Source organism: Cygnus olor, chromosome 1 (genome assembly GCF_009769625.2).
Source record: "Cygnus olor isolate bCygOlo1 chromosome 1, bCygOlo1.pri.v2, whole genome shotgun sequence".
In the NCBI taxonomy this organism is placed as follows: domain Eukaryota; kingdom Metazoa; phylum Chordata; class Aves; order Anseriformes; family Anatidae; genus Cygnus; species Cygnus olor.
Window position 1 is genome coordinate 103,343,422 of NC_049169.1, and position 71,767 is coordinate 103,415,188.

At 41.4% G+C, this 71,767-nt stretch overlaps 3 protein-coding genes and 1 long non-coding RNA gene across 13 annotated transcripts; 2 read left to right on the forward strand and 2 right to left on the reverse strand.

Annotated features, from left to right (window-relative positions):
- Positions 1–20,868: 20,868 nt before the first annotated feature.
- STYK1 (serine/threonine/tyrosine kinase 1) lies at positions 20,869–38,700 on the reverse strand. The gene is given in 14 exon segments (XM_040575215.1): positions 20,869–21,974; positions 22,662–22,758; positions 23,030–23,070; positions 23,315–23,523; positions 23,780–23,863; positions 28,132–28,196; positions 28,199–28,268; positions 28,270–28,313; positions 28,554–28,805; positions 29,747–29,787; positions 29,789–29,857; positions 29,859–29,889; positions 30,870–30,975; positions 36,849–38,700. Coding segments are annotated over 13 exon segments (1,275 nt in total). The 5' UTR covers positions 30,937–30,975; positions 36,849–38,700; the 3' UTR covers positions 20,869–21,769.
- Positions 25,376–38,796, forward strand: LOC121078785. Its single transcript, XR_005824747.1, has 3 exons — positions 25,376–25,509; positions 36,677–36,680; positions 38,786–38,796. It is a non-coding gene; the product is annotated as an uncharacterized LOC121078785 (long non-coding RNA).
- Positions 38,797–42,346: 3,550 nt separating this feature from the next.
- Positions 42,347–45,833, forward strand: SYCE3 (synaptonemal complex central element protein 3). Of its 10 annotated transcripts, none has more exons than XM_040575264.1 (6): positions 42,554–42,681; positions 43,072–43,150; positions 43,496–43,617; positions 43,765–43,873; positions 44,909–45,055; positions 45,305–45,833. In XM_040575264.1, the coding sequence occupies exons 4-6, from the start codon at positions 43,765–43,767 to the stop codon at positions 45,382–45,384; spliced, it is 336 nt and encodes a 111-aa protein (XP_040431198.1). In that variant the 5' UTR covers positions 42,554–42,681; positions 43,072–43,150; positions 43,496–43,617; the 3' UTR covers positions 45,385–45,833. The 10 variants fall into 10 exon arrangements, with proteins under 10 accessions (XP_040431242.1, XP_040431231.1, XP_040431198.1 ...); XM_040575271.1 differs by lacking the exon at positions 42,554–42,681 and adding an exon at positions 42,729–42,930; XM_040575288.1 differs by lacking the exon at positions 43,496–43,617.
- Positions 45,834–49,386: 3,553 nt separating this feature from the next.
- On the reverse strand, positions 49,387–68,661 carry YBX3 (Y-box binding protein 3). The gene is made up of 9 exons (XM_040575228.1): positions 68,287–68,661; positions 64,787–64,850; positions 63,091–63,124; positions 57,907–57,996; positions 57,128–57,250; positions 52,876–52,970; positions 51,044–51,215; positions 50,294–50,395; positions 49,387–49,896 (listed from the first exon to the last, which is right to left on the reverse strand). Exons 1-8 carry the CDS (start codon positions 68,531–68,533, stop codon positions 50,330–50,332), a joined length of 891 nt encoding a protein of 296 aa, XP_040431162.1. The 5' UTR covers positions 68,534–68,661; the 3' UTR covers positions 49,387–49,896; positions 50,294–50,329.
- Between the last annotated feature and the right edge of the window lie 3,106 nt (positions 68,662–71,767).

A 71,767-nucleotide genomic window follows, 5' to 3' on the forward strand; every position in this document is an offset into this window, starting at 1 on the left:
TACCCTTAGCAGAGCTTCTGTGCTTATAAACACCACCAGGTCTAAAACAAGTCCCCTCTGTATAGCATAATGGTGCTGTGACTCCAGCTAGACAAAGATCTGCTAAAAGCTTATACTACCCACTGAAATCATTCAAAATAGTTGCAGTTTTCAGCCTTGAATTTTAGCTTCAAATGTAGTGCATGTTTTAGTCTTCGGGTTATGATGTTCTCTGCTGGCTGAAGTAGAAAACCACTATGGAGTTGTATCTGACCAACCAGACCTCTCCCACTCCCCCTCTCACCCTTTTCCTAGGAAAATGGTATATCAATGATGCTTGTGTGCCTCTTACCTGCCATGCTGCTTGCATGTTTGTGTCAGTGCCATTCACAAAAGAAATAGCACACTTGCTGAATATGGTATAACTGGTTCATATCTGAAATGTTAACCTATGCTCAAAGGTTGTCACCTTTATTCTCATGTGTCATGCCAATAAGGTTATAAAAATTGGATTTGAGCAAGGCCTGGTGGAAACTAAGGGCTCAGCTGGTTAAGAGAGCTTGAGTAATTCATACACTGTCACTGTCACTGCAGCTGGGATTCTCTCTCCAGTGATCCTGATGCTTCTTTTCAAAGAAAACATTCTCTTGGGACAGAGAAGATCAGCGAGTATCTAAGGAAAAAGATGACCTTGGGAATTAGGGCATCACAACACCACCATGAAGCAGATCTGGACTAACATAACAGGTCCCAAATTACATTAAATACTCATATTTTCATTCCCATAAAACAATCATGTCCAAGATGAAAGAAACACTGAAATAAAACTACCAGAGGGAGAAACTTCAGCTCACTCCTGTCACTCAACCTCTGACAATCAAACACTCCCCCAGGATGTGCCACAGAGTGTGACAAGAGAGCTCATTGCTGCCAGGGCACTTGTGGGACTGACCCAGTCTCAGAGACCATGAACAGCGACTTCCCCAGCCTATGCTGCCAATGTTTAGGAGGATGTTTCAAGTCCCATGGTATTTGTGTTCCTGGAAGCCTGCATGAGCATAGCTTATTCCTGGCTATACCTGTGTTACAGGAATTAGTTAACGTTCTCCTGAAAAAGCTGGATTTTGCAGTATCTTTTTGTGAAGTAAGGGTGTGTTTCTCCCTGATTTTGCAGTCTGGTCAACGTCATTTGGATATTGTCTTTTTGTTTGGGCTGTTAAGAAGTGCTGTAAATAGTGATATATGAAAACAGCAGGAGAACATTAAGATTCTCATTTTCAAATGAAAGCATTGCTAGAACTGCATTAAGGTGGAATGCACTGGATTAGTAGCTGAAGGAAAAATTGATCTGATTCATCTCCTGTCAACTTTTTATTTTTATCTTGCACAGCTTAGAAGAAGTCTTTGTCAGAGCCTAGGACCTTGTTCTGTTGTTCATCAACAAATCCTCTCTAACCATCTGAGCAGTCTTCTGCAGTGTCCACACCCCACTAGGGAACCTGGAGAGCTTTCAGGAGGTAGTGGTCCATGTTACCTATTGCAGGACATTCTCTCACTCCTTGGTGTGCCTAACTGCTCTTGAGCAAATTCATAAGATATTTTTGGTCAGCATTCCTCCTTGTCTTTGCTAGTCTGCTATTTGACGTCTTTGGAATAGTCGTCCATGTAGCACCGTACCTTTAGGTACTGACATTTACATCCACTGGAATGTAAATCCATGGTGTTTGCAGAGAAAGTAACTTTTGGGTGAAAGCATCCCCGTTCAGTGTTCACAGCACGTACAACCTGTACATGGCAAGTCTCACAGCTGCCACCAAATCTACAGCCTGCCTCCTTCCTGCTGGAAATCTGGCTTTTCTCTCCCTGATATGAGCTCTTCTGCCACTGCTCAGCACCATCAATGCCAGTGACAGAAAGACTGACAGAGAGAGCAGTCTAGAAGCACAAATGGTCTGCAAGAGGGTGACAGCTGCCTGGGGGATTTGAGAGTGTCTCCTAACGTCAGGGAGATCAGCAGTTGATGGTATATATCCTTGTCCAAGCAGAGTTCTCTTCCATGAAGTAAACCCTTTACTTTTTGTTTAGTTTGTAGCAGAGACTGATTCTGCCACTTCTCTCTTCCAACATCCTCTTATTCCTCCACTAGCAACTGCCCTTTTTCCCCTGAGACTGCAGCAAGGTTTGCAGGAACAGAAAGCACACCTCACCCTTTGATGTCATTGCCTGTCCAGCTGCCTTCTGTCTCACAGGAGGTGACAGAAGGCTGATATTTGTTCTCATCCAGCAGCAGCATCTACCTCCATTACCTGGAGTTAGAAGACACTTTGCTGGCAAATATGCAGTGAGCAAGGTAGTGGGAAATGGGTGAAGAGGAGAGAGGATGAAAATTCATCACATCAAATAGACAAATGCATTGCATATCATTCTCACAAGAAATACACATCCATGAACACATCAAACACCACTTTGACCACATATATGCAGAAGCATAGGCTACATCCTGCACCTCATGCTGGAAATACACATATGCACCTCTTCCACCATGCCTCACACTGCATCAAATACGCATGTATCTTCACATGCTACACTGGCCACAGTACAAACATTAGCATTTTAAAACCCTGGCATGTCTTTAATTGTATCCCACACCATAGTGAATTTGCATACATTCCCATAATACACCAACAAAAAACATATGCTTCCTATGCCAGGCCGTATCACAGCAGTTATGCAAAACCATACCAGTCCAGCATATTCAGCTGTAGTGCTAGGTAAGCAGAAGGGATGTAATGGAGACAGTGATATATGCTACACACAGGATATAGTTCAGCTCCCCACACAGACAGCACATATGGAAAACACTGCAGAAATGAAAGAAAAAAGAGGATGGACACACACACAGAATGTGACACTTTACATGCCTGGAGTATAGCACATCTGGACAATTGAGAAAGAAATACAGCAAAACTTACCACACAGCTGTGCTCACAGGCTTTCTTCCAGCCCTTAGGATGACGGAAAAATACACCCCATGCAATAAATTGCATTCAGTGCAACTGGAGCCAACACTCATGTGGCAAAATAGGCCATAAAGAAGTGGAAATCAACAGGAAAACATAGGATGGAAAAAATGCACGGAGTAATATACAGTCATGGGCTTCAAGTGGTTACAGGACAATTTACATGGGCAAAAGGAGTGAGAAAGGAACCTGGAGTGATCAGAAGATACCTGCAATCTACAGCCACTAAACACCTGCCGCTTTTCTATGGAGTGCCAGGTCACAGGAAACCTTGGAGGAGAGGAGCCCACTACCTACAGCTGTACTTCAGAGGTGAAATAGTGGTCCCTCTTTATCATTTTCAAATGAAGATTAAAAATAGTGTCTGGAAAAGCAGGACCCTTCTGGTAGGGACTGGGATGGACTGGGAGAATAGGATGGAGGCAAAACTAGAGTATTGGCAATTTGTGAAGTGCAGATGGAGACGGTAGCCTTGCAGAGCAAGGTGTGGGAGGAGACTGGTGGAAGGGCTGCAGGATATGAGTGAAACTGGCAGAACTGTGTGGGAAGTGCAGCACTGGAATAAAAGAATGGCTCCAATGAAGGAGTGAAAAGATGTAGATGGCTTAAACTAATAGGAAATGTATTGCAGAAAAAATGTTCTTCTAGATCAGGTGTATGGTGGCTCCAACAGGTACTTGTGCATTCAGATTGCTGTAACTAGTAGTAGAATGACAACTGCACATAGAGCTCATCTGCAAAGCTGAGCATCTGGTGAGGCTGTGGTTATTTAACTACCTCTCTCTCCATCTAGTTCTTTCATGCATAGTCATTACTACAGCCAAGCTCCCTGGCATCACACACAAACGCTGTGGCAGGGTGAGGAAGTAAATAGTTGTCACAGGCGTGGTCCCTCTTTTTCTTAAGAGGTATTCTTGGCCCATGAGCAAAATAATCATATAGTCAAAGGAGTCAATCACCATGTACAGTCAATCACCATGCAGATATGAAGGGTGATAGAGCCAAGAGAGGGCTTCTCACCTCCAGGGTGAAGGCTTAGCGGGGACCTCATCATGGTATTCCAGTACTTTAGGCACTAAGGGTGCCTAAAAGAGGATAGAGGCTCTCTCTTCACAGAGAAGAAAACAGTTACAAGCTGCACCACGAGAGGTTTTGTCTCGATATAAGAAATAATATATATATATTTCTTTACAATGAGAATAATCAGCCACTGTAATAACTTCCTCAGGGATGTGCTAGAATTCCCATCACAGGGAGCTTTCAATAGTCTTGTGGAAGGGGTGCTAGATAATCTCATCTAGGCTCACTTTTCCCACAAAAGCCTGGGCCTGATGATCTTTCAAGGTCCATTCCAACCTGCACAGGTCTGTGGTTCTATTTAGGAGAGATCAACCTGAATATAGCAGGCAAATGCATTACTTAATAATGTAAGTGAAAATTATGTAATGATGCTAATTCAATTAGAATCTGAAATAAATATTTTTCAATTTTACTGTGGTTGTTCAGAGGTAACATTGGAATATTTCAGGTCTCATGCACATTTAATTTGGTCCAAGGGACATAAAACAGAAAAGGAGCAGTGATGGGTCTGATCATATTTGCTTTTCATTATTTTGGATTTATTTGGCATGTTTCATATGATAGTCATTAAAAAATACTGACCAATTCAGCCTCACAACAGCCCGGAAAGGTAGTACTTATTGTCTCCAACCTGCAGATGAGGAAACAGAGGCACAGAGATGTGAACTGTCTTGCTTTATGGCCACACAACAAATTAGAAGCAGAGTCAGTAAAAAAGAAAAAAAAAAAAGAAGAAGAAGAAGAAGAAAACAAACAACAAAAAAAGCCTTATTCCCCTCATCTCTAGCACTTCTAGTAACAGGATTATATCCACCAGACAGAAAATTTGAAACATGGATTCTGTATATCCCTATTATCTTTCATTAATGAAAGAAACTCCTCTTTACATTTGGGAACATAGCCACATAACATTTTGGTGTTCTGCCATTTGCAGACTGGAAAAGCTCTGATTTCTTTGCCAGAACCAGCAACAAGAAGGTAGCTCCTCTTCTGACATACTGCCAAGAAAACACTGCAGAATTGTCTTTGAGCAACAGCTCTATTCAAAGCTCTTTGATACATTTATCAGTGCCTTCTTTCTCTCAAACAAAATAACAAATCACAGTGCAAGCCTGGGGAAAAAAAAAAAAAAAAAGTGCATTTTCTTCTTGTCATTTGCATTTTGTCAGACTTTTTGGCAACTTACAAGTGTTTAGTGTCTGTTCTTCTATTCTATTATGGAGATGCTTCGTAAAATTTGCAAAAGGATTCAAATGATTTAAAAACCTCATAAAAAGTATACACAAGGTGAACTAGTCTAACCCAGGGCAAGTGAAACAGAAACCTCCTAGCTATCCTGGTTTTCAGATAACTGTTACAAGTATTTTCTTTTACAAACTTTTGTTTCAGTCAAATTACTGAAACATCCACTGTTTACGTAAGGTATTTATTTGTCTGCCTGATGGTGTGAAGGAGTTGTGAATCTCCAAAATGTAGAAAAGACATTGAAAAGTCGTCCTGCTGGACAGATTCAGTCATGTTACTGCAGGACCCAAGACACCAACATCAGTAGGATAAACAGCTACGAAGTCCAGAGGCTATAGCCAAAACTTGACTCTTCTGGGGTTTACACTATGAAGGAGAATATCCTTATCCTTTCAGGTAGATTTCACAAAAGCTCTGTTTTTTGAAACTACCGAAAGCATGAGTCAAATTAATATAGCCTCCCAATGTAAAGAGCAAGACTCTCTTTTGTCCAGCCCTGCATGCTGACTTTTGTACTGGTCTGTCATACATACCAGTGTAGGAAAAAAAAGTGTGAGGCTGTTTGGTACTAAAGCATTAGTCCCTGCTGCGTCTTTCTGCTGCTGGAATTCTGCACTGCAGTTTTTGCTGGAGAATCGGGACAGATGTCTGAGACATCTTTTTTCCCATTCAGTCCAGAAAGAGCATTGTATCCTCTCATAGGACAGCTAGGTGCATGGCTGGCTGTCTCTGCATATATGTTTGAAGGTACATGTGTGCTACGTGTGATGCTGTGCAAGTTAACAACAGTAATATATTAAAAAAAAAAAAAAAAAAAAGACTTCAAATGTTATTCCTTTCTTTCATGCAGTCTTTTGACCTTTTAACCCCATTAAAGACCACTCTTATTATTTCCCAGAAGGAAGGGAAAAAAAATGTGGGTTTGCTCCTTTCCAACCCACTTTTCATTTTGTAAATGTCCATCGTCTCTCCAACTTCTGCCATGCAAAGAGCATCACATCAGCATTGCTCACAGACATGTCAGCACAGAGAGCTAGGGTGGCAAGAACAGTAACTAATAAACTCCCCTGGAAAGGGAAGTAACAAAGAGCCTCGAAATGGAAGGGAAAAACATCAAAAGAGACATAAAGGACTTAGAGTGGAAGAAAATTTTGGATGCTTGATTCTGCTTTCACTGACACTACTGAACAATTTCATGTTAGCAGACTGCATTAGAAAGCAGAGACAAGACTCTGCTCTAAACTACATTCGTGGCACTGAGGTTGGTAGAGTTGCACAGAGGCAACTGACATTGATATCTTCGCTTGTCTGCAAGCACCAGCTTAAAGAGTCTCTCCTACTCCAGCAAAAAAACGTAATTTTAAAAAATAAAATAAAATAAAATAAAATAAAATAAAATTAGAACAGAACAAAATAAAACAAAATAAAATAAAATAAAATAAAATAAAATAAAATAAAATAAAATAAAATAAAAGTTTTCTTTGTGCTAAAGACAGTTCTAAGCAACTTTTGTTTTCCTGTTGACTGTAACACTTTTTTAACTTAGTCAAAAACACTTGCATTAAAATACTTGGGAGCTGCTTCAACCAAACCTGTGCATTATTACTAAATATTATTCAATTTATCTTTTGTACAAAGAGATACTAGTAGATTTCATAATTACCTAATTTCATTATTGTTTGCAAACAGAACCAGAACAACAGAATTAATTAGCTGGTCTGACCTACCTGTGTAGAAGATTTGAAGACAAACAACAATATACCAGTCAAGGAGAAATTTAAAAAAAAAAAAAAAAAAAAAAGGAATGATTTTAGCCTTTTTCTGACCCGATGAAGAAAAATGAAAGTAAAATATACATTAATTAAAAATACCAAGATAGAAGTCTGAAGAAATGTTATGTTTAATTGAAGGGAAGGTTTATTTCAAATAAATCATTTCCTGTTAGTTAATTGCTGTTGGTGAGCAACATTTTAAAGGTCCGAAGTGCCAAGAACTGTTAGGTCTGGCAGAATGCTGCTCGTTCACATCTGCTCCTGTAGGAAGCTGATAAGCAAGGAATATTTTATGCACATGATATTTTCTTTTACTTTCCAAAATAGCTGGAAAAAAAAAATAACACTCTCATAAGTTCTCAGCTGAAAATCAAGTTGAAAATTCCACTCCAAAATATAGCTGAGTATTGGAATAAGTGGATATTCCACACTTTTGATACCTAAAATGCTGGAAAAATTGAAGCTTCTTGTGTCCAAGAAAAAAAAAAAATCTGTTTCTGTCCAAAGGTGATTTTTTTTTTTTCTTAGTGGGAGGTCAAACTGAACCCTAGAAAGGTTTATGGTGGTAGTGTGCAAGTCCCCATCACAAATACTTTAGCATATTGGATGGTGCCAAACTCCATTCATATTTCACTTCCCATTTCAGCCATCATCATATATCAGACTGGAAAATGCTGTTGAGAAGTAATTAATATTGGATTTTAGACTGGATAGATCCCACTCTGTGACAACCAATTTAAAAGAATAAAAAGCAAGTCTGATGCCTCTGCTTTTGTGCTGTCAGCAGGGAAATGGTGCAAGATTTAGAAAGCAGGCTGGGAGATAGGTGTTAAAAAATGATCTGGGTGCACTGATATTTTATGACAGGTCTTATTGGCCAGCAAAGCATTAGATATGATCTGCTTGGCTAGGTGTGACACATGTCCCCATGTCAGGGTGTTTGCAGCCCTCAAACTCCTATTGAACACTATATCAGATTATTAACAGATGGCTGTTAACAGCTCCTGAGAGCTTCCCCCCTACATTTCCAAGCAACTACGCCTTCAGTGAAGATGTCTGCACAGCTTTAATTATCCAGGCCATCCAAAGAAGTCAGATCACACTGCAAAATTCTTTTCTGGCTTTGTGACACTTATTGTCAAATGAAATGGACTACAGCTACAAATCTTTACCAAAGAGTTGGATTTTCCACACTGTTTTTTTTTTTTCCCCTCCAGGGTTTTGTTTCCTGACACTAAATACACAGCAGGACTGCTTCAAATTATATGCTTTTGTAAGAAAAATTCAGCCCCTTTTAGGCTTTTAACATATTCCCAGCTTTCTAGAGCAGAAAGCTAATAAGGTTTCCACAAACCAAGTCATTAGGAGAGATCATCAGGTGGCATAGTGCTTGTATGTGTATTTGTCAAAATTAAAAATATATATATATTTAAAAAATCAGGGTTTAGGTGTCAGTCTAACAAAATTGGAAAAAAAAAAAAAAAAAGCAAGTAGGTCATGGACTAGTTTCTCATCTTGATGTCTGTGGCAACACGTTTTAACAATACCCAGGTAACCACTTTCAAAAACAGAACTATACTTTTGTAGCTTTTCTTTTGTGACCACCCTCCCCTGGATTAGCATCTTTTCTTAATATAACATCATCTTTATCACACGAATGCCTTCTTAAAATGCATTTGATCTCTGTGCTTCCTGAAGAACTGGGTACTGATGGTCACATTCTGTTTCTGAATTTCTGGAGGACTTGTTAGTGTTAGGTCAGAGGTTGGACTGGGTGATCTTGGAGGTCTCTTCCAACCTAGACGATTCTGTGATTCTGTGATTCTGTGAATGCAGCATGTTCTTTCCCCGTCCCCTGATGCCCAGTGAAGCAGCTCAGCAGTGCACAATGTCTTTACAGCAAGACTGTGCCAAAATATTATTTTTGTCTTAGAATGTATAAATATCAGCTTTCCTTCCAGAGCCCAAGTAATTTCCCACCCCTACAGTGCTGTCAGTATAATTTGTGGATCTAATAGTTGTGGTAAAGACACAAGTGCTAAAGTGTGGTAAAGGCACAAGTAACTCAGACCCATTCCTTTCATTCCTCAGGCTCTACAGGGAAAACGGGTAAGAAATTTCATGTGTTGAGAAAAGACTGATATATTCATGAGGTGTTGTCATACATATTAAACAGTAGAGTGCTCCTAAAAGGCTGCAACAACACCCAGATGAGAGGCATTTACATGCCCAGAATCCTGCCTGGTTTTCTTTATGTTCTACTGGGGAGAAATACAGAAAACAACAGTATTTATCAGAAGGTATTTGAACCACCTTTACTATGTCTCTCACATGCTGTATTAGTTTCTGTAAGTCAAAATGAATAGCTATTAAAGAAAACCAGTGAGCACAAAGGAGTACCATTGCAAAATGTTTATTAATTACTTTTGAATTGATTATACTTTTAAAGTAAACTCCTTTTGTATCTATATGATAAGCACAGTCACAGAAGGGCTCTCTGATTGGAGAGTAACTTTCAGTGTGTGGAGTAGGGCCGAAGATGCTGTTTATTCTGTACTGTAAGGTACAAAAATCTGGAAAATTGCTGAAATGCCTGCTGAAATTTTTAAAATTTTCCCAAGGTGACTGAGATGAACATTTTGAAAAGCAGAGAGGCTACAACTGCAGTAGGATTTTTTTCTTAGGTATGTTGTATCCCTCAGCCTTAGTCTCAGTAGCATGATTTTCTCTGCTTATTGTGGGGCTTGCCTTAGAAAGCCTTTGTTCACAAATATGAGCTAGTTCTTACGTATAGCGAAAGGAACAAGGTTCTTCTGTTCTGAAAGCAGCTTGGTGTCCTATGCAATCCTGTTTCATTTGAAATCTGAAATTGGAATCAGGAATCAAATATAACTTTTATATTCTGCTACAAAAGGCACATTAAGAAATGGTACATTGTTTGCTTCTCTAGGTAGGCCTAGTTGTCTTGGAGTTTATAGGGATTCAGCATGCAAAGAGCAGATGGGAGAGCCATACCAGGCTCTGCTCCTTCACAGAAATCTGTATACAGCAGAGAAAAAAAACAGTTGCAGTTAATATTCTCCAAAGAGCGAGCCCAAGAATTGTCATTGCTGCTGTAGTTTGCACTACATAATACATCCCAGGATTGCTTCATAGCCCTGGAAATGGGGGCTAGTGGGCACAGAGGGTAAAGCCCGTCAAAAGGAAGAATTTATGGTCATGGTACTGCGAGCTGGGGAAGACAAAGTGGTGACAAAGGAGAAAAATAAGAAGCAGGACAAAGACCATATCAGTGACACTCTGCTGATTGATGTATGTAGGCCGGGGACTTTGGAGAATTTTCTAGACTCCCAGTCACTGAAAGGAAGTATACAGTCTGTCTAAGGAAAGCTTCAGGCATCCTGAAACAAGGATTTCCTTTTAAACAAATACTCCTTTGACATAAAGAAATCTAGTTATGTTTCCTCTTATGTGTTCACTTAACTCTTCAACAGCGACTAAGCTCCCAGCTCTACACGATGCATTGCACATTCCGATAGTATGCATGTCTTCATTTTCTACAGCAAACACTAAGGTCAATGGTGTTGCCAACCATTCCATTCAGGGAAGTGGTTGAGTCACCATCTCTGGAGGTCTTCTAAAGAAACGTGTAGATTTAGAACTTAGTAGCATGGTTTAGTGGTGGACTTTAGTACTAGGTTAAAAGTTGGGCTAGATGACCTTAGAGGTCTTTTCCGAACTGAATGATTCAATGGTTTTATGATTCTATACTCACCTTCTCGCTTTGCTGCTTTGGATGGTGGGTGAACTACCTGGTAACAGTACCCTGCATGTCATCATCGACAATGTGATGATCCCCACATTTCCCCCATGGCACTCTGCAGAGATTCACCATTTCTCTCTGTTTACACCTCACAGAGTGTACTCTGAGCAATAATGTGTTGCCACCCCCTGAAACCTCTAAATCTTGGTGACACTGATTTCTTTATGGGGAAAAGGAAATGCTAGCAGCTTTCTGAAATCCTGTGGGGGAACAAACAATATCTCACACCTCATTTTTGGTAAATAGAACCCAGGGAAAGGGCCGTGAGCGGTGAGTCCAGGACAGAGACATTCTCTTCTGATTTAACTAATAACGTTCAATTAAAAGCAGTACTTACTATATAAATTCTGACCTAGGGCTCTTCAACAAAAGTCTCACCTTGCAAGCCTATGAAAGGTCCTATGAAAGGCTACAGATATCACCCCTACAACATTCTCATTTTGCAGCAAAGGAAGACTTCTGAACAGAAAGAAGGACTCACTCACTTTACACACCTATCAAACTAACCCCAAACAAGCTCTCTGGCAGAGCAACACATTTCAAATTTCACAACATGAAACAAAACAGTTTGCTGCTGCTTTTACCAGCACTCCTATACAGAAAATTTTGCAGACGAGATTCTTGGGGAAACACGGCCTCATTGAAATCAATGCAAAAAGCACCTTATAAAAAACACATACTTCTAAAGCCACTTTTATAAAGTCTTATACAGTTCCTATCACAGCTTCAAGGTGTAGAAATAATAATATGAATTCTATTTATGAAATAATTTATATTGTAATGATACTAATGTTATGGTGTAATAATGCAAGGGCCTTATGATCTGTGAAAGTGCCTAGAATTGTCTGAATCCTGTAAAAAAGTAGTAGAATATGTACTTAAGTGGATTTTGTCAGAATTCCTTGTAAAATTATTTGCTTTATTATTAAACTATGGATGGAAGGTGACTGTACTGAAATGTCTTGGAATAAATTATGCAGCCCTACAGTATTGTTGAATTAAAATTATTGAAATATGAAGTAGTGCTAATATAATGTAGAACGAAGTTTAGGAAAGAAAAAACAAAATAAAACAAGTAAACCAAACCAAACCAAACCAAACAAACAAACACGAAGTTTTGGTTTAAGAAAATGCAATGATGGCCAAGTTCCAGCAGGTGGCAGCTGAGTACGGGTTTTTGAGTCAGAAGCGGCCCCCTCGGCTCCCAGGCGGGGGACAGCTTTTCCTTCCCACCGGGCTCAACAGGGAACCCAGGGTTTCCAGAGAGGAGCTATACAGCATGGACCTTCGCTCTGCACATCTTTGGAGGGACTCACCTGCAAGACTGCAAATAATCTTGCCTGTTTTCGCTGCAAACCTCGTACAGGATTTATTGGACTCAAAAATACTACAGTCCCCATTCTACAAGACAGATGGGGAGAGACTCTTTATAAGGGAGTGCACCAATACGACAAGGAATAATGGCTTTGAAGTAAAAGTGATTAGATTTAGTTTAGATATAAGAAATTCTTTCCTATGAGGGTGGTGAGGCACTGGAGCAGCTTGCCCAGAGAAGCTGTGGATGCCCCATCCCTGGAAGTGTTCAAGGCCAGGCTGGATGCGGCTTTGGGAAACCTGGTCTGGTGGAAGGTGTCCCTGCCCATGGCAGGGGGTTGGACCTGGGTGATCTTTAAGGTCCCTTCCAACCCAAACCATTCAAAGATTCTGTGATTCTATGACTAACTGAAATCTCCCACAGTTTAGATTGCTAGGTAGTGTCTATCTGCATTACTTTCCCTGAAGGGGCAAATGAAAGGTATCTTTTAAATTGGCACTGGAGCAAAATGAGCAACCTAAAACAAATGCCAGTTTTACAAACCTGTTTTTTTTCAACTGTTTTATTTCTGAGTACAGAGTTACGGTTATAATTTCATTACCACGGTAATGTAAATATAGGGATTGTGTTCTCTTTAAATGTGGATTTCTATGTTGCTTTATTAATTTTGAATAGCAAACTTCAGACATGCAAATTAGTAGTAAAAAAACTCAAACATACAGATTATATATCACAAATTTCCACAGGTTTTCCTTGGCTTGCCACCATGGTGTAGCTACACTTCATTTTGTGCTTATGAAGTAAACTTTCCCAAACTGATACTCACCACTTCACTATGAAGACAGTGGATGTAGTGGGGGGAAATTTGATTACATAGATTTCTGCAGGCAAAGCACTAAGTGTTTTGATGTTATTTATAAATTCTTTCAAAGGCATGAAGCTTTTTTTTTAAAAAAAAAAAATCAGAGAAAAAATATGAGTGAGAGCTCGCTTGATTTCTAATTCTTGGTTTGTTCCTAATATAAACAAAGTACAGCAGAAATAACTGGTAGTTCACAGAATCACAGAATTGTAGGGGTTGGAAGGGACCTCGAAAGATCAACCTGCCAAAGCAGATTCCCTACAGCAGGTTGCCCAGGTAGGCATCCAGACGGGCCTTGAATATCCCCAGAGAAGGAGACTCCACAACCTCCCTGGGCAGCCTGTTCCAGTGCTCCATCACCCTCACTGTGAAGAAGTTCTTTTGCATGTTGGTGTGGAACTTCCTGTGCTCCATTTTGTGGCCATTGCCCCTTGTCCTGTCCCCACAAACCACTGAAAAGAGGTTGGCCAAATCCCTCAGGTATTTATACACATTGATGAGATCCGCCCTCAGTCTTCTCTTCTCAAGGCTGAACAGACCCAGGTCTCTCAGCCTTTCCTCACAGGGGTGATGCTTCAGGCCCCATGTCATCTTCGTGGCCCTCCTCTGGACTCTTTCCAGGAGATCCCTCTCTTTTTTTGTAGTGGGGAGCCCAGAACTGGACACAGTACTCCAGGTGAGGCCTGACCAGGGTAGAGTAGAGGGGGAGGATCGCCTTCCTTGACCTGATGGCCACGCTCCTTTTAATGCACGCCAGGATCCCATTGGCCCTCTTGGCCACCAGGGCACACTGCTGGCTCATGGTCAACCTGTTGTCCACATGGACTCCCAGGTCCTTCTCTGCAGAGCTCCTCTCCAGCAGGTCATCCCTCAGCCTGTACTGATACATAGGGTTGTTCCTTCCCAGGTGCAGGACTCTACATTTGCTCTTGTTAAACTTCATTTGGTTTCTTCCTGCCCATCTCTCCAGCCTGTCCAGGTCTTCCTGAATGGCAGCACAGCCTTCTGGCGTGTCGGCCACTCCTCCCAGCTTTGTGTCATCGGCATACTTGCTGAGGGCAGACACTATTCCCTCATCAAGGTCGTCGATGTAGATGTTGAACAAGACTGGACCCAGCACTGACCCCTGGGGAACACTGCTTGTTGCAGGTCTCCAGCCAGACTCTGCAACACTGATCACCCTCTGAGCTCGGCCAGTCAGCCAGTTCTCAACCCACCTTACTGTCCACTCCTCTATCGCACACTTTCTCAGCTTTGCTAGCAGGATGTCATGGGAGACAGTATCAAAAACCTTGCTGAAGTCAAGGTAGATGACATCCACTGCTCTCCCCCCCATCTACCCAGCTGGTGATGCCATCATAGAAGGCAACAAGGTTGGTCGAGCACAATTTCCCCTTGGTGAATCCATGCTGACTACTCCTCATAACTTTCTTGTTCTAAGATGTGTATTAGTCATTAAAATTGATTCGATCAAAACACCCATTATTGCCAAACCAGTAGATGATTCTGAGGAAATAGATTTTGTTTCCTGATATATTCTATAATATGAAGATAGATTAAAGAGTATAATAGAAAACTGTCTTGTTCTAGAGTGGTTGGCGATTCATCCTCTTATCAGTATTCAGACGACAGAGCTTTGTCCTACTCAAAATCAGCTTCAGACGTATCTTATTGCTAACTGGCAGAGACTGACAAGTTTGTGTTTGAAGAGCTTGAAAAAGGGACATATTCCTCTACCTTAGAAGAGGATACTTGGTCACATGTTGTAAAAAATTCTACTTCAAGCTCATATTTGATTTGTCTTGTCATGCTGGGTTTCATTCCATGCTATACAATTCCCAGGATCTCCCTGGTGATAAGTATTTGTGGGAGTGTAGCCATGGGGGTCGACAAGTCCCACGGTTGGTGATAACATCGGACTCTTAACGATGAGGCCATCAGGAATGTAAAGAGTTTAGAGGGAACAAAGAAGGGTGATTCGGGAGACGCCTTGCTGTCTTGGGTTGCTTGTTCTCCAGCCGTTAAGGCATGGAAATTGCTGGTGTTTGCTGTTGCCGGGCAAAGCTGTTGACCAATGAATAGTGAGTGGAAAAGTACTGCTGTGGGGCGAATGGGATAAGAAGGGAGCCTGTCCTCAATAAAGATGAAGTTATGTCCTCAGTAAGAGAGATGAAGTTATGCCCTCAATAAGAGAGTTGAAGTTATGTCATCAATAAAGCAGTAGCAGTTACTGATCCTAAGAGAACCCTGGTGTCCGTGTGGTCCATTACGCCTCAAGTATTTACTGAAACCGAGCTGAATGTTTACACATTATGTCTGCACTAAGCATTTACAGTATAGAAAATGGTAAATAGTTATTACAGATTAATAACATTATATACCTTTTTCATCTGTCATAAGGAGAATCTTATCAGTGTATCTAAATACCTGAAGGGTGTAAAAACTAAACAAAAACCAAACCAAAACAAAACCACTGGAATGTGGAGCCCCTATCCTTGAAGATATTCAAAACCCAACTGGACAATGGCCTTTGCAACCCATTCTAGCTGATCCTTTGAGCAAGGCAGTTGGACTGGATGATCTCCAGAGGTGCCTTCCAATCCCAACTATTCTGTGATTCTGTGACAAGTAGTGAAATTTCAATATGAAAGAGAAGATGAAGGTTGAATGGAACAGACATCTACAGCAATTTTGGAAATGCAGATAATCCAGAGTCCTTCAATACAAGAAATTGTCATCTACTGTAAGGAGCTCTCTGGACTTAGGAAATTAAAATGGGCTTTAGGTTGCTCTGTCTTGTGCCATTGAAAAGATCTAAAAGAGATATTTTTCATCCTAAAGATCTACTCCTCCTCCCTCACTCCATTTTGTGCTACGTGTGGTTCAAGGATCTGGCAAATCTACTCCAGTTTCCAGCACAATTCTGTATGAGTGTGCTGTGGAATGTTACTGAGATGTTTTCATAGAAAGAGTTAGGAATCTGTTGCTTTCAATATTTCAAACTCAGCCAGACAAAGAATGTAGCAACTGTAATATAAACATCTCTCTGGGAGCAAAACAAGCTAGTACATTTATTTCCAAGTAATTATACCAAGCACTTTAACTCACAAAATCGAAATCAATTTTGCATACAGCAGAAATCATATAAAGGATGAACACTGACTTGAGGAAGAACTTTAGTCCTATTTTACAAATCTGAGGCCCCTTCTGGACAGATGCTTGAGGGAAGCGTCAGACTTATCATACTCCTCAGCAAGCTGGATCTAAATTCTGCCCCCAAGCCCCTGAATTCTTTACTGTTCTGTTGCAACTGACCGCACAATCTAGGGCAAGATATTCTTCATTTAAAACATGGATTTTTGAAACAAATTTGAATATAGAAGGCAGGATTATATTCAATGAAAGGTTTTATTCTTATAAATCAATATAAGAAATTAAGTAATTAAACTGATTCAAACATAATGAAGCTAAATGTTGTCTTCGAGAGTATTTCTGTGCAGAAATTACAAAATTCAAAAAGTGTAGGTTACAGATAATTCAACTTGTCTCTGGCTCCTCTGTCTCGTCATGTAGTATAAACCACATCAAATCCACAATTTGAAAAGACAGCAATAGCTTACAGAAAATGTTTCTTTTGAAGATATTAACTTAAACAGTCAGGAACTATTAGCTTCACAGAAAGATTTGTTGCCTGAATAGATTGCTCATATGAAGGAATGACTAATAAGAATGGCAATGAGGAAAATCTAAGTGCTTCTCTTTCAGGGGTCTGGAACACATGTTCTGTGAGGAGCGGCTGAGGGAACTGGGGTTGTTTAGGCTGGAGAAGAGGAGGCTCAGAGGAGACCTCATTGCTCTCTACACCTCCCTGAAAGGAAGGTGTGGGGAGCTGGGGGTCGGCCTCTTCTCACAGGTAACTAGCGATAGGACTAGAGGGAATGGCCTCAGGTTGCACCAGGGGAGGTTCAGGTGGAAATGAGGAGACATTTCTTCTCAGAAAGAGCAGTCAGGCACTGGGACAGGTTGCCCAGGGAGGTGGTGGAGTCACTGTCCCTGGGGGGGGTTCAAGGAAAGGTTGGACCTGGTGCTTAGGGACATGGTTGGTGGGTGACATTGGTGGTAGGGGGATGGCTGGGCCAGATGATCTTGGAGGTCTTTTCCAACCTTAATGATTCTATGATTCTATGATTTATGTCATAATGACATTTCTTTCGTGTGACTCAGCAGAGAGGCCTGCTTTGCAACATTTCCATAGGTTAAAAACCTATGTAAAACCCCTGTTGCTGTTTTTTTTTGTTTGTTTTTGTTGTTGTTGTTTGTTTAGTTGTTTTTGTTTCTTTTTTGTTGGTGGTTGTTTTTTGTTTTTTCTTTTTTTCTGTTGTAGATTTTGCTTATTTCAGACTCAAGATTTCTAGGAATAGGATAGGATAAGATAGGATAGGATAGGATAGGATAAAGTTTAATTCATTCAGAAGGACCTACAAAGATCATCTTTCTTTCTTTCTTTTTCTTTCTTTCTCTTTCTTTCTTTCTTTCTTTCTTTCTTTCTCTCTCTCTCTCTCTCTTTCTTTCTTTTTCTTTCTCTTTCCTTCTTTCTTTCTTTTCTTCTTTTTTCTTTCTTTCTTTCTTTCTTTCTTTTTCTTTCTTTCTTTTTCTTTCTCTCTCTTTCCTTCCTTCCTTCCTTTTTTCCTTCCTTCTTTCTTCCTTTCCTTTCCTTTCTTCCTTTCTTTCCTTTCCTTTCCTTTTTCCTTTCCTTTCCTTCCTTTCCTTTCCTTTCTTTCCTTTCCTTTCCTTTCCTTCCTTTCCTTTCCTTTTTCCTTTCCTTTCCTTTCCTTTTCTTCCTTTCCTTTCCTTCCTTCCTTCCTCCTTCCCTTCTCTTCCCTTTTCCTTCCCTTTTTCCTTCCTTTCTTCCTTTTTCTTTTTCTTCCTTCCTTCTTTCTTTCTTTCTTCCTTTCTTCCTTTTTCTCTCTCTCTCTCTTTCTTTCCTTCCTTCCTTCCTTCCTTCCTTCCTTCTTTCCTGATTATATTTTACTTTCCTCACTGTCCTGATGAACTGCTTTATGCTAGTATCATTTTAAGTTTCAGCAGTGATGGGGGTACATTGTCTTTCTCTTTAGGTTATTGTGTGACCAGCAACATTTAATGGTTAATATACACAGGCATCAGAAGCATGCTTATAAGCATTATGAGCATCATTTACTCACCAAACACTCCTGAAAAACTTTGTAATAATTGACAATCATTGTCTCACTAGTGGTTAAGATATTATTTTATTATTTTCTTCCAATCAATGCCAGAAAAAATAATACCCTTCCAAATCTGCATGTCTTCTCTTCTGCTATTAATGGTGAGGGAATTCCTCTGGTTCCTACTGGAGAAGAGACCAGAATGCCACAAAGGGTATTGCGGACAGTTTCTGGATTCATCTCAGAGACAGAAGCCAATTTTTACTGCAAAGTGCATCTCCAACAATTCCCTTTTAAAGAATTATGCTTTGCAGAGATCATGCAACACAACATGGGGGTTCTCTATGTCACACATCAGTCGTGTTACACAGTGCAGCTGGTACATGAAAAACACCAGACACTGCAAGAACTCAAGCAATTGCACAGTGGTACCATAATCAAAACTAACCAGTCAAGGCAAAATTGCTGAACTCCCTTCTCCTGACCAGTTATTTTTCAAATGTCAATGACTACTGCCCCTTAACTCTCTCTCAAAAAAAAAAAAAATTCCACCACCCCAAAACACCTAGCAGCCAGTGATTAATGCACCTTCGTGCTCCTACTCTGTTCCATGGAAGCAGCTCTGAGGTGGTGAGGCAGCCCCTGCAGCAGGACTAAGCTGTCCTTGGCCTCTTGGTGCTCCAACTGACAAAACAGGTCTGTCCTAGATCAAGCAGTGCACAGGGGAGATTTTTTGAACTTTTTTTTTTGAACATGTAATTTAAAAGACTAACCAGGCCACAAAACACTCCTCAAAAGTACTATCCAAAGTAATTCTTTCCTCTACAGGCATCACAGTCAGGCAGAAAAGCACTGTTTGAGAGGGAATCATCCTCATGGTGGGAATGGAGATTGACATCAAACCACAGGGTTACTGTGGAGGTGCCACATTCAGATTAACATACACTACTGTTCAGCAGAACTAATTTGCTCAGGCACTGTCTTACTGTCATGGTACCACTGCCTCTAGCTCTAGTACTAAGGGGGGAGTCTGTGTTGCCTCCCATTCCACAGTGTACACATATGGTATCTCTGGAGATGAGATGCCAAATGGTGGGAGATGGTTTGTAGATAAAGCAGTAGTATATTGGATGATAAATCCAGATAAATGAACTCAACCAATTCTAATTCATGTAATAAAATTTCAGCTACTTTTACAGTCCTGATGCTCATGCATTCTCAATAACATCATAGTTATGCTTTCTCAGTAACAGCAACTTGTTCGATGGAAGTATTGTGAATCTGAGAGGTAAAGTTCAGGAGCAAAGTTCATTCTTCCAGTTCTGTGGCTGCATTTCACACTAAGAAAGCAGGGGCTGACTGAATTATGCAGACAACTCTGCCATCTTAGGGAAAATTACAGTCTAATACTAAAAAGTCAATATTTTCTATGGGAACATGATATCCCAATTAAACAAAGTCTTTTGTTGAAAACCCATTCTTCTCCACGAAACAACTGTTAAAGATTTTCACAAAGCCCTCAGTGGTTTCACTAACGAGGAATTCATGCATGAGTCTATACTGATCCTAAAAATCCCATGCATGAATGGAGATTGACATGTGGAAAAGGTTTCTATATAGACTATTTTAATCATCATGAACTGTAGGGCATCTACACGTGTTTAATTCATCTATGCCACTATAAAATTCAACCAGATTTAGATACAGTCACTCCCAAACCTGTATGAACTAACCTGGGGAAAAGGCTGTCAAATCATCATAAGAATGCACATGCTGAGACTCAAGCCACTTTAATGAAAGATAAATGATTTTAGACTTTAATATATATCAGAAATATGTGTTTCTGTGGACAGATTCATAAACAGTGCCTTGGCACAGATTTGCTCTCAGATGAAACTAAAGCAGTTCTTTTCTTAGAGGCTGTAAGTTGCTCATCATCCTGAATTCCCATGGATTCCCTTGATCAAAGTTTTGATTAAGTATGAGGTTTCATGTAAACCAGAACCTTGCTTTTTGTGATGTAACAAGACAGGGAGCTTAAGAACAGTGATGCATTTGTCACATTTATCTCTCCATTTAACAAAGCTCCCTCTGAACAACTGTGCATTATTCATTAGGTCTGCACCAGTACTATGGATGCTGTTCAAGGTTCTGAGATTGTATTACGTACCCGCAATACACACACTTTTCGCTGGCAAAACCTGTGAGAGTATCCTATTCTTGTGTGGGAGGTTTGAGCCAAGCAAACGTTTTTTAATGAATAGCTTATTCACACATGAAAAATAATATCAACTGACTGGTAATTGTGAGTTTAACCTATGTTTACCAGGTAGTGTTAACCCTCTTCTCAAATGAGGGATAGAGAAGAGGATATCATTGTACATTTTTTAGCACGTTTTAGCATTTTAAAAAAAATAAGATGTTTCAATTCCTCAAGCTAGAAAGCTAACTGAGCAACTCTTTAATGGAGTTTGCAATATTCCAGTATATAGCGGTGATGTATGTACATTATAAACCAAAGTTACCTTTATTTCTGGAAGTAAACAGTTTCGTTAAAAGCCTACACCATACAGGGAAAAAAACAAACAAATAAACAAACATTTTATTCATGTTATTTTACATTTAGAGGAGAAAACTTCAATTACATTGTCTTGGGAGGATTAATAAATTTTGATGGAAAAAAAGAACCTAAGCTCTTTTGTACAGCTATATATTCTTAGTATATAACTATCCCCATACTGATGTACTACTAATGGTTGAACATTTCCTGCAGGATGCATACTCCCCTTCAGAAGAGCCATTGATTAGCTTTTTTTCATATAACCTTTTTTCTTCTTCTTTTTTTTTTTTTCTTCCAGCCGTGCATATCCTATGTGGCTAACAACCTAGTTTTGGCTTTGTAGGATGCTGCAAGTCTTCAGCTTGTTCTGAAATTATCCATTTATTGGACACTTAACATTATCCATTTATGAGACATTTATTGAACACTTAACAGGCAAGAATGCAACTAACTTGAATAGGTCCTTGGAGAATGTGTAAGTAATGGACAGAAAACTACCCATTTACGTTACCTACTCAGTCCACTTTTTCTAATAGGATTGTGCCCCATACCATATTCCCCAGGACACCTCCTCTTCTGAATACAACTCAGAAACGTATTCTAAATGATGCAATTTTACGGGACAGCAAGATGAGGATATATTTCCCAAAATATCCTTCAACTGAAATTTGTCATTCCATTTGCTACAGCTTCCTAGACCCACTTTGCTTCCAAATGACCACTATCAAAGTGGTATCAACGAGGTGATTTAATATTACTACTACTACTAGTTCATTGTTTCAGGTGTGGAGGAGAGATCTGAAATATATCATGTGACTGAAAAACAAAGAGATCCCTCACAACATACACACCTCATTCTGAGTTTGCAAACTGTCTAGAAAGGGCAAATTCAGAGGTGACTCCTTTACCAATATGGGAAAGGGTCCTTCAGAGTACAGTGTATTCACTCACTAGGCTGTCTACTGCAACACCAGCAACACTAGCATAGAGTTCAGGCACCACTAGCTCAGGCACCTGCAGTACTGCATGGTCATTGCTGGTCTTTACAGCTTTCTGTAGCAACTGGATCAGGTCCGCAGGAGAAGGCCTGTCAGTTGCATTCCACTGCCAGCAGGACTTCATGATGTTGTACCTGTAAGATGAAGAAGAGAGAGGAGCTGGGAATGAAAAGCACCAACACCAAATTTTACTACAGTCAAATCATCTCATACTTAGAATGTCTAGAGGCTTCCACTTTTTCTGCTTCATAGAAAGTTCTTTCAGTGAAATTTGCAACCAGATAATAACGTGTGAGGACAAAGGCAGACTTGCAGTTGTTTGCCAGGTTGTCAGTTGTGAGTATGGGAAAAGGGGAAAAGATAACATTTGGCATTACCTTTTGAAACAGTAACTGGGATTCTTATAGATACAAAAGCATGAATACTTAAAAAAAAAAAAAAAAAAAAAAAAAAGTCTTCACGAGAGGAAGTATAATGCCTCAGATCTCCCCTGTGGATGTTTAGATCATTTTGGAGATTTACAGGAGAACGATTACTCTAGAATAGCCCTATGCCTTGCATGGAAGCAGTGGAGCAACAAAATTCAAGGGCAGAGAAAGAAACAGAAACAAGAGCAATTTTCAAAAGCAGGTAAGAGAGTTTTTGGCAGTCAAGGTTTCAGTAAGATGTGGCGGGCATGAGAACAAGTCTCCTCAACTATCAGGTTTCTATTTTGTACAGTCTAGACTTGGAGATCTTTGTTAAGATCCAGTTTTGTGTGTTCCACTTCCATCTATCTCTGCAAATCTCACTTTCAATTATCCATAAAGCAAGTGGCTTACATGGCTTGCTGGCAGCTTGAAGGCTGTTTCATAATGTTCCGTCTCTGCAGGTATGGCAAGATGTCAGAAGGTGGTACCTCAGGATATGGTGGAGCACCTGGAAGGGGAAAGGAGTAACAGTAGAAAACTATGAGATAAAGGTAGCAACTTCTGTGTAAGAATGTCTTCATTTCCTATCAAAATCCATTCATTTTGTATCACAATTCACACTGAAAGTCTAAAAGTAACTATTGAGACTCTGCAAGATGGAAAAAAACAGGATGCATAGTTAAATGCCCCAACTTTGCATTCTTAAATCGAGATTTTGGAACTTGTTAATTTGTCACTTCCTGCTGTATTTTTTTTTAATTATTATTAAATCTTCTTACCTAATGTAATCATTTCATACAATAGAATTCCAAAAGACCAGCTGCAAGAAAAGAAAACAAAGCAGTGTTAAGTTTCCGTTCTAGCTAGCTAGCTAGCTAAAACATACACATGACTAGGCACAACCAGCAGAAATGAGAAGAGAAGGTATGAGATGTAAAGCAGAGCATTGCACTGAGAATAGGTATGCCTTACTGTGAACTTCAGGACATGAAATGGTACATGAAGAAGTGAAAGAGACAGGTCTGACCGATAGGTTAATGTATAGTCCAAAAATAATATCATACATGTCTGCCTTAATGCAAGGGGGTTTCTTCAGGAGCCGCTCTGGTGCTTGCCACTTTACTGGTACCATCCCTGTGACTGAGCTGGCACCGTATGCATGAGCTTCATAGGCCAGCCCCAAACCACACAGCTTGGCAGTGAAGCTGTTCTGAAGGAGGACATTCCTGGCAGCAATGTCACCATGGAACAATTTCTTCTGTTCAAGGTACGCCTAAAAAGTTAGAAGAGGAAGAGACCTTCATCATTTTAAAAGGAATTCTAATAGGCAGAAATTTTTACTGAGTTTGCACCCATCTTCCTCAGTGCAGAACAGAGGTGTATGCTTACCAAAACGATGAAAGCATATTTGGCTCAGCTTTAACAAACTACATCCTCACAGCTTAGGCTAAGAAAACTTAAGCCACCATGCAGACTTGTGTTGCAATCAAGCAGGAAGCAAAAAATGCAGCAAATGTGAGCAGACTTACCAGAGCTGCTGCAACTTGCTGTCCAACTTCATATACTTGCCTCTCAGTGAGGTCATAGAGGATACCATTCATTGTCATTACATCCTAGAGATAAAAGAGCAGATCTTGGATCATAGCTGGAGGGTACTGAAAAACTTCATAGAAACATAGAGTCGCTTGGCTTGGAAGGGACCTTAAAGATCATCTAACTCCAACCCCCCTGCCATTGGCACCCACTAGATCAGTTTGGCCAAGGCCCCATCGAGCCTGGCCTTGAACACCTCCAGGGATGGGGCATCCCCAACCTCTCTGGGCAACCTGTTCCAGTGCCTCACTACACTTACAGTGAAGAATTTCCTCCTAATATCTAGTCTAAATCTATCCTCTTTTCGTTTAAGACCATTCCCCCTTCTCCTATCATTATCTACCTGAAAAAAGAGTCCTTCTCCAACTTTTTTTTATAAGCCCCCTTTAAGTACTGAAAGCCTCATCGAGGTCTCCCTGGAGCCTTCTCTTCTCCAGGCTCAACATCCCCAGCTCTCTCAGCCTTTCTTCATAGGACAGGTACTCTAGCCCTCTTGTTTCCTTTTAATCTAATAAAATGAATATTTTATAATCTTATGCTCCCTCAACTAATTTCATAGATTAACTGTAAATTGGCTGAAAGATAGGGGTACAAGGATGGATATATGGTATGCTGGTAAGATAAGCACACTAGAGACTGATGAGTAAACCGAAGTATAGAGAAGAGATGAATAGGTTAGACAAAATTGGCAGAATACCAGTAAAGAATGACAAATACATATGAATGAAATATATATGAGTGAATGAAATACTACAAATTAGACTGACAAGTAGAAAAGCATGTCTGTAACATACAAATGAATATCTGTGATGAGACTAACAGTCCATCTCTCTGTAACACTAACCCTAGTTGGATACCCAAGTAAGAGAGAGAGAACAAAGTAAGCATATGTTGCTTTTCTTGAGTAGTTTTCCACCCCTGACAATTTTCAGTCTAAAGACTTGCCGAGATAGTTATGGTTTCAATATGTTCAGTAAACTTTAACAGGTTATCTTCAGTGAATTTACTCAGTCTTGTCTTGAACTAATTTGTAAAGCTTAAGTATCCACACTAGTTGGCGGAAAGGAATTCCATTAGTCAAATCCCTACTTTCTGAAAAATCATATATACTTTTTTGTTTTGACCATGGCACTTTTTAACTTTATTTGTTACCATCTTGTCTTTCTGCTGAACAAGACAAAGAGCAATCCCTCTGAATTTAGTGCTCTTGAGGTGGGAGAATGACAGATTTCTGCAATAACATAGAAGTGTTTTGTTTCTATTCCTCTCTTACTAAGTCACAGAATATCTTGAGTTGGAAGGGATCAAGTCCAAGTCCTGGCTCCACATAAGGCCACCCAAAAATCAAACCATACATCTGGGAGTGTTGAACAAATGCTTCTTGAACTCTGACAGGCTTGGTGCTGTGACCACTTCCGTGGGGAGCCTCTTCCAGTGCAAAACCACTCTCTCAGTGAACAACCTTTCCTGATATCTAAACTGAACCTCCCATTGCAGCTCCATGCCATTCCCTCAGGTCCTGTTGCTGTCCTCAGAGTTCAGTGCCTGCCCCTCCACTCCCCTCGTGAGGAAGCTGCAGGCCGCCATGAGGCCTCCCCCCAGTCTCTTCTTCTCTAGGCTGAACAAACCAAGTGACTTCAACTGCTCCTCGTATGTCTTGCCCTCTGTGGAGTAAAGTAACTACGAAAATTAAACTAATATTCACATTTTAAAGAAAATATATAGCATTGAAGAAGCTTTCAGGGTGGAGTGTAGCTGCACTACCTAAGCGTTCCCTAGGCTTCCAACCTTAGATGCTATTGCACTAGGGGAACCTGGTGTGCTGACTCTAAGGAACAGTACGGAGCGTAGAGCAGAGTGGAGATACCGCGGCTAGGCTCTGTGGCAAGATGGGGACTCGATTGTTCTTGTGCACACTGAGACCGATAAATTGCACATTTGCTACCCTGAGACAACGACCTGTCATGTTTTTGACAAAATGCTGAACTTTTGCTCATTATAATATCATTATAATTCCAAAACACACCTCCATCCCAAAAGTTACCCGCCTCCAAGGTGCAACCACCCCCTCACTGAGCACGCGCTCTGAATTTCTCAGAGCCTATACCTTTAAACGAAAGCAAGAAAACTTTTTACCAGTCATAACCAAGATATGCTTGACTAGAGTCACTCAAGTTCCACCTAAGAGATAGAAAATAATATAAATTGGCTTAAGAGAAAGGGGATGTCAGGGAAGATACCATCAGGAAGGATACCTTCTGACATCAGTCAACAGGCTGAGCCTCTCTTCCCCCCTCCATTGGGACACCGTGGGGTAAGATTTGAAGACTTGGTTATACCAGGTATCTCTGCAGAAACTTAGAAATCTCTAGAGTCTGTGTGCCTTTTAACACATTAATAGCCAGGCTGTGTACCTGTGTATTTCATGCATGTTAGATTGCTTTTGCAGACAGTGAATTTATCACCGGCAATCCAAAGAACCTGTGTAGCTGTTGCTGTAATAAATTGCACTTAATTGCATTGTTCCTAGCTGTGATAGTTCTCACTGAATGCAGCTAGAGTGAGGGTGTGCTATGTTGTTGGTGAATCCACGACCGTGATAGTTCAGTTCCTTGAATCCGACCAGACCCATAACGGTTAACCAGCTACGCCCCTTAACGCGACACCCTCTAGAACCTTCATCATCTTCTTAGCCCTCCTTTGGACACTCTCTAACAATTTTATGTCTTTTGTTTATTGTGGCACCCAAATTGCACACAGTGCTCGAGGTGAGGCTGCACCAGGCAACAAAGTACAGTAGGTCACTTCCTTTGATTAGCTCGCAATGTTGCGCTCGATGCACCTCAGGGTACAGTTGGCCCTTTTGGCTGCCAAGGCACACTGTTGACTCATATTCAATTTGCTGTCAAGCAGAAGCCCCAGATCCTTTTCCATGGGGCTGCTCTTCAGCCTCTCGTCACACAGTTCTGTATGTATAGCCAGCACTGCCTCTTCCCAGGTGCAGAATCTGGCACTTGCTCTTGTTCGGCTTGATGCAGTTGGTGACTGCCCAGCCCTCTAATTTGTCAGGATCTCTCTGCAAGGCCTCTCCACCCTCAAGGAGTCAGCATCTTCTCCATCTGCAAAGTTCCTTAGTATGCATTTGAGTCCTGCATCCAGACATCAAACCTTTCCTTTACAGAAAAAGCACTCTAAGAGGGGTGTGATGCTAAAAGGCTTAGACAGCACCATTGATTTTGTTGTCTTGCTTTCTAAATTTCTAAAATATCGAATAAAAGCATAGGAAACAAATCAAAGAAGCAAGGGGTTGCACATCTCCCATTTCTGTCATTCACAAAGCATGCTTAGTGTCTTATTCAAGCTGGACGTCCAGAGCAGCCTCTGGGAGAATGCTGACATCGCAGAGCACTGCTGGTTGCTCAGCAACTCCCTTGCAATATTGAAATCACAGAGCATTGCAAGTCTAGAGAAGAAATGTCCTAATATTTAGTTTCTGTTTTTGGCTTGTGGTGATATTTTCATGGGAGTGTATGTTTTCATAGAATCAGTCCCATGATTTTCACATTTCTGTCAGCAATGGGCCATCAGTATATATGTGAAGCCAAGATTGCTTTTGGCTTCTGTATTATTTCATTTTTGTCTGTGCTGAATTTCATCTGTTTCTCTTTATTGGACAGTCATTCTTCTGCAATTGCTCAAGGTCAGCCTTTGCCCTTACTGGCTGTTGTCGTTGTCAACCATCACCACCTCTTTTGCAACCCATTTTCTAAGATATTGACACATACAATGAAAAGCACCAGGTCCTTGCACTTTTCCCAGCAGAACTTCATGGGTGACCCCTCTTCACTGCAAGTACTTACTTTTCACTCCTATCCTCTATTTTCTTGTCTTTCCATCAATTAGTTATCATTCAAGGACCTTCTCCCTATTGTCATGAGTACTCTGTTTCTTTAAAAGCTTTTGGAATGGGACTTTCACTTAAAACTTTTGTAAATCCAAGTAGCTGTTTCATTCTCACTCTTTTTCCAATGCTGTTTAACGCTTCAAGGAACTCCAATGGCCTGCAAAGTAGGACTTACAAATAGGTCAACTTCTCCAAACTACAACACATCTGTACAGAAATACACTATTTATAGACCAGTTCAGGCTTTTGTAGAAATCTTTGGGGGATGAAACTAGTTAGATTGATATAGATGGATGCATGGACAGATTAAAAGAATCTTACGTGACTTACACATAGATACGCACATAAGCAATTAAGATGTACGTCATCGCTTCTTTGACTCACCTTCCGACATGTCCATAGAAATGTCAACAGGTCACCAAGAGATACATCTTCCATGATCATATAAAGGGGAAACGGTCTACACAGCCATCCAACCAATTCAGCAGGTTCTCATGATGGCCAAGATTTTGATGGAATTTTAATCCTTCCCAGGAAATCCTTTACTTCCTGGGGACCAGCCAGATCTGAAAGAATCAAAGAAATCCCAGTCTAGCACCACATGGACGGCAGCAAAGAAAAGGGCAAGTAACTTAAAAATCAACATGACGCAGTGTCATTTGGTCAATTAAACTGCTACTATGACTAGCTAACATGTTACTGAACACAGCTCTATCTCTCCTAGTAATGACTGCCAAAGTTCTGATCAACATTATGTCTTTGATACACAGATATGTAACAATATGTTTTCTGGCCATGTGCCTTACCTTGTAAGGCTTTCATATATGACCAGACATAGTCTTCCCGGGGTTTCCAGGTTTCCAACTCTGCTCTGTAGATGCTCCCATAGCGGCCATGTTTTATCACCTGGAAGGTGCCTGGTAAGAGTTTCTCTCGTTGGTATCTCCAGTTCTTTCAGAGTCAGGATGCAGAACTTAGTAGGCTCTCCACAGATGTTTCACTCAGCTGTATATAGTGGTTCTCTGGTGAGCTAGATTCCTGCTGGTTCCTGTCATTCACTGACAAAAACAACTATATGTGATGCATAAAACAGACGGATGAATCTTGCGATACGTGGCATGCCCATCCTACTGTCTTTTGATTTTTGCTCCATACTGTTTTTGGAAATCAGGATGAAGTAAGAAATGTTAGTGTATCATACTTACCCCAGCCCCTGAGGGTTCAAGATCCTTTATCTCCCACTCTACTGATGAAAAGCAGAACAAGTTGGAGATCTGTACTGTATTTAACTCTACAAACTTTCTTTCTGGATAAGGCAATTTGTATTTGATTCTCATGTGCTGAAGCAACAGCCATTTTCTTTATTACCACCTACTGTTTGTTATGAGACACATAGGGGCTCCCACACACGCCTTATCTTTGTTTTCAATTATTTCCTTAATATAGGCTGCAGATGCTTTTTTCCTGTGCAGAAACAAGAACAGTTCAGAACTGGACTTTCATTTCCACCACAGCAGCATGTGCTTGCGGTAATGACAACCCTTTCCTCACGTCCTCACACCTCCCTATTCTATTTTCCTTTTGTCCCCATAAGAAGTGGAATACAGGAGTTTGAAATGAAATTTCTTAAATGACAATATATATAAAAGTTAATAGGTGTGATCTGCATCCAAAAGACGGTCATACTCTGTGAAACTCTCCCTGCATTAGCATCCATGAAGACTCTACCTAAGCACACTTTGCTGGTCTCACTTGACGTAACCACAGTACGGTATGTTGGTTCAGGTTTGTTGAGAACCATCTGCACTACAGATTCCATTATTGCTACCACAAGTGGGGTAAATGACGGTTCCCCCAATTTTCCTTACATTCACTAGATTGCTGGATACCACTCGGGATCTTCAGAAACATTGTGCCTAACGGCTCAAACAACGAGGAAATGGGATTGACTTAGGACCACTGAACCAACGCGCTTTCCTACTGAAACTATGATGGTTACCTTGTTGTCCAGATGGTGATGATTCCTCCCGCTTTGTTCGCAAGCCCTCGACAATGGAGCCAAAGGATCACGGTTAGCAGGATGACAAAAAACCCACAAGGAGAGCTGGGACAACAATACTTCGGTCTGATATTCACGCACAACTACAAGCAGACAAAGAAAATGGGAAGCCAAGGCATAAGCATTGCTGTTTTGAAAAGGACTATGTGCAGCATTACCTGATGTGCACAAATTCTGTATTACACAGCAGTAATGAACCATTTCAGTAAACTTCAACCCTAAAGGTATGTGGGGGCATTCACCTGCTGCTCCTTGGAATAACAACGGAACACTTTTAGTGCTGCAACCCTATTCCTCAAAGGTGCTGAATATTTAAAACCTCACGAAGCCATTGGGACTCCTTGGGAGTCCCACTGGGACTCCTGCACCTCAGGTCACTTATTTAGATGCCTTAATACAGAGGTGAGGAACTGTAGCTGTGAGTGTAAATATCCAACCAGTGAAACATAGTTGGCCCTGGCAGAGGGATAGCAGGGATATGGGAAGGGCTGGAGATTGCTGTGCTATCAGAAATCTAGATAGCAGTGCTATACAGGTTCAACTACTTCCATTAAAACTATAGGGAGCGTTTTAAAGAAAAAGGGTGGGATCACCTGGTTTAGAATTTGACCCCAAAACACTATAATTAACAAGGATGTTGCAGGTGATCGACTCTCTTGTATCCTCAGATTTGGGGGTGGTGCTATTTTTGCACTGGGGCAAGGCACTATTTCAGTTTCCAAGATTACATAAAGTGATGGAATCAAAATCTCACAAAATTGGTCCTTAGAAAAACAGCAGATAATCTTATTGACTATGTCATGAGGTCTTAACCTACCCTTTATGACTCATTCAATGTAGAAATACTCTAAGACAGCTAAAATTATGTGAGATGAATCCCACCGTAAAGGATAGAATCCCTATAGCAGTTTCCACCTTGAGACAATGCAGGAAAGCTCAGTCAAATCCTTCTGTTTGGGCTGGGATGCAAGTGGAGGAGGGGAAAGAGCTTGGTCCCCTTTTAGCAAAGCTGGCCAACAAAGTCAGCATATGAAAGATACTAAAGGAATCACGTGAATCTTACCACAGAGCTTGTCATTGCTGTTGCATTCCAGTAGCATGCGTGTGAATCTTTTCACATCCCCTGCCATGTTCAATCACAAGCAAGTGAATCTCCAACCCTCTGCCGTCTGCACTGACATGAAGAATATTAATGAAATTTATCAGGAGGAAGGATGATTTAGGAAACAACTAGTGAAAAGAACATGGAGATTTCCACCCCTTAAGTTCAGCAGTAGTGCGAAGAAGCAGCACAGGGACTGCTGGGACAGGGCTTAGAGAATGACCCAGGATATCCACTATCAAATCCCATGAACTGTAGACTGTACAATCAGTGCGAATTTAAAATTAAGTTTTTTCTACAGTGCTACACAAACAATTTGGTACCCATAGATCTGAAGGTTGTCATATGCACAAACATTCATAGTCATTAACTCAATCATATTTAAAGAGCCTAGTACTTATTAGATGCCAGAATGACTTGGTCTTTTATCTTCTGGTCCATAATGAATGAACAAATCAGAAGCATGAATACAAAATGTCTGTCGTGCTTGACTAGAGTTCTTTTCACAACTCATATTATTGCCAAAGACTTAGATTCACGAAGAGTATAATCTAGAATGTTTTAAAGATATTGGGACTTTTTTTTTTCCTGGAAGTACTTTTTTTTTTTTGCTATGGGTTTAAGGCAATTAATCTCAACAACAAATGCTAATAGTAATATGGGATTCTTATTTATACTAACATGGCTTTATGGAACTTGGTGATAGATAAAACATTAAAGAGTTTGTTCTCATGCTTAAAATTAAGGGATGAATTTATGTTTTATCAGCTGTACAAAAGATGCGGTGGAAAGAGGAAAACAGTATCTGCATTTTAAGATATTGAAAAATGTCTACTTCATTTTTTATTTCCTTTGATTCCTAATATGTTAGCAAAATCACCTGTTTTCAGGGCATGGCTACAAAATGAATTATATCAACGATACAGAAATAACACCAAGCTTTTCAGGTAAACTCTGAAAGCAAGCAAAGTCAAACAACCTTGACTATAACACATGAACATACTTACACACAAATACACAGGCATCACCCTAAGAGGAACATTCCTAGCTTCTTTCATTCTCAGACAAATACACAGATACAAAGACAAGTGGGAACAGACACAATGGCATCACAGGACAACTGACTTTAGGACAATTAGCAAGCAATCATGTTGTATAATCTAAATCATAAACAGTTCAAGCTCTACCTTACCACTAGTCAACAGCTTTGCTTTGTACAGATGCTTATTAGAAATGCATGCTTGTATTTAAACAAGGTGCATGCACAGGCTCATACAAGCACGTGCATACCAGCTGGCACTTACGCAGAAACATGTTCACGAAGATCCACAAAAAAAAGCCTTGATGCAGGAACCATGTATATACTGCTCCCGTTTCCGTAAAAAAGGTTCCTACCTACCTTAGGTACCTCCCATTAGCAATGTCAGTGGGTGGCACCCGCATTTACTAACCATATCCAGGCAGAACTATGTGATCCAGAAATAAAATCACTGGTGCATTAATTGCACTGGCACTCCCACTGGTTGCTATTGCTTACAGAGATGCATTGGTGTTACCAATGTAAAAGTCACAGTAGATAAGTCCATTTACACTCTATCCTCTTCAAAACTCAGAGAAATAGAGAAAGAAGTTGCACTTAGTGATATAATTCTGAAAAGCTTCTCAGTGCTACTTTCCAGAACAAGAACAAATGAATTCTTGTACTTAGCTCTGTGCCTTACTGGTCAAACATTAACAACATCGCAGTTCCTGCACTTCCATCCTGAGTTAGCACTCTTGTGGACTGTTCTGCTAACTCAGAAATACACAGATCTCATCTCACAGATCTCAGATCTTCTTATATATTTAATAAACATTTTTTACAGTATACCTGTAAGGCACCCATTGAGGTTATGTGGAACTAACATTTTTAAATTTACAGGTGCATTCTCACCACAGAGCAGAAAGCATACAGACAGTGCTCAAATATTTATTTTAATATATGAAGTCAATTTTCCAGCATCAAGCAAGGATATGGGGAACAAAAATATGTTACGAGGTTCAAAACCTACACTTTATTGGAATTGTATTTTTCCTTATCTATGTCTTATGTTGTGCCAATACCAGTGCTGTTTCAATCATGAGCACCTGGAAAACATATCCTGTATTATTTCAATTTAGAATTTGTATGGACAATTTGTGCAATCACAAGTAAATATCAGCTTAGTTATTCTACTGTTTTTTAGTACTCTTTTGCATATACTAAAATCTGCTTGCTGGAACTCTTGGATCTTCATTTCTCTTAATTGTTTACTTCCAAAAATGCATTTGCTTCTCCTTGCCTGAGCCTATCTAAACTTTCAGGTTATTCTGATTTCCTTCTCCTTCCATTGAAACTCATGATTTTTGTTGTTTACACAAATCCTTGAATTTCCTTTTTTTCCTACGACATGCACTTTTTTCACCAGATCCCCTGTTGTGCAGCACATCAATGTGATAACACCTTATACAAGAAAACTAATTGGTAATGAAACATAAAAATAAAATGTGATAGGCAACAACCACAGTACTAGGCTACTCTTCCTTCAGAATGCCAAAGATCAAGGTAACAGCGATATGTTTCTGTGCAGTTTCAGGCTCCGAACACTTCCTGAAAGACACATTCCCCTTGATACATTGACCAGAATGCAAAGCTTTTCTCAACAAAGCTTCTCAACACAAGGAACTGAATGAAGCAACAAGAGGCTGCGAAGTTCTCTGTAAAGAAGAGTTTTGAAAAGGCACCCGTTTCCCTGATAAGGGCTCAGAAAGAGGGGACAGGAGTTTCACTGAAAAGATCCGGTGAGACATGGGAGCTTTTGCTGTGGCAAAGGGAAATATAGCTTTGCTGATAGTGCCCTTAAGAGTAACGCTCAATGTATTATTAACCATGTTCAGATACAACATGGCTCCATGTGGACCGTAACAACAACAATCAAGCCTTTCTTTGGCCAATACTTGAATCCAAAGCCCCACATCCAAGCTAAACACATAATCAAGACTGTGGTAGCTAGACATAGCAAAAGTAGCTGCCCTTAGACAGTGAGAAATACATAGCAATACTTAAGCAGAATCTATCCCACAGTCAATGGTGTTTGCAAAGTGCTACTAGGAGGCCAATGGGCAAGCTGCATGTGAAGCAGCAGTTCCACAGCCATTCCTCTGTTGACAGTGCCAGGTGAATTAGCCCCCATATTTGTCTTACACTGACCACCTACTAATTCCTCTGTGTACATCTGCCAACATGATGAGCACTGGGGAAAAAGGTGCTGTATTATTTTCAGCCAAGTTTGTTTGACAAGCTCGTCTGACACGCTGGTGATTTAAACAAAGGATGGAGAACAACATGAGCATAGGAATAAGTAGCTAAAAGATGGCAATTGTGGGGGTTGCTTAAATAGGTTCAGGAAGCCCTGATGCTTAATACGAATAAGGTTTTGTGAATGCAGCTGAGTTGAATTAAGTGTTCACCACTACCAAACCAGTGGAGTGTCTCGCTCCTCCTTGCTGTCTTCCCACACCTTGTTTTCCTCCCAGATATGCAACTGATCACATGGTAAACTGATTCAAACCACTATGCCGACAAGAAAAATTCACTGCTGTATTTGGCACGGTACTTTCCTACCATTTTTGTGAGTGGTAATAGTTCACCAAGCAATTTAACAAGTGCCAACACAGGCTCAAGGAAGTGGCAAGAGCATACATCCAGAAGCAGGAACAGGGAAAACAGATCTTCCACTACCCAGAATATTGAATGACTATTTTGTCTAAAGCTGTACCATGACACCATTCCCTGGGTCAGCACCAAGCCACAGGCACTGTATGCCAGCATAAGCCCTACTATGAATTTTTCAATTCCCTGTCACTCATTCCCATGTTCATGCTGCCCCTATAGTGCTAGCACAAGAATTTACATGGCAATGTGGTAAACTGAATCGAGCAGGTGATCTGCCCTAAAATAAATAATCTTCTCTTGCATTTTTCATCAGACTCAATTTATGCTTATTTAAGTGCCAGCACCTAAAAGTCATGAAGCCTAAGAGACAGACATTGCTGTGAAGACTGAGAAGTAACAGAAATATAAAGTCTTATGTGTCAATGGAATATATGGGAATAACTGGCTTGAGAACTGCGCACACAAACTGGCTGCTGCCTGCACCTGACACATTCAGGAAAATAAGATGCTGTATGTATTCATGGTACACAGTTTGCCAGTGAATGTATCTAACTTGCAACATCAGTTCCCACTGCTAAAACAAATCCATGTGTACTGATTAGCTACTCTGGCTAAAGGAACAGGTGATTAAATTAATTAAATATGATAAAAATAAAGGCTAAGATTAATTCAGATCTTCATTAAACCTTAAAAGCAAATAATGAGGTTCATGCTACTACCTGGGCAGGTGGATCACTTAGGGCAAACCTGGCTCCTTTTCAAGGGAGCAGAAAAAACGGGCAAAGTCAGCAGTCACCACTGCACTGAAAAATATGAGTGAAGAGGACTCTGCACTGTTGTGCTTTATCCTAATGAGATTAGTCCAAACTGGCACCGTGTCAGTGGAGATATGCAAGATCTCATGGTGCTAAGTTTAAGCAAAACTTAGATCATCTCACAAAAAATGAATTTATTTGTACAGCACGAGGAAGTCCTGAGTATAGAAGTGTGAAATCGTACAGAAACTGAATGGTGATTAAGACAAAAATATTTTTTCTAATACAGACAAGCCCTACTATAGTTTCTGAAATACTAACATACATCTTAATCACACTCCCCTTTATTAAGGCCACAAAAAATATTCCTCATAGGTAGTCTGCAAAATATAAGTTAAAATAATTTTAAAAAAGTGACAAATACATTAACCTGAAGCCCTTAGTGAGAAAGAATATGAGAAGTCTAGAGGCCAGATTCACGAGCATACACTTACCCATTACCTTCTTTTTTGTAGTTCCAAAATCACAGGCTACTTTTGAAAGTACCAGCCATGCTGTATCTTTTTGACTGACTGATTTTGGTAGTAGTAGCTGCAAGCACTAAGCCTGTACCCAAACCCCAGCACAAACCTAATACAGATATTCGGAAATACTGTGACAGAAAAAGCTGTACCAGGACATAAGAAGAGTTGAGAGTTTTTCAAAGGACCACATACACATGTAGTTCTTGTTGTAAAAAACACTGCATGATAAAAATACTGCATATTATGTTGCTGCATAATGGCTTAAGAAACAATGTGAACCTGCTTTCATAGACACACGGCCATATGGAAATTTAGCTGAAGTTGTGCACACAACTTTAGCTTCACAAGTCCTTAACTTTTGGCTGTTTGTTGGCGCATTTAATGTAGATCGTCTTTATGCTTAAGTAGCTTATGGGCGTGCGCACATAGATGGAAACAGGTAAATACACAGAAAAAGCTAGATATCTGCACCACATACGATTATTTAGTTTCCTTACAATCAAGCAGTAGTGACAGAAATCAAATGCTAATCAATCCTGAATCCACACCTAGGCACATATTATTTAACTGAGCACTGAACATATTTACATACATGGGTACTGCATTGCCTTGCATTGTTTCAGTGAACTGAGACTAATTTTAAACAGAACTTATTTCCTTTCTTATTTTCTCCCTGTTTAAAATGTGCCTAGAAGTTATTTCATTATTTCAGTTTTTTCATCAAGCTGTGTGTAGAGGATACCACCTCTTCTATTTTCTCAAACCCCAATACCATTATGACAAGATTTATCACAGAAACGTGTAAGTAACTTCTGTACAAGCAGTAAGCACACACATAGATGTACACACGTATAGATTTTACAGTGCAGTTATATCCTAGTTCAGGTCACATTTATGTTAACAGGAGTCTTTTCAAATATTTAAATAATCATCAGCTAGTCTTCTAGCAGCGTTTTCTCTCACTTACCTCAATCACACCACTTCTCTTGCCCTGCAGTACTCTTTTCCTGGAACTTGCCTGCTGCCAGCTCCCTGTTTGTCTGAGGCCACTCCTGATAATGCTGATGGTTACCTCGTGCAGCTGTAATTCTTATGACTAAGTTCCTCCTCACTGATTTTCCTGCCCCAGACCTGCCCAGATTCAGTTCTTCACTCCTCGAGGTTTTCTCGGCCGTCTCCCCAGGGATATCGCACGAGCCTAAGTCCAACACGCAAGCTGACAGGTAGGCACACACTCGTAAAACGGGTCTGCCTGGCTTGCACACACCAGCTGCTCACCCACTGATGACAGACACAGGCAAGGCAAAGACTCCTTGGGCGGGGGCCTTCGAGCATAATTCGAAGGGCAGGCAAGCACCCATCAAGAAGGACGGGCTAACATAACAAGCGGAAACTGCACACTTCAGACTAATGGTTCACGTTTAGAAATAAAATGGGTTCTCAGAACAGAACATTTGGACAACCCCCCTAAAAAATTCCACATGCTGAAAAAGCTTTCTAGCAGGAACACAACCTGGCAGAGAACATGAAAATGAACAAAGGGAGAAAAGATTAATAATACTCAAACAGATAGCTGCAAGGCAAGCTTTTTTCACATTCAGGCTTGCTCCTTGTATCCCTCCTGCTCAGGCTGTCCATGCATTCTGCCAGCATTTTCCATCTCTGCTGTTTAGCTCTTCCCTTTCCTCTCAGTAGCCCAGCTTGGAGCTTCCCACACAATCCTGACGATGACTCTCACTTACAAAGCCCCTTCAAAATCCATCCTAATCTCCCCAATAAGTCCTGTTAATATTTTAGAACACATCCCTGCAACCTCGTCTTGTTACCATGCCCATGAAGTCACTGTTCAGCTCCGTTAGTGCCCTCAGTCCTGAGCAGCCATGTGGTGTATTCTTCATTGCATTTCAGTTCCTCAGCATTTCTGCCCTGGGGACTTTCTTCCCAACCAACCAGTGTATTTGAATCCCAGCTGCTGGGCTGTAGGCTCCCCCTATCAGCTCAAAGACTGCCCTCAGCTATCACCAAAACATCTGGTGTTTCAGATTCCTGACTCCTGATTATATGAGCCTGTAGAAGATTATTTGCTTATCTACTTCACACAAGTGGGAGGCAGTTGTATTACATGAGGAAACAACATGAGACCTACCATTGAGAGACAAAGTTCATTGCACAGTCATTACGCTCTACTGGTGGCTTTGGAAAAGTCAAAATCATATGATCTCTGACAACTGTTTCAGCAAATCTGATTTATTCCTATTAACACTTTGGTGCTGTGTACATTCATTTGGGGAAGTTTTTAGCTGTGGTAGAGGCAATAGCTTTAGATACTGAAACACAATAGTTAATTTATCCATAGGAGCGACTGCATATCCATATATCTGTACAGCAGTACCTCCCAAACTTCTCTCTGGGATTATTGTTACACCTGGCATTTACTTTCTAGGTGTACAGAATGGTTAAACTCAGGAGTGGATCTCTTTATGGCTTGATCTCTACAGAGCCTGGCAGAAGTGACCAAAATAATACTACTGAAATAGTCACGTCATGTGGACTTCTGTACCCCGAGAAACCAGCAGAGACATCCTCTAGACTGAAAATTTTCTTGAGTTACAAAGATCACTACAGCTGCAGACTGTAGGGTCAGACTCTGGTTTCTGTTTTCCTCCTATTCTGGTGCTACCTTGCTTTGACTGTTAGCAGTATTTTCTCCATGAAGAAGTAAAAGATCTGAGGATCTATACCTCACTCCTCATTAAGAAGTGGCTACATTGCAAAGGATAGTTCCTCATTTAAATGTGCTCTCTACTGAAATGCGTTGCTTTCCACAGGCACTTTCCCTAAGGGCAGCTGGGGGAACCTATTCAAATATAATGTTAAATCTAAATAAAATATAATAACTGATAGTCTTTCTCCGTTTGCTCCTTCTTTCACAGTTTCTACAGCCCACACCTGTAGAAATAAAGAGTAGGAAAGGCATGGGGTTAATATTCAAGGTATGCATATGCAAAAGCAGCAACCCCTGTTGCTTTTAGTTTCCCCAGTCAATCTTTCTGCTGGGATCCCAGTCAGACTGGTTGGAGAAGATGTTTTAACAGTTCAGAGTTCAGACTTTAAACTACAGTCTTCCTCACAGATCATAACCCCCTCCCCCTGTTTGGTTAAGGGACAGCAGTCATTTATTGTCCTGTGAAAAGCAAACTTCTGCTACAAGTCTTCTATTGTGTGCACATCCACAAAGAAAACATTGCCTGTTTAAATGTCCTTCTGTTTTTTTCCCTTATGCAATTTTTTCCTTATGTATGATTAGGTGCACTGAAAGATGATGGACTGTCAGTCTTGCTAACAAAAACGTCCTCTTTACCACGTGCAGCAACCATGCAAACCACACACAACTGCTAAGTAACCTCAACAAAATGCTTCTGAGACTGAGTGGCAACGCAGCCACAAACCATTCAGTCTCTGTCCTATGTGATGAGACTGTTAAGCAGGCTGCTAATTTTGTAGTTCAACTTCCAGAAAGTCAGCAAGCTCCAAGAAACTGTCACTGGTCCAGGAAGTAAGCTTCACATGAAGGGATCCTCTTGTTTAATCTTGCTGTGGTATCTACACTTTTTTCTGCAGTAACTTAGAGGCAGTAAGTTTTCTGACGTTTACTTTCACATCCTACTGTAAGATTTGAAAACCATGCCCATAGATGATGGACCATGACTGATCTTTTGGTCAACCGAAGCCCACAGAGGTTGAAAGGCTTAGTACCTCTTCCTTTGGTTCTACAAGCTAGCCATTCACCCCTGAGCAGGGTAAGAATCCCTGAGCAGGGTAAGAAGAGATGATCTAGAAGTGAAAGAAACATTCCCGTCATCATCCCAAGTCACTTCTGCCTCAGGAGCTCTGCCTCTCATGATGACAAGATATTCTGACTTGAGAACAATTCATTTGCCTCAATTCTTCTTGAAAATGGTGTGATTTTCAATTCATCCCTACTGCTTTTGTTATTTAAAATTTCCATAAGAATGAAGACTAGGAGGAGCTGCATTACATGAAGAAAAATGAGGAGAAAAAAAAGAGCTCTTCCATATAAAAACTAAATGACCGAAGGATTAATCCTCATCAGCCAGTTGAAGTTCCAGTAATTTGTCAGCACTTACACTATTCAGGGTGAGGCACATCTAATAGTAATCTTTTCCACCCACTTTCCAGCCAAACTAGACCGTACCTTTCCCAACTCTCTTCTTGAATCTAAATGGAAATTTCCTTTGCAGTTTTACAGTCTCCGCCTTGGTGGTCAGCCCTCCCTACTCAAACCAGATGCTCAGGAAAGACCCTGAAGGATGGTTAGATGCTCTAAGTACATAAGCTCAGTAGGTTACAGTAGTTTTCCCCTTTGGCTTCTTTGGCAGATTTTCCAGGCCCAGAGGCTTGGATTCATTTGACAGAGATGAAAAACTAAGTTAGGAGCATAGCTGCCACAGATTCTCTGTTATAGTTAATACAAGGTCATAGGCACTTCTGTAAAGCAGGTCAAGCACTAAAATCCTCTCTCCCTACATGACAGGTATAAAGGGTAGCCTAGCTCCTAATTCACATCTTTGTCAAATGACAGAAGTTAGATAACATGCATCTGAGCTAGATTCTCTTGTTTTCCTCTTCTTCAAATAAATAATTTCCCAGAGCGAGAGCTCATTGGGATCCCCAAATCAGTAGTTATCAATTGATGAACTGTTAGACTGGAAGTTAGGTGCAGCACATACCATTTGCATTCCCTTCAGCTTTGTGTAGTTTCTTGGTGCTCCTGACCTTAGCAACTAACATCCTGAGCACAATAGGCATGCACATTCTTCAGTTACTTTTACCTTTTCTCTTTCAGCTTCTTATGTTCTTTCTGCTAAATATACACATTTTCCACCTAAGTTCCATTTCTTTTGCCACTGCATTTTTACATTGGTCACATTTCCAAGTGAGAATACAACAGCTCCTCTTGGCAAAACTTGGAAGCTGTTGAACAGAGGTATAATAACCTAAAACACCCAGTCTAACTATTGAATAAATTGCATCACTTCACACAAAAAGAAGCAGAGAAGCCGGCTCTTCCCTGGCAAGGATGCCAATAGAGACCTCACAAGAACTAAAAAGTATGTATATCACAAAAGTTCACTCAATGTAACACTGTTACATAAAAGTATGTTTGTTTCCATTTAATAACACCTTTTTTGACCTGCAATTCACCCTCTACCCTATCGCTGTGTCCTAAAGGACAGCCAAGAAGAACGACAAACCAAGGCATGTTGAAAAAATACTGTTCCTGTCTGCCAGTGCCACTGGAAATGGATTTTAGCCCGTTTATTATTATGCACTAGCAATGTACCTATTACTAAACTATTGGAATTATGTGCATACATTAATTATTGTATAAATAGACGACGTTTGCTGCCCAGATTTTCATGGAGTAAGGAAGCAATATATTAAAAAGCAACACCAGAGCTTCCTAACCACAGACAAACACACACATACACAGCAGGAGGCAGCATCTGGGAGGCAGCTTAGTAGCACAGAATTCAGGAGCTGAGGTTACCAAACACTGAAATGCCTGTGCCACCTCAAACCAGGGGGCCGTCAGCCCAGCACTGTTCCTCAGACAGCCAGCAGTGTGAGGGAAACCAAAGACCATAACAACATAAAATGACATTTCTCACAACACCTTCCCTTGCCTCCAGCCACCTTTGGTATAAGCATTTATTTAGCCAGATACGGCCGTTTCTTGCATATGCCTTGAAGGATTTTGCCCAACTGCCTTCAAACCCCTGCAAACTTTTAGCAACACAGTGCTCCGTGACAAATTCCTCCGCTTCCGTGAAAAGTGTTATGCCTCTTTTTGTTTGTATTGAAGATGGACTCCAGCCTTCAAACCAGCTGCTTACTGTGCTCAGCTGGCAGTGAAAGAAACGGTGATAGCAAGAGACGAATAAAAGTTTTGTGCACAATGAAAGCGTTAATATACTTAAACACTTAAAAACGGGACGAAGCTCGTGGTTGTGCAGATAAAAAAGCAAAAGGCAGCCCAGACAGCTGAAGGTCTGTACGCTGCTTTGGTCTGTGCCACGATTTGGGGTGCGAGCCGTTCAAAGGGACCCGACTCTCTGCCCCCTATACACCACCTAAGGACTGTTACCTACAAACTCCTGACAGACTCCGTGTCGTGTCTCAGTAACCGGAATACTTCTAGCCCTGCAAACACTTACTCCATTATTGTTATTATCTGAAGACAAAGACCAGGGAGACGGGCAGACTTTCCTGCAGGAGGACAAGCAGACGCCCCCAGCGTTCAGCCCCTGGCCTCGGGGCACGGCTCCGGGGCTGCCCTCGGACCTGCCACGCCGGCCCCCTGCAACCAGCCCCGCAGGAGCCCACGGCCCCCAGGAGGCCGGGGCCGGGCGGCAGCAGGGAAGGGGGGGGTTACCTCCTGCCTTCCGGCCTCCGGGGAAGGGTAACTGCGTTTGGCGGCGGGGCTCCGGCTCTGCCGCGGACCGTGGCCGCTCTGGCAGGAGGGGCAGACGTGCGGGACGCCCCGCGCCAACCGCCCACCCCAAAAAAAGCCGTGTCCTTCCCCGCCCTTTCCCTCGGCCGCCTACCTCCCCGCCGCAGCGCTCGTTTCCGTGAACCACAAAATTTACCGGGTGGCTCAGCCCGGGGGCGCCGGAGCCGCGAGCGGGCGGGCGGGGAGGACGGAACGGCATTTTCTCGTGTCCCGTTGCCGCCCGCCCCTGTCGCGCGGGCCCCGCTGGCGGCGGGGAGCGGGGAGGGTGAGGCCTCCGCGGCCGCCGGGGCGAGGCGGGGTCGGCGGCTCCGTGAGGGGCTGCGGCGGGGCCCGAGCTGCGGGGATGGGGCCGCGGCTGCAGGGTGGCACGGCGGGGGGCGAATGGGCGGTTTGGTGCCAGACTGCGGGGTTCTGGGCAGCTGGTAAAGCTGGGGGTGCGCTGAGAGCCTTCACCGCGAAGCGTCCTCGTGAGGCTCGGTGTTCCGTTAAAACGCTTTAAGTCCGTGGTAACTCAGTGCGTTTCTTCCACATAACGTCAATCCACAATTAAAAAAAAAAAAGGATACCCCCTAATTGCGTTAGACAAATTATGTGTTTTTGTTTGTTTGTTTGTTTGTTCTGACAAAACCTATGCCTACTGCGTGGCATGTCTGAGTGTGGCAGTGAAGCTCTTCCCTCCATAGTTCCACCCCATCCATCTGTGGCTTTCAGAAAAGGAAATCAAAGGCCAGGCTGTATGTCCCGTTTTTGGTTAATACCAATGCTCTGAAACTTGATTTCTGAAACTGGGTCTCTCTGGTTTTGCCCCTAAACTTTTTTGCTTCCTGAAAATTTACATCCTACAAGTTAAGCTGAGGTTGCTTCCTGCAACTTAGCTGCTTATATGGTACAGAATTTACTATATGCAGTTATCTGGCTTGAGAAACACATGTGAAATGCTGAATATAAATGGAGATTTCACAATACATTGGAAAATTAGGTCAGAATATCTGGGGGAGATATTCTGAAGACAACTGTAATGGGAAAATAGATAAAATTTTCTAATGATCTCTTTGACACAGTAATCTTTGTTATTACAGATACCAAAATCTTTACCTCACACAAATACAGCATATTTCAGTGTAATTCTTTCTACTTAAGCTGATTTTAAAATGGATTGAAGGAAGCATGCGACATACAGTTGATAACCAGTAACTTCCAGGTCAGATTCTTAATGAATTAACATGTAAACTGAGAAACTTACACATTTTTTATTATTAATTTTTATTCCAATATTGTCTTCCCTCAACTGTTAAAATCAACTCACCTCAAAGTAAAATAAAGTATGAAATACTTGCTTTCCTTGCAGATGGCCAGATCAGAACCTCAGGACAGAAATTATGATAATGTGGTAAAGATGGTAGAGGACCTGAACAGAGACTTAGAGAAACTTCTGGAGGAAATGGAAAAAATGACAGGTAAAGGTCTTTATTAAGAACAATATGGATTTGTCTACTAGAGTGAAGACATTGAAGATTTATTATTTATATTTATTGCTGTGAACTTCCTCATGTGATAGAAATGTAGTTGGAAAAAAAATTGCCATCAGCAAATGCCCTAACGTTCTTAATTGAGAGAAAAAGAGTGCAAATAATCTAATTGGGCGTTAACACTAAGATGATGCTTAGTTCAGAGTAGTGGCTGAAAGCAGAAATATTATTAAGGCATTTAATTTACAATGATTAAAACATAGATAAAAACATAAAATGAAAATTTAATTTTAAAAAATGGTGGAGTACACAGTAACTCTCCAGTCAATGCATGACAATTACCCTGTTGGAAGACTCTTTGCAAATTTAATCATAGTCCCTTATGTATGGAGCAGACTGCATATTCCTCTTCATATTCTGCAACAATTCTATCAGAAACTGTACAGCTAACACAAACAGATGGAAATTGATAATTAGACTATTTGTAATTAATGATGATTTAGGAATGTTGTTGAGAAAACTAGTCAATTTATGGTAAAATATAAGGGAAAGTATGAAATTTAAGAACTGATCTAATTAGGTTGTTCTTAATCGTTTTTCCATCTCCATGCTGTGATCTTTGGCTTTACTTTTCCTCACCTAACATGAGCCTCCTGTTACTGGTCTGGAGCTAGAATACTTGGGTTTCATTCATTCATTTTAAAAAAGTCCATTACACCTTTTTTAATTACCCTTTTTGTTGTAAACGTTAGGTAAAAGTGTCCATCTCCTTTTTGTACTTTATATCTGTATACTTCCATTCTGAAGTATTTTGAGACATTTATAAAAAAAGTAACACCAAACATATATATATTTTTTAATTTTGAGCATTACTGTGAGCAGCTTCTGCTATTTTATTACAGGCCTTCTCTGACATAAAATCTGATCTGATAATAATTAATGTCCTTTATTCTTTTATTGAATCAGCCACTGCTTTTTTTTTTTAGCAAAATTCCTGTCTTGGTAATATCTTTTGGTTTAAAGTGCAGGCAACCTGGATGGCATATGACATGGTAGTAATGCGTACCAACCCAGACCTGGCCAATTCCATGAGGCGTCTGGAAGATGCCTTCCTGAATTGCAAAGAAGAGATGGAGAAAAGATGGCAAGAGGTGCTAGGGGAATCTAAAGGTGAAGAGCAAAAATAGGAATAAATTAGTCATGCTGTCAGAGCTACATCCCTTGGAAAATCTCTCCAGTCTTTTTTTTTTCCAGCCATGGAGGTTTCACAAACACCATGGAAAATGGATTGCCATTCATTTTACTAAGAAATACTTATGTGTATGCATTTATGGAAATATTTTGATAAGTATACATACATGTATTAATATTGTTGAATATACAAGGTAACAATGTGTCTATTTTTATTGCATTCATCAGCCATCCTTGTAGTGTATGTGCATATACAACTTCCTGGAAGATCACACTCACTTCATAGTCAATATGTACACATGGAATAGTTTGACCTCTGAACAAATGTGTTGGAGCGAGAAAGAGTGTGTACAATGGACAACTGCATTGCACCAGCATATGCCTATCAAGGAAAACTGAAGAATTACTTTTTTTTTTTTCCAAATTAAAAACTCTAGATGTGCAGATCAGGTTAGTTTGATAGGATTGCCTAATAGGTGTTCAGTGACAATTTTATTGTTAGATAGCTCACCTGTTTTGTTTCCTTGGATTTTTAACCATTTATTTGGACTGGTTATCCCAGAAAGATTGTTTCTTTCAAACTTTCTGAAGGTAACATATCTTAAATAAGAAAAAAATGTTTACAATTATAGACCGTAGTTTTTGTGGTACGGTTTGTGAGATTGCTGCAAATACCAAATTAACGTTGTTACAAAACATGCTTTTCTCCATATGTTCCTACTGTGGGATATTAAAAAAGAATAGAAAAAGAAATTTATTTTGTTGTCAAGGTGTGGATTAAGAGCATCACCTCATGGCTTGTATTTACTGCATAAATGAGTATTTCACCTGAGCTGGAAGTTGGTGTAAGCTTTGAGAAGTAATTCCCCTTTCATTAAAATGCAGTTTAGCAATGCTAGCTGGCATTTCTAGAGGCGTAAATAGTAAAGAATATTAACTTTGAACTATATTCTTGACTTTTAACTTTGAACTATATTCTTGACTTTTGCTCCAGCAGACAGGTCTTCATTCCTGCCAAGGTAGGGCAAAACGGCAGGACAGCATGATGAATCTTGCGCTTTGATTAATCCTTGGAAGATTTTCAGGGCATGTTGTCACTTTGGTACCTTTGACAGCTTTGGCATTGTTCTTTAATGCTGCATTAAAAACTTTTTTTGAAGAGGCATTATCTTTAACAACTTATGTAGAAACTTACCAAATTTTGTGTGACCTTTTGGTTACCAAGTGCTAAGTATAGATTGACTATAGGTTTCCAGAAAGCTCAGTTTTCTCAGTTTTCATGTAGACACTTAATGAAGTGGCCAGCGTTTAAAAGAAAACAAGAAGCAAAAACAAAGGCAATAAAACTTTTTTTTTAATCCAGCAGTCCTGAGAGAATACTGCTCAAAACCACCACTTCTGGAAAAAAAACAGAATATGGCTTTTATTCATTAAAATGTCCTCTGTGATATTCAGTGAGGAGATACCCGTGGCCCTCTCCTGACCTATTGTTATGTAATGTTGAATCTTACAGTAAGTCTTTCTGAATACTTTTATTTCTCCAGTACAAATGGACACAGCCAGGGAGCATAACTGTCAGGAGAGAAAGCATCTAGTATGATTTTTTTTCCTAGCCCTGAAGTCTCATCATTTTACAGCTTTCCCACTCTTGGATTTTTTTTTTCTGTATAACTGCAGAGGTAGGCATTATAGCAACAGAAACCATTAAGCACACCTTAAATTTTTTCTCACCAGGAAGCAGAGAGATGATAGCACACCAATACAGTCTTAAGGACAGGTGCTCATGCTAAGGTACTAGGTCACCTCTCTGTGAGTGAACTGAGTTCACAGGACAGGTTTGTGAATACCTATGAAAATTTTTTGTCTGTACTATCCTTTTTCTTACTCTTGAAAGTTCTTAAACTAGTAACCATGTGCCCAACAAATGCTTAACTATGATGAGCAGTAGGGACAACAGTTAGGAAGAAAACCAAAGGTTGCAGGTAGGGACTACAGCACATACTTAGCTTAGAGAATCTGGCTGGATAAGTAGCCTAGGACAGCTGCCTTGTCCCTAAGCTTTTCTTCCCAAGTACATAACTGGAGGAGTGAGGGATATACACCAGAGTAGGAACAGTTCATACTGCTTGTAATACAATACAGCAAGATGACTATTTTTCTTTTACTTCTAACAATAACTTACGTTTTTTGATTGATAATCATCTTGTGGAAATTGACAGTTCTGTTGTATGCATCTACCACATTCTAGCCCACCTAGATACTTAAGACTTGCCACAGAAGCCACATCAAAGTATGGATTTTTCTGTGACAGGGGTGCACAATACAGATTTTGTTTACAGAAGTAGAAAGGATATGAATCAACATCCCCATCTAGCGTTCACAACTTAAACTGTAACAGTAATTATGACTGCTAGGTTGACATCTTCTAACCATCCAGTAGGAAGATTTTTGTAATGAAAATTATAAGTAGCAGTTTAGTTTTATGCTCACTCTCAGTGAACTCCACTGATGTGACTTCAGCCTGTGCAGCAGTTATTCATAGGTGATTCCTGTACTGTATTTTAAGGAAAAGCATGCTTTTTCAAACAGCCACAAAAATGAGAAGGGGGCACTGGTACACTGCCACTCTAATCTCAAATATAGCAGTAAGGAATTCTGTTTCCTCAGTTCTTAAGTTATTCTTCCCTTATCCGCTTATGGTAACACTTAATCGGCACATCACAAATCAGTTCACTTTGTTTTGTTTCTAAGTTATCATTAATGCAGAGACCTGGACAGACACTGGAATATGTTCATGCTGGTTCATTTTGCATGAATAGATAGATCAAATTTAATTCCACAGCTGATAAGTGTGTGAAGCTTAGCAAAGAGGGCATGGAGTTGATCTTTAAACACTTGTTAAGGCCAGTAAGTGCTCTGATGTTTAGCACTGCCACTTTTTTACAGTACTCACCACAACAAAATTTACAGTCCATTGTTATGTACTTAACCTGTCTGCAGGGAAAGAGTTAGATGCCTACAAGTAACCAAGAACCAGCAAACCAAGTCATATGTTGTCTGATACAACAAGGCTGTAATGACACTATAAAATAGAATTGACAAGGCCTGGCCTAGGGGGGAACTTCGCATTTCAAATGTAATGCTTCAGCTTATCAGTCCTCATCAGAACATTAGCCCACACTTCAATTAGAATGTTATTTCCTCCCATACTAGCGCTTACCAGTTCTGCTTCCCAGTTATTATAAACCCAATTCATGTTATCTTACAAAGGTTTAGGAGGCAAGTCCATGTTTTGGATGTTTTACAAAGTTGGGCTGTTTTACACATTGATATAAGTTCAGAAATCTCAGTCCAAATCCTTGCCTTTTTCCTGAACATGGGAACTAGAGTAGATGAGGACAGAATTCACCTGCCAGGAATCTCTACTCCTTTGTCATACACATGTACAGTGTTGCTCCATACAAAGAGGGTTTACATGAAGTGCTATTCAATAAAGATTGTGAGGATTGTATAGCTAAGTTCAGGAAGAGGTGTTTTAAGGATACAAATACACTACCCAAGGTTTGAGTAACAGCAACTGTAAGACAAACATGAAAAATGTTGGACACATTGGAGAATGAAGCATGTAACAAGATCACTGAAGGAACACACCCATATTCAACAGCTGGAAGGAGACTGATAACACCTGCAAGATATCCAAACTTCACGAAGGCCAAACTTCAGGAAGGAACACAAACACATGCATTAGTACGACAGTTAAGAACTTTAAGAACACTTTGCTCTTCAACACAGAAGACATACAATATTTTACTGTTTTCAATAAAAAAGTTTTTTGGGGGGGCTAATAAATTTTACTGCCACTATTCTGGAACAGAAGCTTGAATGAAGTGGCATTTATTATGTTAGCTGTCTTTTTGAGCAGATAGGGATCTCAAAGAGAACCTTGGATTCTACTGTTTACAGAACACAAGAGCCCTGCAAAACAGATTTGGAATGCATTAGCAGGATAATTTTCCCAATCCTCCAGACTCCTGCTGGAAGACAGTAACAGTAAAACCTAGCTATCTGAGTCACAAAATCAGAAGGCATTTTAAGTTATACAATGGAGCCATAATTTTCTGTAGAAGTTGTTTTGCATTCAAGTAGCCCTACTTAACACTGCTCATGTATCATCCACCATAGTTTTAGACAAGACACATCTTTATACATTTAAGGATGTAGCCCTCATTTTCACACAAATGCTGAAGCAGTAAGATACAGTCATTCATTATTTTAAAGGAGAACATGAACAAACACTTCAATGGATTTGCTTTTTTGGTACTTGAAATCATTTTTATTTGTGAGGAACGTCACCCATGCTGCACAGTTTCAAATAGATCTTACCAAGGAAAGCGGAAATTTCTCCTCCCCATGTCCTGCAGTGAACAGGACTGGCACAGAAAAAAGAAAACAACACACTTGGGAGGTTTAGCACCAGCATCCAATAAAAAAGCATTTGATTTCAATTTCAGTTCTTTGGTTGGGTATTTTTCCCTTTTTTCAGTTTGATACCAAAAGAAAAACTGAAAAATTCAATACTAGCAAAACACTGAAATTCTAAAAAAGAAAAAACCCACAGTTGCTGTTGAAACTGGGGAGGTTGCTCTTTCTGAATCTCGCTCTCTTTCTCTTCATGCATCTGTCTTGCAGGCGTTCCCTGGATCTCAGCTGCTGGTATTATTTTTAAGTTCCGATGTTTCAAATCTTTGCTTTCATCATTGTTGACTATTTATTGCTTGAATATTTCTTTGGTGTTACTTTTGAGTTGTACTTTAGGACACCTGTTGAAAAGATGGATTGAAAATATATTACAGAATATGTAACTTAATTTCACTTCACTGTTGAAAAGGTGGAACATCAGAAGGGTGAGTGTTCTGATTAACAGATTAAGCATGACTAGCATATCCTATCTACAAACTGAAAATACAGCATTTTCCTACAGCAAAACAGCACCAATTCATTAACAGATGCTATTACTGAAGATACAGATAAAGCAAGACTTGTTTTCTCAGAGAAAGCACAGTAGACAGTTCCTTGATTCACCTACACGAGGCTCTCAGAAGTTACATGTAACTTACTAGATAGCCAGACATATGGGGATACAGCCACAACCCGAAGTACTAGAAATATACACAATCCTGTTTTAGTTGGAGTACAAGAACTACCCATATTCCTTACCTGAGAGATGGTAAAGGTGCCTGGGGAAGCTGGACATTACTCGGCACCACTCTGCTCAGTCACCGGAGCAGGATTTTCAGCAGGTGTTTCAGTCACCTTTGTCTGAGACACAATAAACCTTGTTAGAGGCAAAGACTAAAAAAATCCCTTCTCTGTTCAGTGGCAGCACCAATATAACCCAGGTTTTTTATACAAGCAAGGAAGATGAAGCTTCAGAAGATATAATTTTAGCATATTTCTTATAGTTAAAAAGCATTACACAGATCATTTCTGGTACGCTTTTTTCAATACAGCTCCAACATGGAAGAGACTACCTCAGGTGGATACAGAATGAGAGATTTGCTCACTAGGTAGAGTCTGTTTACAACCTGGATTCATCTAGTTCAAGCAGCTCAGAAAATTGATCCAAAGCTTTCAGAGCTCTTATCCTAGAAAGAGATGGTTTGAGGATATTTGAAGAAGCTCAAAGTGTTTCTCTCTACTTCAAAAGAGTGTTAGTGACTCCAACTAAGAATTATCCAGAAGCAATTCTTATCCTACTGCTGGTTCCATTTAAGGTAAGCTGCTCAAATAAGTTCATAAGGAACAGGCAATGAAAACAGCTGCCTCTACTGTCAGCATCTTGGAGTCAGCCATCAGTAACCTCCAACACACCAACACACCTGGTAAATCCTCCCAGTAGAACAGAGGCTCGTGAATATTTGTATCATCAAAACTCAGTTTCTGCTGCATTGCTAGGAGCATGCTTACCTCTTTCCCATCCTGAGCTGACGCATTGGGTGGACGAGGTCTACGCCGGTAGTTGTATGGGCGCCTATACCCACGGCGAAGTGGCTGCTGACTCATAGCATTGGCTTCATGCTGGTTCTCTTTGTTTTCGGCCTCTCCTGCCACTGGGGCAGGGCGTGGACGTGGGGGACCTCTGAAGAGGCAGGGAAATATGTATCAAGTACATGGGAATCCTGAGAAGGTTAAGCTACCTTAACTTCAGCCTAGCAAAAGACCTCTCTAACCAAGTACCATCTTAATGGTTTCAAATGCTAGCAAACAATCCCTCTGCAGTTTGGCTGTCATGTAGTTTAAAGGAAAAACTTGTTTCATTGGAATAGACAAGCAGCCTGGTTGTCTCTTCACCACTGAAACTACATCAGAATGTTCTGCTGCTTGTCTTATAATAGAGGTAGTTACGCCATCTGAACTGCTGGCTAAGAGAAGAAACAAGCCAGCAGTGGCCACATAACTCTACCAAGTTAGCCTTGGACTAGCCCAGCCTTATTTGTAATCAAATGGTTTAATTCCTAGTAATTCCTATTACACCCATGAACCACTTCTGTATATTCCCTCTGAAGTAACCAATACAATGTTGCCCCTCTTGACCACAAAACAAGGACAAGATTTAAGAGGAGCAAGTGAGGTCTGCTGAATGGCATACTAATACAATTCAGCTCCTGAAGAGTAGTCTCTATAAGGAATTATGAAAGACAACTGCTGGATTGTGTTCGCTGGTGTCTTATTTGTCACTCATCCTCCAAGAGGAAACAGAAACAAGTCACAAGAAGTCAGGAATCTGAATAAGCTTTTCCACTTAAAGGAAGTTAAAAAAAGTTGGGCAACATCTCAGAATATGTAACAGTCAGAGGCTGGGTATTTCATATACTGATATTTTGAACTACACTGAATCACTCAATTATGGAATTGCTCCCTCAGTGCAAACACATGGAAACTAGAGTGGCCATGTCAGAATTAAGACCAAAAAATAAAGAAAAATCCTATGCTGGCCAATTAAAGGGATGACTAACATGTCACTCAGCAAGTTATGCTGCATATCCCATTGGAAAGCATGAGTGCTCATGTACAATCTAAACTTTGACTTAACCCAAGAATAGCCTATTTGGTCTTCAAACACCCATTTAGCTCAGTTTTATGGATCCCTACAGGGATCCCTTCACCAGCACAGGATACTACAAGTTCACTGAAATGCTACCGTACAATCTAATGGCCTCTAAGAGATAAGGCATGACTTGAATTTTTCCTGAACAGTAGGCTTTTTTCTGTACCTACAAGAGACACCAGTGCTTAGAAACAAGCCTAAGCAACACACAGGACTGTGCTAGATACAGACAGACCAGTAGTCCAGCAATGAACTGCAACCTCCTATGCTACTACACGTGGATGCAGTCTATGTGAAGTATTAGAGCACACATTGCCCCTGCAGATGCTGGATCTACCTGTCCCAGATCAAGTGGAACAATGGTGAATCTAGATTCAAGGAGACATAAGAGTTCAGCTAGGATGAGAGAGCTTCCAACTCACTTCAATGTTGCTCAGTTGTGAGAAGTAACAATACAAAACTTTGCCCTTTCTTGACCTATTCCGGGCTCTGAGTAACATAGTCACATTAAACTACATCTACAGTAACCTCCTTACTCCTAATAATTAGGAGAAAGGTATTAATATTAAAATGCTTCTCAACCTCTCCCTACCACTCACATGCACATGAATGTTGGGGAATACAGCTTCCTACTCTAAGCTTTTATAGACCACATTTATTTGCAATGACAAGCAGAGAAAATAGCACAAACCTGCGGTAGCGGGGACGATACGTAGGATTCCTATGGACTTGCTGATTAAGTTGTCCTCCTTCTGTGATCCCATCCTTGATTTCTCCCTCAACACCCTGCAAGCAAAGTAAACCAGAAGACCAAGATAAAGATGAAGCGTTATCTTTCTTCACAGGTATATGTTGACTCTATAGCCCAAGGATTTGAATACCAGTTCATACAGAACAGTAAACCTGTACAAGGATCCCAACACATTAGGTTCTACATTCAAAGCATTGATACCATACCATAAGGCTTTTGTTTCAGCAAAGTGACAGTGGGGACAAAACAAGAGTTAACAGATGTCCTTGTTCCTCCTAGTAGCAGATAAAGCCACCTGCTGATGCTGCCTCCCTCTCTCTAGGGAAAGAGAGAAACCAACAGTTCTAACACATACCAGAGTGCATTTCAAAACAAATGTCACTGACTTGCAAGAGGTAAATGCATTATTGAAAGGTAGCCATTGATCTGGACACTTCTGAATTGGGATAGCTACCTGAAAGTCATCATGCTCAAAGTTGCTTCAGACTGCTTCTGGTCTGGCTCCATTAGAGAAAACACTCCCTCACATCTCCCTCCCTTCTGTGCATGTCCCAGCATAATTATAACTTCTCTCCTCCAACACGTGAGCTAACAGTTGGAATCTCAATCAGTTCTAACATGTAGTACCAGAAGTTAGAAATCATGAAGACCTAGAAGGTCTTGTCAAAAGGACAGCATGCCAGAAGTTAAAGCATCAAAGCTAACAGTAAGGAGGAATGCAAAACTTTTCAGCCAAAACCTCTCCTATAGGACTTGACAATTAGCATCACATTCACTGCTCTTTAAAGACACACAGAAATTCAATATTGCCTTTTAATGGTACAACCTAGGTCCACTCCTCCCTATAGAAGCCTGCATTCTCCCTACAGAAACCTGCATTGAAATCTCAGATAAAGAACAGCATTTCCCACAGTGACAATGACAAAAAGGAATGACTGAACTTCATGAAGCATTACTGGAATACAATGCAGACAGTGTTTTCCTATTCACCTCAAACTGAATTTTGATGCTTCAGTATTTTAAGTGTGCTTGGGTTGCACAGCTAGTTGAAAACATTGAACTGCTTAGCCTAGAAGTATCAGTAGTTTCCTGCATCCTCTGCAGTATCACAAAAATTAATACATTCATTTAACTGAAAGTCAAGTAGGTCTGCTGGCCAGAGGTCAAGTATGCTTCCAGAATAAAGCTGTTACACTATTTCACTAACTTCTGACAGTGTAACGAGAAGCCAAAACTTGAGCTTTGAGATCTTGTTTTATTACACTAATAGTAAATTTATTAGATTCATTGACTGGGAAAGCTTCATCTGTATTGTTAAAACATCACTACATCTCTAGCACACAGTCCTGTTCATTTAACATATTCCACTGAAAGCTTCTAATGTAGGATACCCGTTAATACATTAGGTCATCCTAAAAGATGAATGTAAGAAGTTGGCCTGGCCAGCTTCACTCCACATTTTTCCTCCTACAAAATAGGCAGGCATACTGTAACTTCCCATGAAGATAAGAAGCCTTATTCTCTCCCCAAATGAAAGTGTATTTTTAAGCATTAGCTGTAACTGCAAGGTGCTTTTTACTCATCTGCTTCCTCCAATTTATTAGTGTTCTTCCATTTCAGTACTGTACAAAAGCTACAGAATGAGCCATTTATATTTTCACATCTGCACAAGAAATGTCAGGCTTTAAAGTGTTTCCCAAACAATTTTGCCCATCTGACTCACTCGTTCACAGGATTTAGATGACCTCATCAGTTCAAGGTTATTCGTAATTCATTGCCTGTATTAACATTCCGACTACAGCTCCATGCCATGCCTGTTACCACAGTTTGTGGAAGACCACAGCCTCTTTTCTTCAGTGAACGCAATTAAGAAGCATCTCTGCTCTCCACAGAGTCCTCCAAGCAATCCAGACAAATGTCCATTGAAGCTGGTTAAAAGATTCATATTCTTGAAGTTTCTTCTTGTTCTTAAAGAAAATCACAGGTGTTCAGGAACAGGCCCAGCAAATTACATCCAGAATACAGACATATTTGAGTTAGCATGGCAAACAATGGATAGCATCTAAAGTTTGCCAAAAACCACAAATAAACAAAGAAAAATCATCTCTTGCTGGGCTACAAGGTTGAACTACATTTGCTAAGTGAAAGCAATGAGAAGTTCCTAAAACCTGGAAGGCCGCTGCATCAAAATTCACCTTAAACTAAAGCTGAATATTACTGCCATTCTTAAGCTATAGCACTGTTGTTTTTTTTAAGCTGTAAAATTTTTTTGAACCCTTTGCTCTTTACTAAAGAAAGTACTGTTGACATGGAACTGAGTTCTTGAAGAGTCACCTCTGCAGCCTAGTAGATCTAAAGTGTATCAGGCGAAGGTACAGTGAAATTTCTTTTTCAGATGTGCAACAACAGTTGCTTATAAACAATTGAACTTCCTTGAGACATTGAAGTCTAAGAATAGTGTACTATGAGTACCCAACAAGTTTCAGAAGAGTTCTGAAAGATAACTAGATAGAAACAACTCCTCAAGTCAATCAGCAATACCTTTAGTTCAGCTGTGAACAGTACCATGGAAATAGCATATACATACTGCTATGGCTCAGACATTGCTACCTTTTCCCCTTCGCAAATCTAAACAGAATGGTAAAGCAGAGGCCTTGTTAAAGAGGGATATTGGAAAGAAGCCTCTTGAAATGCAGTAGATTTACAGTTGCAACATGAAGAATGTGTTAACTGATACAAGAAAAAAATTCCCCAAAAGAAATAATGCTTCAGAAGAGGATTCGCTCCACTAGGACACTCAGAACAGACCTTTTACTTGTTCAGGCAACTAATCAATCAGTAAGTCAGTAAAGAAGGCCCATCAGAACTGGTCAGCCCTCAGGCTAGCTCAGAACATAAGAATGTTCCACTGCAATACACAAGGAGTTTAGCAGGCATAGCTGCAGCCAAAGCTGGCATTCTTGGAGAACTCATAACTAAGGTTATGAGAAAGTCTCACTTGTGACAATCTTACACATCCAGGTCTATGGGACTAGATAGGATACAGTTAAGAGTGCTAAAGATGCTGGCCAGTGTCACTGCCTGGCCACTATCATCTTTGAGAAGTCACTGCAGTCACACAGTCTACCTGGTTACTTGATAAAGAATGGTATGCTAAGGGGATGGTACTATGATGCGTCCAAAATCTTAGAAGTAAGTTCTGTTCTGCTGTCAGTTCACAGATTACACCAGATCTAGAGGACATATCAATGCTTTGGTGGGCAGGTCTGACATTCAAAGGAATCTCAACCCAAATGGAAGGAAAAAGCCCCATGCACAATAAGCACCCAGGTTAATAACTTTAAGTGGAGCATTTGCAAGCTTTGAAGGCTGTAATTCTTCTAGAAGTGATACCAGAGGAAGACCAGTATGTTTTCAGTTTTCAAAAGGGGCCTCATATCAATCACCAGGTCATGAAGCAGTTAAGGCCTAGTACTGCCCCTCCCAACACTAACATGGAGGCTTGGATATAAACAAGCTTAAGAAAAAAAAACAGTGTATCACAATTTGTCCCTCTTGTGTATACTTTCAACTACTGGGATCCAAACAGCATCACATGCAAGCCAGAGTTTTAGCTGCATACATTTCCATTAGACATCCAAGAGAATACGTTCCAGTGCAAGAACCCTGAGACTGAATGTTCCCCATGTCCAAGACAGGTCTCACATTATCACTCTTCAGGCAGAAGGAAACAGCTGCTTTCCATACTCAGCAGTACACAGGGGTGTCAAGCCTTGATATGTCTGCTCATTTATCTTGGAGCTGATTCAAATTTTAAAACAAATACTATCAACTAAACCATTCACTAAAGTGAGTTGAGGGAGATTTTAATTTTAGGAGAGCAAAAGGAAACAATCAGGAGTTTTACTCCTGTGTTTGCTCCTCAACAAAATAGCTTAACACCCAAAAAAATGCTCTAACATCTTTCAAAAAGATGCTAAAAAAAAGCCTGCAGGACACCCAATAATAAGGCTATCAGTATTAACATCAATGATATGCTGGACAAAGCGAAAATGAGAATATTACTGAAGAACACTAACAACTTAAGCATTAACAGTTTAGCACATGCCACTGTTGAACCTGTTGTTCCATCTCCTGACAAGAATGGAAGACAGCTGAGGTAGGACAACCATCACTAAGAAGTCAAACTTACACTTCGAGGTGGTCCACGGCGTCGGCCAAAATAGCCACGTCGATAGCGGCGCCGGTCTGCAGCATAGCGACTGCCTTCTACAGGGACTCCATCTGGACCAGTGACATTAGCTGCTTCTGCACCCTGAAAGGCCAGAAAAAGTAAACCTCAGTTCTGTGAGAAAAGAACCCAAGCCAGAAAGGGAAGAAAGAAACAAGGAGAAACTTGTTTGCATGAGTATAACATCAGTTCCCAGCTACACAAATCCTTTCCTCCTGTAGTGCAAAAGCAGGTCTGTTATTCTCACCCTGCAACACAAGAGTTACAACTGTATAAGCTAATGAGTTGAGATCCTACCAGCCCGACTAAGTTCAGAGGGTAGGAAAGAGGAAAAAAAATCACTGATTAAAATATAAAGATCCAGAAAGCTCAGAACTCAGAAAATGAGTGAGAAAGTAGAAGCTCAAGAACCTTCAAGTTACCAGACTCCAAGCCAAATTATTCAGGGGAATATATATATATATATATAAGTTGTGGCCTGCAGACTGCTAAATAAGCATTAACTGTTCTATCAAGTAAGAGTTAGAAATTCTAGGAGCAATAAGATGTGTTTCTGGATCTCTCAGAACTTATTTACACTTCAATAAAGCCTTAAACTGATCTTCTACAGAGAAGCTGTATGAGTGCCACCCATCCCAGGAATCAACACTTTAGACAAAAACACTAGATGTACAGACAGTGCTCTGTGTTACTTCCCATGACAGTGATGTGAACTCTGTATTACACCTCTATAATCTTACCTTCTCTCCCTCGACCACATCAAATTCTACAGTCTCTCCATCACCAACACTGCGCAAATACTTCCGTGGATTGTTTTTCTTTATTGCCGTCTTTAGATAAAGAAAAATACATTAGTTAATCTTACTCATTATCTTACTCCTTCATAGCACTATAGATGAGGGAAGAATTATATTTTCCTGTTACAGTCCCAACTCCACATACCAGATCAGTCACCACACCAAAATACTTCAAAAATATTGATTCCCTCCCTACACTTTATTACAGGACCTCCTTCCTCCCTTAGTCAGGGCTTGCTCCTTTTTCAAGGCTCACAAGCTTACAAGTTGCTGCTGCCCCAGGACTCCCCCTTTCAAGCCTACTAAGTATCAGAACCTTTCTGTATTTCCATACACTCAAATGGAGCATTTGGTCTCCTGCAAACCATACTGAAGTAGCTCCAGCAACAACTGTGACCCATTCCTTTACAATCACTGGGAGACCTGTTGACCATGTACAAAGATGTTAAGATCATGAGTATTTTGTAGGAGGTGGCATTAACTATAAGGTATCATGACAGCTCTTTTTAACTAGAAAAAAATTATGAACTATGGAGTAACAAAAATATGCATTTTACCTAAGCACTCTAAGGGAGACCCTAGAAAGTTCGGCAAGTCCCTGCTGAACACAGGGGAATATTACCAGAGCATAGTCATCTCTTTCAGACAAGAATCCCCAAAATACTATTAACATTGCTTGCAATCAGAACTAGCTGACATCATCCTATCCTCTAACCCCAGACTCACAGAAACACCCAAACATCCTAGAGTGATTTTCAGCCTATCAGCTATGGATGTCTTTCAGTTAGTAGAACACTGCCAGGATTTCAGAGAGGCATTTATAGCAAGGGAAGGCTACTGCCAGTTCATTAAGTACAGGTTCACAAACTGAAAGAGAGCAAAAAACATTAAGCATACATACATTGTAGAATACAATCTAGGGAACCAGCTTTTTACTAAAGTCCTCTTTGATTAAAGACCAATCTACTCGAAGTCTCCTGATATGGATGTCTTGTTAGCATGAAGGAGATAGATGTAGATCCAGTACATAGAAATGCACAAATCCTGCTTCAGAAGTGAAGTATGTTTACAGAGTAAAATAAGAGAATTGTAATATGTCTGCAGTCGAAGAAAGGCAGGCAGAATGAAGATCAGAGAAGTTATTACCAGCGCATGGCAACTATAGTCATTCAGTCAACACTAGCCCCAAAATATTTCCCACTGAAGTACTGAAAGAAAAATTCTAGTCAGTTTAAAGTTGAGCTTGACCAGTTTAGGAAAAGTATTTTCATTTGTTGCTGAAAACAATCCCCTTTGTTTCAGGCAACAGGCCAGCCTGTCCTTGTAGCCCTATAGCTCTACATCTATCCAGTTTTTCTCTGTACACTGCAGTGTCCCTGAAAGGCTCTTAAGCCTTAGAAGAACATGAAAGTGTAGATAGTATTGCTACCAAAGCAAAAAACAATCCAGGAATTTTTCTGATAGGAAAGAAAACAGATAGGAAGGGATGAGATAGAGAAAAGGAAGAGAACGAGCTGCTCAAGCACATTCTTTTGGGAACCACCACCACAACAAGCAGAGACTCCCACCTTCAGCCAGGACAGCTTTGTTTGCTTTCTTGCTGACCTCTTAGTAACTGCCCCATTACTAAAACCACCTGGAAGTCCTAGGTTTTCCATAAATGTTAAGTACTAACACTAGAATTGTTACCTTCACTGTAGATTAAGGGTTTAATTATTTCACTACCATTGTACTGAGACAATTGACATGACTCTGAAGTCTCACACTCTGCACATGATGGATGTCAACAAGCTGCATTTCAAACTCCTCCCCTTCCTTGTAAGGGCAGAGGAAAGAGGACTACTAGACATCCTTTCAGCAGAGGGTGTACTTAAGATTAATCAACCTATTCAAACTTTCAAGAAAGATAATGGAAGATGAAATCAACATGATTTCATGCGTACTGTTTCAGACTTATGGACAAAAGCTTCAAAATTCAGGATTTGCAATTGAATTATCTGTCAATTGGTGATAGAGGCTGCCATGCAGTAGGCTTTGGGGTTATTTCATAAGAGCATACACAAAGAATTTTGAGAATCTCTCAAAACTTAACAGTAAGTGGATGGCTTTACTACTATCTCAGCTGTAGGTAAACACTGAAGAAATAAGCTGCTAACAAGCCTAAGCTCCAAGCTTAGAGAAAAGACTTGTACTCTGTATATCCAGAGAGGAGAGAGCACTATTCTCCCTGTTACTGTGTTCACCACCATTCTGCAAGCTCAAGCGCCTTTGTGTTAACACAGGCAGCACTGACAATTAACACAAAGCCTTTCCTTTCCCAAGGGAACACTGATGAACAGACAGCTATGATAAACTTCAGAGCTAGTTCAGTACTTTGTTTGGAAGAGTTCTTTCTGTACCCTCATGATATCACCACATCATGTGCACATCCAGCATTGTCACAGTGATAGCCAAAATTTGTCACATCAGTTAGTGGTACATCTATACCAGGTTGCATTATAAACACTGTGCATGAAGATACAGTCTGCTGAAGTGTAGAAAAAAAGATATTAATCTCTTTTGCTGCACAAGCTTCACCTCACTGCTTCTTGATTCAAACTATGCCTCAAGAAAAGCTTCTCTAACTACCTACACTTTTAATGGTGTTAAATTGCAGAACTCCCTCCTCCTTCCCTCTCACACTCCTTTGTGAGGATACGGAATGCCCACTGCTTGCACTGCACCTAACTGACACAGTGCCCTCAGCAGCACCTCACACGAGCAAACTGCACAAGGACAACAAGCAAGACAAAGCCAAGCAAGTCTTGCCCTTCCCCAAACCACTGCTCAGGTCCCCCACAAGACAAAGGGTTAATTCAAAGCAAGCCATGCATGCCCTAAAGAGAAAAGCATTTTAATCTGTGCTCATTTATAAATAGCATCCAATAGACACACACTGAGAGTTAACCCCCATTCCGATCATGAGACCAGGCTGTTCCCTCCCTACTATGTGTGCACCAAGGGAGGAGGAGGGTGTATCTGTTCAACTAGGTCAACCTTATTCTAAAGGGATTAGATGTATAATCCAACCCCTCCCCGGGCAGGGCGTGGGGGAAGGGGAGGAGGAGCTGCACAGGCACTAACACAGAACAGCGAGGGAGCTGCTAGCAGGATGTTTGCTTAGCCATGTTTGAATCGCCTTCCTCGCAGATTTGCTTTCCTCACACCACTCCCTGCCCAGCAGCTCCTGCCCTGAGTGGCCAGGCAGCAGCTCCCCAGCACCACGCAGGGGCACCAGGGCAGAAGCCCCAGCCAGGACACCCCGAGCAAGGACCTCCTCCCACTGCACCACCAAGCAGAGAGCAGACCCATCACTCCTTCGCACCCCCGCTTCCTGCCATTGTCCACGTACCGGAACAGCTCGGGATGGAAAAGTTTAGGAACATCTGATCACAGCTGACGTAGGCTGCATCTGGAGGAATCTACACTGCCATACAGAGCCCCCAGACAGGTTTAATCAGATGCAAGCTTGCAAGTGATGTGGTATTTCTGAAACACCAAGCCAGTTTTGCTCAGTGCTCATGCCTAGAGCATCTTATCTTCCACAGCTGAAAATCAAGTTCTTGCCACCACCAGTTTACATACAGGTAAATAATCATCTCCACAGGTGAGACAAAACAACAGATAATAGCATCCTGCTGTGGGCCTTCACTGTTTTGAGTCTTCACAGGCAGTCTTAAAAATACTGATCTGTGTCATGTTTGTCATCAGTAGGACAGCTGGTTATCTTCACACAGGTCTCAGGGAGACCTTGCTTGCCTTCAGGACAGTTTTACAGTGCTGCCTATTCAAGACACCTTTCAGTTATGAGAACTCTTCCTATCTCCCTCCACGCACAGATGCTGTACCAGCAGCCAGAAGGGAGTATATCAGCATGCACACAACACATGTTCATTAAGAAGGAGGTTAACTGTTAGAAATTTGTATATGAATTAAGACCTCTTGAGAAGTCTGTATACACATTGAGAGCTCCTGCTCCCAGACCACTAACTAAACTGGGAATGTGTACTGGGAATACTTCCTCATATCTTCACTTGTTACAGACACAAGTCTTACTCCCTCCTGGTTCCACCCATTTTAGGGATAATGGGTCTAAACCCTTGACCCAGAGAAACAGTTAGCCTGGGGTATTTAGTCATGAAGCTACAGGAGCTAAACTGACTCTTGATGTTTACCAAAGATGTTTAACTACATACGCACATACCCTCTCCATCTGTAACCTACTCTGAGTGTAGGTTCACCAGCTACATTTCATGGAAATACTGTCATACCATGAAGAAAGCTCTGCTTTTAAGGCTCACGTGGCCTGCAGACCTTTCACAGGGACAAGCTCCAAGGATAGTATTTCATTTGCTGGTGAAGTCTCAGATGATGCAAAACCAGATCTATGCCAGCCAATCGGTTTACATCAGCATGGAAGCAGCATCCTCTGCCTTCCCATTAGCTGTCTGTGACCCAAGACTCACGATACAAACTTAGAACAGCCTACTGACAGTTCAAGGAAGGTTAGCCAATGGCAGGCTGCTTGGCAATCTCTCCCTACTTGGGCACACTTGGCACATAGCCTTCCTCCCCTTCTTCCCAAGAACAGCTGCCTCATGCAGCAACAGCTGATGGCAACCCAGCCTGGTCAAGAGCCAGGCTAGATCACTTTCTCTCCAATACCAGGGAGGGCAGACAGAACAGACCTCAAAGTGAAAAAAAGGGTGGGAAGAAACAGAAGACACAGGAGGAGCATTATAAAGTGGGGGAAGGGAAGAAGGACAAACAGCAGAAGTATTTACAAAACATAGGAAATCTCCCTGAGGGTGGGGGAGAAGTTTAGTGTTCAAATCAGAGCAGACAGAAGACAGCACAAAGGTTTATAATACCTACTCCTTCGATTATGACTTCAGAGAGAAAGAAAACATACCCTCCTATTCCTCTCTTAAAGGCATGCATGCCAAGATGTGATATTTGGAGTAAATATTCTAAGGAGCAGCAAAGATAAACTGACCTCAGCCACCCAGCTATTCCATAAGCTACACAAGAAGCCTACCACAGGCCAAGGATAACACAAATCTGCAAGTATAATTACTTCTCTCTTACCTGATGAACAAACACATCTTCTTTGGTATCATTTCTGTGAAAAGAAAGTGATAAGTCATAAGACTTCACACTAACCTGCTTAGATAGAAATCCCTGGCTTTACAAATAAAAAGCCTCCCTTCCCCCAGGCTGTTGTACATCCCCTGAATTCCACATATTCTGTGTAAGGCTGTACTATCGAGACCTTGCTCAGAATTTCCAGTCATATGTTTAAGAGCAGAAAGGAGCCCCCCCCAGCTCTTCTTAAGGATGGGGGGGGGAGGGAGACAGGAGGGAGGTTCCCTGTATCTGCAGGGTAGCATTCAGTATTTTGTTTCAACACAGGACAGAGTAATGACTACACTACTTGCCTTTCACTATCCCCCCCCCCAATCTTCTACAGCGCCTGCAACCTGAGCTACTATCCTAGAGGTCAAGCAAGACTATCAACAGGACTGGCCACAGTTGTTAACAGAGCTCTTCTTTCAGAGAAACTCCAGGCAACTCCACACAAAAGTTGCTAGGAGCATCCACTGGTGGGGGAACCAGATAAGAAGTCATTAGACTGTCTAGATTACACCAGCCAGTTCAGACTCCTGCAAGCAAAACATGAAGATGTCAGAGACCTTGATTCTGTATTCCCATACAGCAGAAACAACTAGACCCTACAGTCTGGTCACTCAATTCTCTGCAGAGGGAATGGCTGGGTCCCTCACAAAGAGTTTGTGAAGATATGCCATCCTAACTCTCCTGTCCTTGGTCTGACTGACTTCAGCTTGGTGTAGCAACTTGTTAGCTGTCTCACAATATCCAACTGAAGGCTCCCACTTTCAAGCACTACAAAAGACTAAGAGCATTTCCTAATTCAAGCTTTTCTTTTATATAGCACCAGATAGTAGTCACTAGATACTGGAATAGTAATTCCAGTATTTCCTGTACCAGAACTGGCTTCAGATCCATGAAACAGGACTATCTCATTCTACAGTGTCCAACTTCACCAAGTCTACCTGTTGTGTAATAGATTAAAAACTTGCAGGACAAAAATGAAGTGCCAGGTATGTCTTTTGCAAGACAACTGTTCTATGCAGGGGCCTCATTTCTCATAAGTCACACAAGAGATTTAAGCTCAACACCACAGATATTCCAGCCTTAAAAGCTGGAATTCCCTCCAGTAACTTGGAAGTATTGGTCTCAAACACAAGGTTGGAATGTGATGAACCTGACTTACAGCTCAGCTATTATTGGTGCCATTCAGATATTCATTTATATTCCGAGAATGAAGTTCTGTGAAACCAGGCCTGGAGTATCTTCTCATATGAGAGAAGCTCAAATTGCATCTAGAATGGGTGTTTTGACTAGTCTCTAAATACACTTGATATTTTATCAAAAATATTTTTCCCTTCCCCCATCTTCCTGCCTTCCTCACATCTTTAAAAGAATCCAGGTAGTCATGAAAGACCATACAGCTCATTAGAATTGAGGTATGTTTACTCAGACTACATTTGTACAGAGTTTGACCCCCCCCCCACTTTCTATGAAGGGCATATGGTGGAAAGAGGCCCAGAGAAGGCATTCAAGTTTACTAAATGCCTGGCCAACCCTGGCCACTAACTGCATGAGCCTGTAGTCAGGTCTGTTGTTGCAACTACTAATGTATGGCATATTATCTGTACCACAAGTCTTCGTACATTGTGCATACAAAATAGTTTAAACATACCTGTTGATAAAGCCGTATCCATTTCTCACATTGAACCACTTGACGGTGCCAAGAACTTTTGTGGCTGGAAAGAAAAGTTAAAGTTGCTCTAGAACATAAGTATAGAAGAAGTGATTCTATGATTAGTATTACAAAAAATACTTTTATACAGGCCCACGAAGTCAGACTAGACTGATTCTGCTCCCTTAATGCTTAAGGTGTACCTTCATCTCTATTTCAGTTTATACTAATGTGGTAGCAGGTAGTAGTGCCTTAACTTACTGTTCTTCATTAAGAAGTTAGCATGCAGCATCTGAAAATGAAGCCCAGCTCTATTTTCAGAATTGGCCATTCATCTCTTATCTACTTCTTATCCCAGAAACAGGCAATGAAGCTGTAAACCTGCCATCCACCAGTTTTCTTTAGTTTAGTAGCTATGTTTCACATCTAGCTGAAGCTATTTAGAAGTCTCCTCTTTCACTCAGAGTCACCCTTTCTTTACTGGAAAAGAGAACTGACTAAAGAAGCAGTATCACAAACACCACACAACTCTCATTTGAAAAAGGCAGCACATCTTTATTTTGGATGAGCTCTTTCTTGCATTGTCAACCTCTCTTTAACCAAATGAGCCCAACATTTTTCTTTTTATTCCTACTTCTGGAAGCCTTCCATGAAATATCAGCTATAAACTGACCAACTACATGTCCTGAGGCTTCTAGGAAGAAGACAAGTTCCTGTCTCATACAATACCAAATTTGCATCTTATTTAGAAGCCATACTGCAGAGTTTTTATACGATCTGGTGAAACCTGTTCCTCCAACATATAGGTTCCTCCTGTGGGAGGAACTCAAGAGTGATGGAAGAAGTTCAGCCTCTCCTTCCCTGTCAGCAACTGGGTGGGGACAACAAACTTGTACTTTCCAAACCTGTAGGAAAGAGAATTTTGGGCTCTATTCTTTAACAGATGTTATTTACTACATAGCATGACCACGCAGTCATCCTATAATTTATACAGCAGATACCTGAAAGTGGTCTCATCAGGCAAATGCCTACTTGCTAAGAGCCTAACATATGTTCAGGAAAAACAAGCATCAATTAAAGGGAAAAAGTCTAGAGAGTCTCCAGTTCAGAAGTCCAAGCCAGTCTGCTAAAGGCAAGAAGAACACACTGCAAACAATTAAGTTCATTTGCTTTACACCTGCATTCTTCTCTGTGAACACTCACTAGGCAGTTACACAGCTAGACAGACTTTCAGTCCCATACAGTCTTGCCATTCTCATATACCTGAGAGACAAGAAGAGTGACCACCTCCTCCTCTCAATACACAGCTACAGAAGCAGTGTTTGCTGGTAGCAGTCCACTGTTGTACTGTTGCTGTGGTCTACTGAAAATAGTAACAGACTATTTACCATACCATTACTATTTATTCACTTTTCAGAAGTGAAGGTTTTGGCAAATGTTCATATTTAGAATAAACAAAACGAATTTAAGACAGACTGTTATTAGAGAAAAGACTACCTAATCCAGCATCCATTCCCAGCTTTCTCCTTATTTTCACGGAAGAAAAACCTGAGTTTCACTGCCTAGCATTGACTGTGTAACAATAACCGTCTTTGGCATCAACATTTATAAATGTGCTTTTAGGTTTAGTTTCATGGGGACATCACCAGGTACAGACACTTACTGTTAACATGAAAAGACTGGAAACATGGAAGACCTCACTGCGTAAGTGAAGAGGGGAAAAAGTGAAGGGGGTGGAACCAGCACAGAAACAGGAGCCAGTTGTGCGTGCAGGTTTTAGCCTGCTGTAATAAACAAGGCTAATACCACTGATTCCCTCACGATCATCCTTTTCCTCCCCCTCAAAATAGCCATTGAATCTGTTGGCCTATTTCAATCAGATTAGGAAGAGAAGCCTAGAAGTTTAACAGAAACCCTCACAGAGAAGCCAGAGAACCGGTGTGAGGAGCAGTAGTCAAAACTCTGTGTGGCCAGCTGGCTGCTGACAAATGGAAATCCACACACATGGTTTCAGAGCTGGCTCGAACAGCATCATTTTGCACAAGCCGTCAAGAATATACTGGAGACTTCTGTCAGTCTCTAGGATAGCATACTGGGGAAATATTCCCTATCTGCACTAGTCTTACAGTCTCCCCTAAGCATTACTGTGAGGGGAGGAACACCAGACAATAGTGTTATACTCTATGTCCACGTGACCATGGCACAGACATTGTTAAGCCTGAGCTGTCATAGTGGAGAGATCAGGCAGGAAGAAGGACAAGCCCAGAGGAAACCATAACCAGTTTTACTGACAATTCAAAGATAGTTGATGCGATGAGTCCTACCCCACTACGGAGCAGAAGTCCACATATTTCTACAAGACACCATACACCTATCAGAGGAAACAATCATCAACTACTCCTACTCATGCCCAAATTACTAAATTAATGAAAACATGGCTAAGAAAAATAGAAGAGAAAGCTGATTAATCTTTGCCCTTACACCTAGAAATCAGACACTCAGAGCACGTCTCAGACCTTGCTTCTAATGGGATCTTTTTAAGAGAAGACTTAAGTGAACGTATTTACAAGACCGTTAGCATGGACATTTGAGGTAGGCAGGTATTCAAGTCCATTTTGAATTGGCATCAAACGTCATTTTCTCACATCTCCTAAAGACCTTGCCTAGCAATAAGACCAATTTGCAAAAGCATTGCTGTGATAGGTTATGTTCTCTGCTAGACCAGAACAGGCATTTGTTCTTTCACTCCCCCATGAAGCAATAGCAAAAGGTGAACTAGTTAAAAACATTACTAAGAGCAAAGCAAGCCGCGTTAAGGCCAGAACCAGCCAGATGTAGAAGATACCAGTGTGCCTCAACTGATTACTCACAGATCTGATAACAGAAGAGGGAAAAACCACGCAGGCTGCACCTACAGTTGTTTTGCTAGCCTCCTTCCTACCTCAGCTCCTGTACCTGCCACACTGTGACCTCAATCCTTCTCTTGAGAAGAAGAGAGGATACTGTCCTCACGAAGTTCAGGGCTCTACACTTTCTCTTCGGAGATGTTGTGTTAGCGAAGTTCAGGACTGTACACTACCAGCCAGCCTCACTTTCATCTTGCTAGCCTCCTAGAGTCACGCAGTTGTACGCAGTAGATTATAAATAAGATTAGCCGTGTATAAATAGCAGCCTATTTCCACTAGAACTGCTTCACTGCAGCCTGGCCCTTTTCAACAGGTTGATCCAGTTTAATCGCAGTCGGGAAGACAACACACGCCGCCACCCTGGGCTCGAGCATGTGGAAGGCAACTCGGCAGCCACCTCCCCGCCTGCTGCCGATGAAGCAGCGGGCTAAGAGGAGCCCCCACAGGGGCCGCGGGCGCACCGGGCGGGCAGCTCGCCCAGCCCCGCTTCTGACTCACGGAGCGGAGGCGGGGAGCGGCGGGGGGGGTGGTGGGGGGACGGGGATGAGGACAGCGGCGCCGCCCGTCCCGGCCACGTGCAGCCCCGGTACTCACCCAGCACTTTCTTCTCCGTCTCCGCCGCCCCGGTGGCGGCGGGGGCAGTGGTGGGGGCAGCGGCTGCAGCAGCACCGGGCGCCTCGGTGGTCGTGGTGGTGGCGGCGGCAGCGGCGCTGCCGGGGCTCTTGGGCTTGGCGTCCGGGGCGGCTGCGGGCGGTGCCGGCGGGGCTCCGTCGGCCGCCGTGGTGGTGGTGGTGTCGGTGGGCGCCGTGGCGGCAGGGGTGTTCTCCGCCGCCTCGCTCATGGCGGCAGGGCGGGTCGGGGTGGGTGCGCGGCGCTCGGCGGGCGTCCCGGGGCCGGCGCTGGGTCTTACTGCCCCAAAATGGCCCCGCCGAACTTTTAACGCAGGCCGCGGGGGCTGGCGCCGCCGCCTCGTTTGCATTTAAAGGGGAAGCGTCGGCCGGGCTGGGCGGTGCTCGGGTGCCAGTGCCCAGACAGACTGCTAACAAGTCCCGGGCTGAGTGTGCGCTGGCAAGCCGTGCCTTGGAGTGTGCTTTCATAGAGCCGTTAAGGCTGGAAAAGACCTCCAAGATCGTCTGCTCTAACCACCCCCCTACCACCAATGTCACCCACTGAACCATGTCCCTAAGCACCAGGTCCAACCTTTCCTTGAACACCCCCAGGGACGCTGACTCCACCACCTCCCTGGGCAACCTGTCCCAATGCCTGGCTGCTCTTTCCGAGAAGAAACGTCTCCTCATTTCCAACCTGAACCTCCTCTGGTGCAACTTGAGGCCATTCCCTCTAGTCCTATCGCTAGTTACCTGTGAGAAGAGGCCGACCCCCAGCTCCCCACACCTTCCTTTCAGGGAGGTGTAGAGAGCAATGAGGTCTCCTCTGAGCCTCCTCTTCTCCAGCCTAAACAACCCCAGTTACCTCAGCCGCTCCTCACAGGACTTGTGTTCCAGGTCCTTCACCAGTTTCATAGCCCTTCTCTGGACTCGCTCAAGCACCTCGATGTCCTTCTTGTAGTGAGGGGCCCAAAACTGAACACAGTACTCGAGGTGCGGCCTCACCAGAGCAGACAGAGTACAGGGGGATGATCACCTCCCTGGTCTTGCTGGCTGCACTATTCCTCATACAAGCCAGGACGCTGTTGGACTGCATGAGGCATCACCTACTTCTTCATGAACTGTGAACCTGGATTTGATGGATATCAAAACAAAAAGAAAAAAAAATCTGTAATGCAGACCCTCCCACAACTGCAAGCAGGCAAAGCCTTAGCTACACCAGAGACCAAAATTGAACTAGTGGCTGTTTTGAAATTCAAAATGCCATCAGAGCATTCAAGGTACTTCCACCCACACAGGCATCAATGCTCCCAATTCAATTACTTACTCCACTTTCCAAATCCTGTATGGAAATTGTTATTGCAGTTCTCCTCATTGCACCCCACTATACACGTAAGAAACAAAAAGATAATTTGTCCCACAATTTTGAATCCTCCACTCTATGTTTATTTTCTTACTTTATGTCACTTTGTGAACTTTGTGAACTTTAACAATTTTCAAGGCACAAAATTTTGGAGGATGCTTATCTGAGTCAATTTTTAAAGGAAATCTTATTACGCTTAAATGTTATGAAATGCTTTATCAAAATTCAGACATTTTTCAAATTTTCAATGCAGTCGATAATTATTTTTTTTCTCATGTTAATATTAGAATTTTATTGAAAAATGCATTCAACAGCAAAAAATTACAATGTACAAGCCATGGAAATGTACTGTATTTTATTACATCCTTTTTTAGAAATTTAGCAATGTTTTCCTCTATGTTTTAAATTATTTTAATAATTAGAAAATTTAAGAATTACAGGGTAGCCTCATTTTTCCTTCCCTTGCTGACAGTTGGTAACACATTTCCTTTGCTTTGGTACTCCATCCCTTTTCAAAAGTTATGTTAGAAGAAATTAATCTGCCAACTTGGATAATAATTATAACTATCATATGTTGAGACTAATTTCGGCATCTCTATGCTTTCTGAACAGTTTTGATCACCTATTTGCAAGTATTTTATAAATTTAGAACAGTGCAGAATCACAGAATGGTTGAGGTTGGAGAGGGCCTCTGGAGTCCATCTGATCCAGCCTCCCTGATCAAGCAAGGGACACCTGGAGCAGGTTGTCCAGGACCACGTCCAGGCAGCTTTTGAAGATCTCCAAGGAGGGAGACTCCACAGCCTCTTCCATTGCTCAGTAACACAAACATAAAGAAGTGTTTCCTAATATTCAGATGGAAGTTCCTGTTTTTCAGTTTGCACACATTGCCTGTCTCTTGTTCTGGCACTGGGCACCACTGAAAAGAGCCTGGCTCTATCCTCTTTGCACCCTCCCTTCTGGTATTTATATGTGCTGATTAGACTTCCCTGAGCCTCTTCTCCAGGCTGAACAGTCCCAGCTCTCTCAGCCTCTCCTCATAGGAGAGGTGCTCCAGTCCTTTAATCATCTTTGAAGCCTTCTGTTGGACTTTTTCCAGTATGTCCATGTCTCTCTTGTACTGGGGAGTCCAGAACCAGACACAGCACTCCAGGTGTGCCTTCACCAGGACTGAAGAGAGGGGAGGGTTACCTTCCCTCAGCCTGCTGGCAATACTTTGCCTAAGGCTGCAAGGGCGCATTGCTGGCTCATGTTGAACTTGGTGTCCACCAGGACCCCAGGACCGTTTCTGCCAAGCTGTTTTCCAGCTGGGTGACCCCCAGCATGTACTGGTGCCTGGGGTTGTTCCTCCCCAGGTGCAGGACTTTGCACATCTTGCTGAGCTTCATGAGATTCCTGTCAGCCCATTTCTCCAGCCTGTGGAGGTCCCTCTGGATGACAGCATGACCCTCTGCTATATCCACCACTCCTCTCTGTTTTGTGTCATCAGCAAACTTGCTGAGGGTTCACTCTGCCCCATTATCCAGATTGTTAGTGAAGATGTTAAACAGGTTTGGACCCAGCATTGACCATTGAGAGTATGCTGCTAGTTACTGGCCTCCAACTAGACTTTATGCCACTAATCACCACCCTTTGGGCCTGGCTGTTCAGCCAGTTTTCAGTCCACTTTACTGTCTGCTCATCTGGCCCATACATCAACAGGTTCTCTGTGAGATTCTTATTGGGGATAGTGTCAAAGGCCTTGCTGAAGTTCAGGAAGACAATGTCCACCGCTCTCGCTTCATCTACTAGGCCACTCCTTTCGTCATACAAAGCTATTAGGCTGGTCAAGCATGATTTCCTCTTGGCAACTCCTGATTACCACTACTGATCTTGTCCTTCATATGCCTGATGTCCTTCATATGCCTGAAAATGGTTTCCAGGATTACCTACTCCAGTGGTTTTCCAAGAACTGAATTGAGTGTGATTGACATGTAGTTCCTGGGGACCTCCTTCTTGCCCTTCTTGAAGTCAGGAGTGATGTTTACTTTCCTCCAGTCTTCAGACACTTCAACCAATCATAATTATCGATCAAGGATTATTCAGAGTGGCCTCACAATGACAT

What these genes read in the sequence shown, in the direction of transcription:
- YBX3 (XM_040575228.1), bottom strand. Translation starts at nt 68,533, where the DNA reads ATGAGCGAGGCGGCGGAGAACACCCCTGCCGCCACGGCGCCCACCGAC. An exon ending in GACGGAGAAGAAAGTGCTGG is followed by an intron (nt 64,851 to 68,286) that starts GTGAGTACCGGG and finishes TTTTCTTTCCAG; the next exon opens with CCACAAAAGTTCTTGGCACC. An exon ending in TATCGTCCCCGCTACCGCAG is followed by an intron (nt 51,216 to 52,875) that starts GTTTGTGCTATT and finishes CTGCCTCTTCAG; the next exon opens with AGGTCCCCCACGTCCACGCC.
- SYCE3 (XM_040575308.1), top strand. Translation starts at nt 43,765, where the DNA reads ATGGCCAGATCAGAACCTCAGGACAGAAATTATGATAATGTGGTAAAG. An exon ending in GGAAATGGAAAAAATGACAG is followed by an intron (nt 43,874 to 44,908) that starts GTAAAGGTCTTT and finishes TTTGGTTTAAAG; the next exon opens with TGCAGGCAACCTGGATGGCA. An exon ending in GGTGCTAGGGGAATCTAAAG is followed by an intron (nt 45,056 to 45,304) that starts GTGAAGAGCAAA and finishes TGCATTCATCAG; the next exon opens with CCATCCTTGTAGTGTATGTG.